The sequence below is a fragment of the Haemaphysalis longicornis genome, unplaced genomic scaffold (genome assembly GCF_048455015.1).
Source record: "Haemaphysalis longicornis isolate Haplotype H1 unplaced genomic scaffold, Haemaphysalis longicornis Haplotype H1 scaffold_6, whole genome shotgun sequence".
NCBI classification, from domain to species: domain Eukaryota; kingdom Metazoa; phylum Arthropoda; class Arachnida; order Ixodida; family Ixodidae; genus Haemaphysalis; species Haemaphysalis longicornis.
Genome location: NW_027526407.1, coordinates 199,406,283 through 199,478,371, shown reverse-complemented (window position 1 = coordinate 199,478,371; position 72,089 = coordinate 199,406,283). Strand labels below are relative to the sequence as shown.

At 45.6% G+C, this 72,089-nt stretch overlaps 1 protein-coding gene across 2 annotated transcripts; it reads left to right on the top strand.

Moving 5' to 3' along the window:
* Window positions 1–16,466: 16,466 nt before the first annotated feature.
* LOC144141300 (papilin-like) lies at window positions 16,467–68,490 on the top strand. 2 transcript variants are annotated; one of them, XM_077672875.1, is made up of 10 exons: window positions 16,467–16,622; window positions 47,707–47,892; window positions 50,526–50,693; window positions 53,240–53,404; window positions 56,269–56,454; window positions 58,930–59,109; window positions 60,940–61,107; window positions 62,664–62,837; window positions 66,750–66,802; window positions 68,360–68,455. In XM_077672875.1, the coding sequence occupies exons 1-9, from the start codon at window positions 16,553–16,555 to the stop codon at window positions 66,776–66,778; spliced, it is 1,326 nt and encodes a 441-aa protein (XP_077529001.1). In that variant the 5' UTR covers window positions 16,467–16,552; the 3' UTR covers window positions 66,779–66,802; window positions 68,360–68,455. The 2 variants fall into 2 exon arrangements, with proteins under 2 accessions (XP_077529001.1, XP_077529002.1); XM_077672876.1 differs by lacking the exon at window positions 66,750–66,802 and having other exon boundaries at window positions 68,360–68,490.
* The last annotated feature ends 3,599 nt before the right edge of the window (window positions 68,491–72,089 follow it).

The following is a 72,089-nucleotide window of genomic DNA, read 5'->3' as shown; positions in this document are numbered from 1 at the left end:
ACTATGTGTGCAGCAAACAACATTGAACCGTTCTGTCTAGCACTGCACACTATTCAGCGGAAACACCCCTTTGCACGGCGGCACACACTGACCATCGCACGGAAGCTGATTCCGTTTCATGCGCCACCAGCTGATTCTATACAAACCTTCATTAATTAAATGAGGAGCACGAACTTCACATCCCCACCCACCACAATCTGGCACCCTGGGTATTGCCGACGAATAGCCAATAGCCAGTCCAAATTAATGCGGGAGGGTCAGCCACCTGCTGGCCTCACGTAGCACGAAACGACAACCACTGTTGCCTTTGTAAATTGGACTGCAACTGCCCCTACCTCCTGATACGAGTTGCACCACCGTTCAAGGGAGAGTTCAATTTGCGGGTAACACGCCGCCACATAGACGGCCGCCTTTCCCGGAGGTGCCGCAGCGTGCACACGATGGTCGACCATGGATGGGTACACGTGACCACTGAAACCCGAAATAGCAGGCAGAGCGTTTGTTTCCTGAAGAAACAAAGCCCAGACGTGCAGCTTGTTGTTGAGGATACGAGTCTTTAGCTCGCCAATTTTCGATGACAGGCCCCTGCAGTTCCACTTTAAGACGCCGGACACAGGTGGAGTCGCTAGGGTGATTAAGAGTCCAAGCGATGTAGGAGTACTGATGTCACGTCGGGTAACTGGTTGATTATAAAACGCAAGAGCGGGAAGGTCGAGTTGTCGAGAATCGCGGACGAGTTTTGCGATCCGAAAAAGGGCCGCGCCTGGGGCATTGTGGGTGCAGGTGTTGAGGACAGAACGGTGCGTTGGTCAGTTCGCTTCCGGCGAAAAAGTCACTCTGGGTGCCACCGGAATTTAGTGACTTCTGCTAAGAGTTTAGCAATTTGGTCTTCAACAGCCGCCGTGTCAGCATCATGGGGTTCTGGCATAGGTGTATGCTGCATGGAATTCTTTTTGGTGGCGACGACCCCTTCGACGCACAGCATCACTATACAATACTGGTTGTTCAAGTGCAGAACACATATCCGGGAGGTATGACCAGTTTTCTTCATCCCAATGTAGGGTCGAAAAACGGTTGGCTGTCGGTAAGGCAAATGTGGTCATTTTGACTTTGACTGCTTGGAGCTTGTTGTATTGACGGCGACGTAATGTTTCGGTAGTCTTTTGTTTGGTCGGGGACGTAGGCGAGGTGATGTGGTGATCGTTACTTTTGCAGAGGCAACACTCCTAATTCACCTTGCTCTCAGCCATTTCCTCATCCTTACTTGAGGAAGGGCAAGACTTGTGCATGCGGCCAGGTCGAAAGCATTTGTAACAGCACACAACCCTAGGATTGTAGAGTTGCGGTCGCAAAATGCACCCGTAGTAGTACAAGCAGGCGGGGGGTTTAGGAGGTCCTTGCAGCGTTACGAGGCAGGATACCTTTTTTCCCATGTAGGGTTATGCTATGATACGATGTGTGAGGCACGCTGGAGCACCGCCTGATCTTTGTTGCAGTCGACACCGAACACAACTTAGCGTTGCAAGTGAGACCCTTCAACTAAATACACTAGCACGGGAACAACGTCTTCAGGTGTGATCGTTATGAACTTGAGCATTTGCAAGCGATCCACTGCAGTCAATGTCGGGAGCAACACAGCAATCGTGTTTGACTTCGGGCGAACAGGGAAGCCGCGAAAGCGTTTGGTGCCATGGCAGGAGTCTAAGTTTGCTTGTAAGATTCGGTTCGTGATGGATGCAAGGCTTCCAGTTGTTAAAACTTTAACCGTGGCCTCGTACCGGACTGATCCAGGTGTAAAATCGACTGGGTGGTCCATGGTCAGGCAAGAACGCTTCCCTTGGGAATCACGAGGGATGATTTCTTTTTGTGATCTCCTGTGCGCCGCTTCTGGCCGACGCGATTGCTTGTGGACGTTGATGGTGAAGCGGATGTCTCGGAAGTCAAGTCTCGCGTCTTGTTCACTCTCGTAGTCTGGTTGGTGAATTGGAGCTGCGATGCAGCTTGTGTTTCATTCGGAACCACGGGTTGAGTGTGCATTGGCACGGAAGTCTCGGAAACCGATTCCCTCACCGATTGACGTGCCTAGCATCGTAGCCTTGTCCGGGTGGCGCCGGAGCATCTGAAGTTGGTGGGGTAGCCCTTGTAAGAGTTGGCCGCGGAGGCGGCGACGGCCCCGCAGAACCCGCGCCAGGCAAGCTAGGCCTACCCATTGCTCGATGATCGTGGACTTCCGCGACGCCGAGAGAATGGACATATGTAAGGGAGAATGGTAGCGGGCATGCGTCCGTTACCTGTTCTGACGATGTTAACACGATTCTCTTGGCGTAGGAGAAGTATTTCCGTGGTGTGCGAGATTTTCCTCCAGAGTGATGTGAAGCCACTTCGGATGCCTTCTTCTTCCTCTTTGATTGCCACTCGGTAATTTCTCGGTATTGTAACTGCGAACACGAAAAATTACGATGTGCTATACAGCTTGGCTCTTAAAAAGTTGTTTGCACAATTTAGCTATATTTTTGTCTGTGGCAGCACGAGGCAAGAAAACGCTGAGTCACAGACACACACATATATTTAGAACACAAGTCAGCAGCTGACGGGCGAGCGGCAGCTATGCCTGGCCGAAACCTCGGAGTTCCTGGGAGCACCGACCGCACGCTCCACGAGGCTCGCGCAGTGAGCCACAGATTGGTGTTTCATCGTCTTTGTCGTCGTCGATGCTGCTACATGTCCCTCTCATTGCACCCTTACGCATTTTATTGCTTGTAAGGACTTCGATGCATTACTTACCTCTTTTTTATTGAAGCGTTCTTATAAGCTGCTCTAAAATAAACATCATTTCACGTGAAACAAATGTGTGGCCGATGTTAGGCGCATGCCTGCCAAAAGGGGGAGTGGGTTGGGATGGTGTGCGTAAATAAATTATCTTAAGTCGTTTCATTCAGAATTTAAAAAAATTAGAGAATGCTAATTACATAAAATGAACCACCATCTCTGTGGAACATTCCCACATGGTAGGTGCAGTTCATGATTTGGTGGGTACAGTTATCCCAGACAGCAATACAAATGTTTTTTTTGTTTCCTTTGTTCAAATGTTATTTAATTATTTATTGGAGTGTTCCGGTGTCACACACATGGACTACAAGGTGCGCCGTAGTTGAGAGCTCTGGATTAATGTTTTCCACCTGGGTATCTCTAGAAGGCGCTAAAATCGGGACACATGGGCGTTTCTGCTTTATTGCCTCCATCAGAAAGACGGCAGCCACAACTGGAATCGAACGCGCATCTTTGGGCTCAGCAGCACAACGCCTGAGCCATGTAAACACAGCGCTAGAAGCAAGCGGCAAGCCCTGTGTGGGTTGGCAAGGGCGCCCGCATAGCGCTCACATTCCGGCGGCAGTTGTTTTGGTCGCCGAGACGTCGGGGCCCGTTCTATTCTGGTCTGTCTGTCTGGTGGCTCGGCTCTCGGTTGTGTAACGGATTACTCCCACGGCGCCTGAATGAACGTTTCCGTTTGGGCAAGCCCCTTCGCGGTCGGCCTAAAAATGAGCGGTCTTACGCATGACTTACGTGAGCATGTTTAGCTGCTAAAAGCGCGTTGAGTGAACGTGAGTAAAGGTTTTCCCCGAAGCCTGAAATGCACGCTTCGCGCCTTTCGGCGGTGGCGGAAAACAAGACAACGTCAGCCTTGGCGTCGGCGTTGGCGCCAAGGAAGTGTGAGTTCGCGCCGCGTCTTCCGTGCGTCACGGGAATATCAAATTTCTCCCGTTCATTTCTCGTAAACGTTTTAATTTCGGTGCCTTTTCGGAATCTTACGGCAGGGGCGGTAACTCTAAACTTTTTGACTGCAGCAGTTTGAAGCTTAGTTTTGAGTTCATGTTTTATTTCTGCGCGCCGGCTTTTGTAGCGTCATTAAACCGGTTACCCCTCCATACAACCTGGTATTGCATAAATGGTGACTGTATTGATTTATAACTGCAGGGGCAGGTGTGAGAAACATATTGGTGGCTCACCAAACTACACAGCGAGACGACCACCAATCGTAGGCACATTGCCTTTTAGCGGTTATGCGAAGCAGTTCAAACAAGATCACTCTATTAATGTAAAATCTAGCTGCAATTCTCCTGGATATTAACGCTCTCTCGCAAGCGCGTTCAAAATAATTTACCTGCATATCAACGCGCTCTCGAAAGCGCGTTCAAAAATTACGCCCATCTTCCCTTGAGGGAACCCGGAGGTGATGCGACGCATCGGGGGGTTCAATTGGTCGTAACGTTGCCTTGAGCGTTTGCGCTGGCGCTGGTATTGGATTGTGTCAGCCCACTCGCTGAAGGGACCATCGCTTCCATCACGTCTTCATCGGAAGAATGGGGCGCTGCGAGCGTTCGGAGCGAGCGGACGTGCTTCGCATCGGCTCCGTCGATGAGGCCAATTTTGGGAGGACCATTCGACCCCAGCCCGTCCAAAACGGTACGATCGGTTTCGGCTTGACACCCGGAGCACGTAGAGCCCAAATTTTGGTGAGTCCGCCCATTTTTGCGGATTTTACGCCTGTTTTGCGCCGGACAACGTGGCGAGCCAGCTAGGCCTAACCGGCCAGCTGGGCTTAGCGACGGCTTCGGCCGCATCGGACCGCGCCGGCGGCCCCGCTTCGTGCGAAATGTCGGCGTCGGGTCACTCAGCAATGGATACGAGCCCGGCCCGGGACCAGCAGCCCATTTTGGACCGCAGCTCGGGACGCATGGTGGTTGCCCACCTGATCGAGGCACGACAATCACTGCAACGCCGATGGAAGCGCATGCGGCACAGCAGAACACTGCGCAAGCGCATCGCCCACCTCGGCCGCGAAATCGCAAAATACAGCAGGCAGCTCTGCGCGCAGCAGTGGCATGCCATCTGTAACGAAGCCGACGGGCAGCTGCGCGCCAGCCGTACGTGGAAGCTGCTCCGCCACTTACGTGACGAGACGCAGAGCAAATCGTTCCAGCAACACCGACTGGCGCAGATCCTGCACGCGGCAATCAAAGAACACGGCGAGGACGAGGTGGGCAAATGCCTCAACGATCAATATCTCCCGGCCACCGCACAAGTCCGACACCCGGACTACGAAGGCCCAGACAACCCCGCGCTCGACGCGGATATAGAAGAATGGCAGGTTCGCCGAGCGGTGCAAGAGCTGAACTGCAAGTCGGCAGCCGGCCCAGACCTGATCCACAATAAGGCCCTGCGTAACCTTGGCGACGTGGCCATTACGGCCCTTACGAATTTCTACGACGACTGTTGGCGCTCCGGCACGCTGCCCAAGCAGTGGCGGACCGCCCGAACGATATTGATCCCTAAACCCAACAAGCCGCCCAGCATTGAGAATCTCCGCCCCATCTCCCTGACGTCGTGCGCGGGCAAGGTGCTGGAGCACGTGTTAAACAACCGTTGGCAGAGTTACATGGAAGAGCACGACGCGTACCCTGCGGCGATGCTGGGCTTTCGGGCCCGGCTGAGCACGCAGGACGCAATGCTACTGATCAAGCACGACCTGCTCGAGTCCCCCAGGAAGACCGACTGCAGGGCGATCCTAGGCCTCGACCTCAAGAGTGCCTTTGACAACGTGCTGCACTCCGCAATCCTGGCACAGGTCGAGAGGCTCGGGCTGGGACGGCGAACGTACGATTACATCCGGGCCTTTCTCTCGAATCGGACGGCGTGCCTCCACGTCGGTCACCTGCAGCTGGAGGAGCGAAGGTTGGGCAGCGTCGGCACACCGCAAGGGGCCGTCATCTCCCCCTTTCTTTTCAATATAGTCATGATACCAGTGGCCGAGCGCCTTGCCCGATTGCCGCAGGTCCAGCACACAATATATGCAGATGACATCACATTGTGGATGACGGGAGGCACGACCGGCCACATAGAGGAGTCACTGCAAGAGGCAATCTGGCAGATAGAAGACTGCCTGCGGGGGACAAGCCTCCGATGCTCTCCGCAGAAGTCGGAGCTACTGGTATTGCCACCTCCTGGCCACTGGCGCAAGTCCGCGGAGAAGGAGGCGGCTAACATCACGCTGCGGACCGAAGACGGCACCACCATCCCGCACGTCCGAGGAATCAGAGTACTCGGCATGCACGTCGACGCGGGAAACGGCAACCACACCGCTCTGAGCCGACTGCTAACGAAGGTGGGAGTGGCGACCCGCCTGGTCAAGCAGATCTCCACCAAACGACACGGGATGCCAGAGACGAATCTCCTGCGACTGCTGCAGTCGTTCGTGACGAGCCACGTCTCGTACGTCGGCGCGTTCCACGGATGGCTGCGGCACGAGCGGGAGAAAATCAACGCTGCAATAAGGAAGGCCCACAAGACGGCGCTGGGCCTCCTCGCCAGTACGAGCAACGACGCCCTGGCTCCACTAGGAGTCCATAATACCCCGGAGGAGGTGAGCGAGGCCCAGCGCACGACGCAGCTGACTCGCCTCGCAACAACCAAAGCCGGAAGAGCGATCCTACAGAGGGTCGGCCTGCGCCCGCCAAGGGCCGAATCCTATTGGGAGGAAGCCCCGAAGCGGGAGGAGGTGAGCAAGCAAGTAGCAAGGCGCCTGGTGGTCCTGCCGCTCCCGCGCAACGTGCACCCGGACCGCAACAAGAAGCGAAGGGTTGCCAGGGCGAGAGCGCTGGCAGAAACATACGCCGACGACGCAAAGGCGGTGTACGTGGACGCAGCCAAACACCAACGCAAGCCGAAGACGTACGTGGCAGCGGTTGTCCGGGCCACGGACCGGAAAGTACTCAACGCCTGCAGCGTCGGAGCGACGTCTGCGGAGCAAGCGGAGGAAGCCGCCATCGCCCTGGCGCTGAGCGGCACACCGGAGGCGACCACGATCCTGAGCGACTCCCGCACGGCCATCGCCAACTTTGGCCGCGGGAGCGTCGGGACGCCGGCGGCGAGCCTGCTGCCGAGGACCAAGTCAACCACGACCCATCTACGATGGTTCCCGGCCCACGTCGGAGTCATCCCAGGGGGAGCGGCCAACTGCAACGAGGAGGCGGACGTCGTCGCGCGTGAGCTCGCGTACCGTGCGGCGCCCCCCCCCCCTCGCCCCCCCCCCCCGCCCTTCGGAAGCGGACGAGGCTGACTTCCTGGACCCGGACCCGCTATTGTACTACGGAGGAATCCTCGCTTGGTACCGAGAGGGCCGCCGAGCGTTGCCTGGGCCTCACCCGAGACTAGGGCGACGTGAGGGGGTCCTCTTAGGACAGCTACAGACTGGAACAGTACTCACGCCGGCCCTAGCCCGGCACGTGTGTCCCGGACTGTTTGAAAGTGCTACGTGCAGTGTGTGTGCGCGAGAACTGGCAACCTTAGCCCACGTGCTGTGGGGGTGTGACGCGTGTGCGGGGGGAACCTTGCGGGACTCTCTGCCACCGGACATGGAACACTACATCAGTTCGCCTGACCATCAGGCGCAACTCCAAGCCATCCAGCGGCTCAACGCGGCCCTGGCCCGGCAAAAGCAAACGGAGGTAACTTCTAGTAGCTAGCGCCGGACCGGTCCACGCTGAGGTCTAGCGAGATAGGGGGTTGGTGAAGCCCTGCGCGGCCTGATCCACCCTTACATGCCGGATTGATATCAATAAAGTCATTTTCCTTTCTTCATCGGAAGAATCAAGTCAAGCGCGGAGTCGTCAAGCAAAGTCACGCGGAGTCGAACGAGAGCGAGCGCTGACTGAACCGCCGCAGCGCGCTACCCGCTTTATATTCACAGCGCCTGAAGGCGAGGAGACAGCGGACGACAGTCGCGCATGCGCGCACTTGCGCTCACCGCGCGCGCCGGAGCAGTTGTTAACGCAAAGAAGCGTGCCCAAACAAGCGCGCCAGCTGTGGTATGCTAATGAGCCGGAGTGAGAGTGTTGCACACAGCTGTGGGAGAGAAGAACGGAGGAGGGCTGCGGACGGACGGCGCAACGACGCAGGAGGGACATGCCTCAGAGCAAGATATGCGTCGCATTTAATAATTTACTACCCTCATAAACAATAACAAATTTTTACGTGGACATTGTTGCAGGCGCTATCCTTGATGCTAGTGGGGTGCCAAAACCCTTCCTCTTGGTCATGAGGCCTGGCGGTTTCTTGAATTGACGCTTGGTCGCAAAATACAAGAATGCTTGGGTCAACACGAAATATTTAAACCGGGGGTAAGAGAATGCATGGAAGTGTAATATTTAGCACTACTTTCAGCAGTCAATTGTTCTTAAGCGCATATTAGCAATTACCGGCCGAAGCTCGATCAAAGGAGTCACAGTCGCCTTGGAATAACCGTCACGTGATACGCAACAATGCCGAAAGGGTCGTTTCCGGGAATGGTGTTTATAAGGGTAATGTTCGCTTGAGGATGCGCAAGTTGCAACCCAAGCGGAAAAAAGCCAACATGGTTTTGACGGCTTATGGTACGAGGGAGTTGTCTGAGCAGAACGTACATCGCTCACAGCCGGAACGTCGCGGTCGCCTCGAATGATGTCAGGACAGGAGGCCTGCGCAGCAACTGGAATACCTGGCGTGTAAGAAAGTTCTTAGTGGTACCGATGATGTCCTGTCAAGAAACTAATGCGTTTTACCTAGACCCGTTGGTCGACCCGAAAGTTCTGATAAGGTATCTGGACACAGGACGCGTGCGTAAAAGCGGGCTTGTTTTCGGTCAAAACGGTTACTTGGAAAACCGCGAAAAAGGTAACGGTTCTCAATTCAATTAAAAACTTTTATATTTTCTCAAGGAGATAGGAGACTAGGAGTAAAGGAACTGAGTGCCTGACGGAGGCCCTCAGGTCCACCAGGAAGTTTGTTCCTTAAGCAAAAACAATGCACACAACGATCATTAAATGGAGTACGAAGTTTAACTTTATATCACAAACTATGCATCCGTATACATTTGAATCTTTCGTAGATACGTTTGCTCACTGCGCAAAAAAAAAAAATCGTCGCGTAAGTTCGTTCTTCGTTTGCGATTTGGGGCCTTGAATATTTGACGATCTATTGGACGCACTTTTAGAGCAGGTTTTTATGCACTCTTGTCGCAGTTTTGATGTGAGAAAGCTTTCTCGCATCTCTCAACTTTGCTTAGGAAGGGGTGGTAACTTTTTTGAGCAGGGTCTTAAAATCTAGAATCTTAGTTTGCAGCTCCCGAATTTCTCCCTCGGCAATAGAGAGCTTTGAATTCATTGCTACGACGGAGCATTGCGTATCAAAAAAGATTTCCATGATATTTTCTCTCCGGGACATCAACTTTGATTTGCGCGTCCGACATCAGTATGAATAATACCTTGCAACTTTATCACAGCCACCATGATTTCAGCCGTAATCAATGTGGCGTCTTAAAGTATGCTTTGACTAGTCACTCGTACACTTGAGGGATAGAAATTGTCCCGTGGTAACTCGTTCACTCTGTACCGATGAACCCATGAGATTTTTATATTTCAAGGGCGCGAATAGTTATAGGTGCCCTGAGGAGTTTGCGTTTTCGGGCCCTTTTGTTCGTGCTTAAAATACTTTGAAAGCAGCGTTCCATGTCGCCTCTACATGAAATAGTGACGTCACTGGGCTGTCATTGCATGTCGCTGAGGTCTAGCCCTGAGCCTCGCATGATCTTTGAGTTACAGGACGACGGGGGGCCTTGTCTAACAAGTCCCCTTGGACGGTCAACGATGTCTGCCTTTCCATTCATGACGCTTATATTATTTTCGCATTTCTTAAGCGGCCTCTAAAGAGATACATTGAGTACTGTGTGTTTGACGTTATTCTGGCTCGAGACACAGCCATGCTATCACTACGGTTCCGCGAACGCTTTGGCTGCCAGTGGTATTCATGTGCGTCGGCAGGGTTTTGTCTTGAGGAGGGCAAACCCATTGTATTGAGTGGAAAGAAAGGGAGGTAGAGGGAGTGAAGCGATTGTTCTTGGATGGCTTAGGGGGAAGGGGGCAAGTGTTGCACCCCTCAGCCGACGCCCATGGTCGTGTTCGCTCTTACAGAGTTCAATCTTTTAATTGCCGTACAGTCTTCACCGATTACTGAATCCTCACAAAGCGGCAGCCATTTGTTTTGCTTTCTGTTTTTGTTTTCACGCCGTAGATTGGTTTGTAAATTTTCCTATTCCTACACAGCGACTAGCTTTTTTTCGCGCCTTCACCTTATTATAATGTATTAGAAGCTTCCTATAGCCATGAGCGACAGCAGGAACTTCAATTAGACAGTCAGAATTCGGTGTATTCTGATACAGCGTAAGAGTACCGAAAATGAATGTCTATTCAATTTCAATATTCTAGTCAATTTAATGGTCTCAATTAAGAGAAAGAGCTTAAGACGCAGCTCGATGAGGAATTTTGTTACGTCGAACAGAATCACGGGGCTATGCTTTACTCCTCCTTACACAAAATGTTATGCAGCCGTTGTCATAACAACACAGTTCGTCTTTCAGTCGGACCAAGACACTTACTGGGTACGAAAATTCAGGGCCTTTATAATAACAGACAGAGAACACTTGTTAATCAGGAAGCGCTTCCTGAAATGCAGCAACACTCAAACATCCCCTTTATAAAGGTATATACCACAAGGTCTATCGGGCACCCGATAGACCTCGTGGTATACCGGCTGATCAAAAGAAAGTGGCCAGGTTTCTTTTTTTAAATTAGCCGCTTAGATTTACGGGAAAACCTCCCCTAGAGTGATGTCATTCACTCTGGGGGACACAAAATTAGGTAGTAAGTATTGATTTCGGAACCTTAATTAACTAAAAATTATTAAGTAAAATTGTAGTGGCTGCAGTAAGCAGTCATGTTTGTGTTGAAAAGTTAAACGCAATCGTGTTTCTAAGTAGTCTCATTTGCAAGAATTCTTCTAGGGCATTCGTACTCCGAGATATCGAACTGCGAAGTTTAATTGCCGTTCACATGATTATGCCTCAAGACAGTGAACAAAGGCGCAAGGCGCCTCCCATTTGTTCTGTGTTTCGATAGCGGATCCAAGTACTGCTCATTGCGATAACGCCAGCCAAGACTGAAAGGGTGCTACTTATCACTTTTGAATATGGCTCCACACCGTTGTCAAACTAAACACCGTACACAGCAGGCACGTCACAGAAAGGAGGGGCTTTGCGCCGGCCCTCACTGTCTTGCATGCGTAATAATGCGAACGGCAATTAAAATTCGCAGTTCAATATCTCGGAGTACGGATGCGCTACAAGAAGTTTGCTAAATGATACTGCTTAAAAACAAGATTGCGTCTAACTGTTCAATACAAACATGCCTGCTCACTGCAGCCCCTATAAAGGCAATTAATCAATTTTAGTTAATTAAGCCACGGAAATAAATAATTACCACTTACGTCTGTGTCCCCCAGGGCTAATAACCTCACTGTAGAGGTGCTCTTCCCGTAAATCTCAGCGCATAATTTTTAAAAAACCTGTCGACTTAACTTTGATCACCCCGTATACCACGATAAAGGTGATATTTGAGTGGTGCTGGATTTCATTGACTATCGCAAGTGAAGTCGCTTGCTTCCCAATACTTCTTTCAGAAAAGGTAAACCTCTTATTTTGCATGCGATTTTCTGTGGGCGCACCTGAGGCATCGAAAAATTTTGCTCACATTAGGTTATTCGTCCGCATACACGAAAACGTTTGACTATATAGCACATTTCTAATTGAGCGTTCCCTTTCCTCATTTTGGTTCACATTGCATATCTCCAGGTACAGCGTGGAGTCGCATTTCCCAGGGGTTTCTTGTATACGGAAAACTTCAGTTCAAAGGAAGTTCTATTTCACGATCAAGAGTTTGCCGGCTACAACCTAATGTCAAGTCTTCAGGCTGTCGTTTCTAGTGTTGTCCGCACATATATCACGTAAATGTTCTCGTTGAAGCACAAATAAAGGCAAATAATATAGATACAATTTAATTTCGATAGTTTATAAAACCCTATACGTGCATTACCAGAAATGGCACCAAAGCAGCCTAGAGTTTTTTTCTGAGTTCTCACAATGATCAAGTGCACTCCCTCGAAGTAAAAGGAAATGTATGTTTGTACAACTACACCTAAAAAATTCTGTTCAGCGTGGCTTCAGGCCAACACGGTTGCATTTCACTGTGGGAAGTGGCGCTTGTGGAAGAGCAGTAACATTGGCTCCGCGTGCTCAGTGCGACATCAACATAACAGGTCAGGAGACACTTGCATCATGTGAACGCTCCTTTATTTCGTTGAATTTTGTTGTCGCTTTGTATTCAACAAATACATCTTTATATCCCCTCTACGTAGCTGTTACTCACGTTTTCCGCGGGGTTTTTTTTTACCTGTATCGGACGGCGACGATGGGTTTTTCCTACCTTGAGTTGCTGACTCGGCAACCGCTCACATTATGGAGCATTCATTGTGAAAATACAGGGTTGGAAGGAAACGCACGAGGCGCAAGAGGCGCAGACAGGTGGAGTGGTGCTTGTTGGCCGTCGAAATTGTATAATTGTTCCAGCCATGGCGCCAAACAATGGACTTCTGAAAGTAACTTCTACACTTCTATTTAAGTCCGCTAAAAGTATTATTGTGGGCCCTCAATTCTGCCTTCGTGCGTTGAAAGCGAAAGCCGGGCGACACTTCAAAATGACTTCTTTGCAGCTACGTAGAATTTGCGTGTATTTCCTCGCTTTCGTTACTTCGCTTTTTTGTGCGAATGACTTAAACAAGAGACTAGCCACGCTTCACGCCATAACGTTCTTAGAACAATCCTCCTCCGTGGTTGCCGGGCACCTTTTCTGCTCACACAGCATAAAATCGTCTGTCCGGCGGCACGCATTATATTTTTCTACCGCGACTGTAACGTGCTGTGCTAGCGCGCGTAAAACACTAGGCATCTGTTTAGAAACGAAGGTTAATTTCCCATACGAACTCAAGTCGGCTTTTAAGCGCGAAGCTGTTCTTGCCAGACAATTTCATGGGATGAAATGTGGTAGTACGGTCACTGCGATGTGTCGAAAGCAAGAGTGTCGAAAAGAAAAATAATTAAAGTTAGTCACAGCTAGGACCGGCTGTAGTTAGCTACTACACGGGTAGACAGGGCACAGGATATCCGCAATGTGCTACAGAGTAAACGATGTGAACATCACGCTAGTTCACAAAACACAAGGCCCGCCGCACTGAAGTCGTTTTAAAATAATGTCCACAGCACAACATCCAGGCACCAGAGTTCACGTTGAGACAGTCAACATTAAAGCCACAACAGTTCGCACACACTTCAGTTCTACCCTGTACTCGTGCCTGTCTACATACACAGTGGCATGCTCAGCCAGGCTGCATAATCTGCGCCCTGGCCTCCCTTCCCTAGACAACACGCTAGTGTTGCACCTTGTGAATAAGGCCCGAGAGCAAGCGCCAAGCACGCTGATTGACTGATTGCAGGGTTTTAACGCGCCGACGCAACCGCAGGCGACGATGCACGCCGTAGTATATAGAAGGCTCCGAATTAATGTTTACCGCCTGGGGATCGTTTACGTGCGCAGAAGTCTCGTGCACAGGGGCGTTTTTGCTTTTCGCCTCCATCAGAAAAGCGGGCGTCGTGGCCGCGAATCGAACCCGCAACCTCGTGCTCAGCAGCGCAACCCCTTAGCCACTGAGCCACCGCGGCGGGTAAGCGCCGAGCACCCATGCAGCAAGTTATAATAATGCTTTAGCGAGACACTTAGATACGCAAATCTTTTTTAAACTACTTAATCTGGTGGCAATGTTTAAACTTGTGGGCATTGGTGAGCAGAAAGATAACATTAAATATATTTGAGGCAAATATATTTGAGGCACATAGTATTACTTGCGTCGTTTTTTTTAAAATAAATATGCGTGGCTGTTCGAGTTGCCCTACAGCAAATAAAAATACGCTGTGAAAAACGAAAGCCCTCCAGGTGCCTCCTCGTGCCAGTGTTTCTCGGTTTAAAGGTAACAAGAGTTTCCCGCCTATGGCGTGGTCAGAGCAACACGACAAAAAAACTTAGCAGTGGCTTAGCACGGCTATGCCAGGATATACGCAACATGAGCAAAGGTTCAGCTGGTAATTGTTATTTTTCCTGGTTGCATAGGATTAACTGATTATCATGCTTACTGCTGCTAAAACCATTTCTATTCTAATCCAATGCAGTCCAGTCCAGTTCAGTTCAGTCACTGCTTCTCGCGCATGCGCAGAACGGCTCTCCAGGAGCCACGCGAAACGGCTTTCAAGCGGCTCCGGCGCAGCGTGAGACTTGGCTACTGCGCAACCGAGGCGCACAGGCGCACAGAATGCGCAGACCGGCGAATGTGCAGACCCAATTCTCTACACACCCGCACTCCAATTGGATTGTATTTCCAATCCTATCCAATAATATTCAATACAATCAAATTTAATTCAATCCAATCTAATTTAATCCAATCCAAATTCAATCCAATCCAATCCGACCCAATCCAATTCAATCTCTCGCGCTTGCGCACCACGGCCCTTCAAGGTCCACGCGAAACTGCTCAACCTCAGCCAGTGCAGCTCATACTACAAAATGAATAAGCGGTAACGGGAGTCGATCTGCTGGCTTTGCGAAGATCTGTCAATCTTAGCATTGCGATTAGGGAATGCAAGGCAGCTTCGCGGTTACCATAAGCGTTCGGACGTTAGGTCAGCAAAGCTGGACTAATGTTTTATTTTCTCTTTACAACGCCGACTGTTTTCTGTATCGGAAAACAGGAGCTACTAAATACAACGCCGGGTTTTCGCGCAGAGGGGGCATATAAGGATTAGAGTTATAACTTCGCTGCCCACGCCGTTTATAACACTAATGAAGCGTTAGCGAGAGCGGAAGCATGTATTTAGCCAGCGAAACAGATTTCGCGATGCGGCTGAAACTCTTAGCAATTCGCAATTGTTATCGGCCTCCTAGTTTTAGTAAAGGCTGCAATCGTGGGCACCCAATTCACACCGTCGAACGATCCGCTGGTGATTAACGTCGTCCAAAAGCAAATATAAAAATGATATTTTAATCATTCTGATGAGGCAAAATACCGTGTTTATTTCCCCTTCAATATTTTTCACGTAATGTAGTGACAGAACTTAAGTGACAGTCACAACTAACTGAAAAGAATGCTTTCATTCCTGGAATAGCCAAGACAACGGTGGCTTTTGGGGGGCCGCATAAAAGTTAACTGGCGCTTGGGGCGACGTTTTTGGGGCGAAGCACCTTAGGCCCTCGCTTTGTCCGTGGCTTGTCCCTTGGGGTCCGTGCACACAGTGTTGCGCATGGGCGAGGAGCATGGCATTGGATTGGATCGGATTGGACTAGATTGTAATTGTATATACTGTACACACGCGTTGTCACTCATTTACATGAGCGAAAGCGCAATGCCACGGGGGATTTACGGTAACAACGATCCCCAGTGCTTCGCCCACTTGTCATATTCACTACGTGGAGATGCGTGAATTCTTTTTTTTTTTCGCTTGGGCTCTACACCACCTGGAGGTGTGTGATATGTTAGCCTATTCGGGAGCGCTTTGGCGGTTCCGCCACTGAGGATTCAGCAGAAGAAACGGAGTGCGTTCGTCACTCTGGAGGCAGCCATCTTGGACTTCCGCGCAGGCGTGCAAGCTGCAGCGACGGTCCGCTCAGGCATTGACTTGAGGCGGGAGTTTTAAATTGTGTAGATCCCCACGGGCAACTAATAATGACAAGCAATAACTCAACACGTGTGATACCGAGTAGTGTCATTAGGGTAATGATCCAGCTGGGCATCGCCTGGTACTACCGCAATTGCACACCTACATGCACGTGTACGAGTTCGAGCGTGCGCATTGTTTGCGAAGTCAGCGCAAGATAAGTAACCCTGCGTGGGGTATAGAAGCTCCCACACCGCGCGTCTAGCGTTATTGTCTACATAAAGTAACTTAGTATTTCTTCATTGCGCTAAACCTTCTGTTATGATTCAGCGACTCGTTCAACAACACGTCGTATTGGCGTAATAGTCTAACACGAGTAGGTAATCCTCGGTGAACAGCCCGAGTGGTAAAATCATAAACGTCACGTTCATAAGGTTCCGTGACACAACGATCACTTCTACGCCAATAAAAATAGTTTAAAAGCCAGCATATGTGCAGTTCGGCTCCCCCATTTTTTTTAAATTTGGAACAATTGAGCCAGGAAAATAAAATACTTTGCTTGGAGCTGTATCAAACTCTGACGTAAACGCTTATTCGTACGTGGCCTACTGCGCACAAGGTCACCAACAGTAAGGCATACAATTCCTTGCATAGCAAAGAGAGCCTATGAGCGCCAAGTCGCAAAACAGAGGCGTCCGCAAGCGTTCGTATTGTGCTGCCAAAAAAGAGGGCGAGAGAGAAAGATGGAGAGGCATTTGGATGCGGAGGCGGCCGAACTGAAAGGGCGCGAACGAACGGACCAAGATAGGGGCAAGATACAAAGAAAAGAGAGCAAGAAAGTTGCTGGCGGGAAGCGCAAGCTCCTCGCGCCGCCGAGAGTGTTAGGAGCGGCCAGATGGTGTTGAGAGCGTCGACGCTGGCCGAGAAATGAGGTCGCTGCTATGGATGTGCGCTCTCCTCGCCGCCTGCGCCAGTGGGGCTGAGTACGAGACGTTCTGTGAGTAGTGCGGCATTCCGACTTAGGTTACCGTAGTGTGGTTGTCATTAGTGTGTATGTGTATGTGTGTGTGTGCGTGACACTGAGTGTGTACAAGTTTTGCTGACTGCTATGGTTAATTGATGGCGTAGGGCGTTCCGACTGTTAGCGGTAGCGAACGCGGCTAACGTATGCACATGCGCAGTACGCGTCTAACGTAATTTGTTGGTTGAAATGTTTAGCATGGCTATCAAATTTCAGAGCAAATTGTGCTACAGTAGGTGTTAGCACTTGGGAATTTTTCGTCACGAATATTAAATTCGTGTGTCGATAAATAACATAAAAAAATACCTCACACATCGAGCTATGTGTATATTGCTTAAAATAATCATTTTCATTTTAAAATAATCAAATTCCCTCTGAAACAGAGCACGCGGTCATTTCGCTCAAAATTCTTGGTTTTATAAGCACGCCTAACACAATCATCAACGGTTCTGACGAATCATGTTTAGGAGATAACAAATATGTCTATCTGTAATGTAATTTGTGATATGTCCCCGCAGAAAATAGCAGCCCTTTTTTTGAACGCTCACGTGTTCAGGCGTTTTCGTCCGCATTCTGAAGCTATTTTTTTAATGAGCCATTAGCGATCCATTTGGGTTCAAGTCTTCTGCGGCGGATGTTGTACTGGTCTAGTTCTTCTGGAATTTCATTAAGTAGAAACTTGAAAGTCAAGTGAAGCTGTCGATGCGCTTGAAACGTGTTTTCTTTTCCAACGGTAAAAAAAATCATGTCGAAGCGTGGTTGCTCTGTACAAAATAAAATTACCAGTGGAGCTTTCATAACACTCGGAGGAATCATAGCACAGCCGAAATTTTCCAATAGAAACCAAATAATTTCATTATCATCATCATTATCATCATCATCATAATGTACGCCCACTGCAAGGCAAAGGCCTCTCCCACAGATCTCCAATTATACTGATACTGCGCTAACTGCGATTAAATTTTCCGCGCGAACTTCTTGATCTCCTCTGCCCATCTAATTCTCTGCCGGCCCCTTCCACTCCTTCCTGCTCTAGCGATGCAGCGTAATACTTTTAATGACCAACGGTTATCTAATCTTGCCTTTGCATTACATGCCCTGTCCACGCACATTTTTGTTTTCCTAATTTCTGCTATGTCTTTCGTACGTGTTTCTCCCCTGACCCACTCCGCTCTCTTTTGGTTCCTTAAAGGGCCCTGAGATGGATTTCAAGGGGGTTCTGTTTGTGTAAGAAATCTACTCTGTAGTTCGATTGGAATTCCAATCGAACATTTAGCAACTAGCCCAGTCCAGCGCCTTGGTACTCTGTAGTTCCTGTAGAGGCATGTCCAAAATAGTAGCATATCCGCTCACGGTAACAGAAGGTCTTACCGCGACGAGATATAATTATTTGTTGGCTCGGCGGCTTGCGGTGACGTAGAAGTCCGGCGTCGTCTGAGGCGAAGCACTCATTTCACATTTGGCCGTCTCAGTTCGCTTTTATGTCCGCGATTTTTGACGGCGGCGGCTCTACCGCCTTTGTTCACAGCATCGTCGTTACCAAGGTTACTTCACCAAGTGGGTCGCACATGGGACAACGACGCTTGGTAAAGACGATGTCTTTTTTAGGCTACCTGAACAGGAAAATTTTGGTTGGTCTGTCTGTCTGTCCGTCACTCCATTGAGCCAGCCAGTCAAAGTGAAACAGATGCTGCGCAATAGTCTTATACAGGCACATGAAAATCTAAACATCTAGGTCCGGTGTTATAGTTCAGACTTATGAACATTGTGGAATAAGAACAAGACACTAGCAAATATTAGACATAAATTCAATACATGAGTGTTGTTTGCAGTGTTTTTTATTAAGAAAACTTACGGATGCTTGATTTTAGCAAATAAAATACTACATCATTTGCAGAAAACCTTCGCCTGTTACATGATGCAATTACAAAAAATCACACGGCAAGTGCAACGGAAGGTTCCACTTGATTCGTTCCGCGTTCCCCTTGGAACGCTTGTGGAGTAGGGCAATGGGGTTCTATGAGTGTTGTAGTAGGGTTGCTCGATTCACGCGCATCTCCGCCATACGGCCGCGCTGGCATCGATGCACCGAACTTGGAGCAGTGGAACGCAGTAAATTTAAATTGACATCAGCAAACCTCAAACGTGCATCTTGGGAGGAACGAGATGGCAGAAGAACAGCGTGACAGGTGAGCGGCAAAGAAAAGGGATCCATTTACTTGCCAGGTGCGCCAGTCGGCTATCGTCTTGCCTCGACATTTGCAACGAAATGAGCAGATACACTGCCAGTTTTTTTGTAGCTACCTTCCCAGTCCTTACGGACTTTCAGCGGTAGGTACGTCGTATACCGTGATTGCAAGAGTTGACTTTGCCTGCGCAAGAGTTTTGTCGCCGCTACATAGTTCCCCGCGCCGATGAAGTGTACACTCGCATCGTGATTAGATTACACCAAACGCACTCCGCTCAGAGCTTCATACAAGCAGAGTCCCTCAAAGGCGTTGAGAAACTCTGATACAAGTAATCTAGTTAACTTTGTTCAGAAAGCGCGCGTGAGTAGATTTCGCAGCCTCATTACTTATTCTCCATTTCCCGTGGCCTAAAATTGAACGCTGCTGGCGCGAGCATTTTGAAAGATGCCTGCGTGGGAACATTTTTCCTCCTCACAGCAAATAAAGAATTTCAAAAGAAACTAAATCTTTTTTACCTCATTTTAAACAACTCTTTACCCGAAGCGGGATTTTTAACATCTTGAATTGGGTAAGGATAACCTCAAAAAGAAAATAAAGACGCCTTTGTTTTGTTTTTAAACAGAACGTTTTCTATTGCACTTTCGTTGCACCAAGACACGCGGAACACTTTTCCTGAATTCATGCCAAGTTCATACCTAATCGGGCACCTGGCTATCTCTAGCTCTTGTCTGCATTTTTGCGTTCGTAGTTGCTTAATTTATCCTTCCTCGCACTTCTCGGTGCCTCAGGGTGTTATCGCTATCCCAAATATTCCAATCTCTTTAGTTCTTTATTTTCGTTTTCTCACCATTGTAAGCCTCAAAATGGCAGAAATTTGGTTGGCTTTTTATTGGTGTTGTTGTCTATCGTACAATTTTTTAATGAAATTGTATGCTAAATATTAGGCGTGAAAAAAAGCCGCTAACTTTTTGAGTACAGCTTTCGGGCTCAGTCTGGGTTTTGTCAACCTCTATTATGGCGAACATACGAATGAACTGTCAACATTCCTGCCTTTGACACAGACGCGTTGACATCGATATCACATCGATGCTGCTGGCCTTAGATTACCTCAAGGCCTCGTAAGGGTGGGTCCACAAGCACATCCACCTCTAGCCTACGCACTAGATTTATAATTGATCGCAATCCGTCAGAGCACAGAACTAATTTACTTGCACGACGGGGACGATGTTCTAAAAACCAAGTCCCAATTCGTTCGTTACCGTGATTGGTGAAGACAGCGAAAAAGTCTATGAACTGGTCACACATCCACCATCTACCTAAGTTACCTCCACCTGTCGTAGATGAGCGCTGTAATCTTTGGTGACCATGACTAATCGTAAGGAAAGAAAAAGATTAATAAACACAAACCCTCACATACAAAATAGGCTCCCGCCAAACATGTGACGGGACGCTTTGTCTTGATTAGAGAGGTGGTAACCGTTCCTCGTCTCAATGTGGTATGTCATGCCATTCTCCTTTACTGTGTCCATTTATACTCTACTGTCTCTGAAGGCGACCTAGGTCTCCGTATGTATTCGTCTTCTATCGCCACTTTAAAGCGGCCATGAGGTCAAAATACAAGTTTCTTTTATTCGAAAGTTCTCGTGTTTTATAGTGCTCCTACCGCTTGGCATCAGCAAATAGTTCCGTATGAATTGAGAAATTAAGCAATTCAGGTTATAATTTTGATTCTCCCGCCAAATCGTGCGTTTTCGAGACGTCAGAAAGAAAGTCATAAGCGCGCGTATTCGCCCCGAGCGCGAACACAGTCAGCCCCTGGCGGCGGCGGGACGAACCGCTCCTAGTGTGGATGGCGCTCTCGCGTCGTCTGCTTTTTCACGTTGCGTGCGGCGCAAGACGCGTGCTGCACACGACAAAACAACCAATATGTGTGCTCGTTTGGCAGTAAGCAATGACATAGTAACCTCTGTGTGCTCTTCGGTGGGAATCAGCTTGAATAAAACGAACACAAAAGGAAGAGGGGGTAACACGACACACTGCTGTGAAGGGTCACACAAAAACAGAAAGGACGTTGACGGGCACAGGGAACTAGAAAAATATTGCAAAATGGCTCTGGTCTGTGCTAGTTGGTACATCTTCGGTGGGAATGAGCTTGAATAAAACGAACACAAAAGGAAGAGGGGGTAACACGACACACTGCTGTGTCGTGTTACCCCCTCTTCCTTTTGTGTTCGTTTTATTCAAGCTGATTCCCACCGAAGATGTACCAACTAGCACAGACCAGAGCCACTCTGTGTGCTCGTTTCCTCTAGAAACGCAATAATCAGCGGCCATTGCGGGTTAATGTGCTGCTTTAATTCCACGAAACATCTTCGCTGTCGTCACCGATTGAGTGTGAAACGTGTTATAAACATTGCTTCCACACATTGCACTTGTCTTATTGTTGAGTGCAGTCGTCTGCCGTTTCGGGAACGTCGAAGAGTGCTTTTTGAAGGTGGCGTGGCGATTATTTAAAAGATAAAAGTTTGGTACGCGAAACGGGTAAGAAGTGACAAGACCTGTGCATACGCGTGCAAATTCCACACCCTTGTAAAATTGCACTGTATAGAAAGAAGAAACAAACAAAAACACTAACACTGCACACGACCCGTGCGCTATCGCCCATACATTACCGGACACGTATTTTACACCCGCAAGCGTCTGTGTGATCGTGTCCTTCCCGTACTTTTTCTAAAATAAATACCATTTTTGGACAGTCATTGGTTATACTCAGGAGGAGGAATAAACATTTATTCAACTGTATCGAGTTGCTATTTTACGTATTATTTAAAATACGTTTCTATGGATGCGCAAGAGTATTTAGGGGGAATGTTTCGGTAAAATTAAGCAGTTGTGAGTTTGCGTCAGTCATGTGGCATTTTGTGTGTCATTTTCATACATATCATTTTCAACTCCGACATGAATCCCCTTGTCCAGAAACGTGTCTCACTCCGCATAACCAAATACCTAATTTGGTCACGTCTTAACCTCTTAAGGTGGACCTAAGTTTAAAGAAAGAGGACAAAACGCGTAATATATAATGCACGTTGTTGCCCCCATGTGTGAGGGGTGTGTGCCATGACCCGTTGTTTTTTTTTTAATTTTTTCCCACAATGCCTGCGTTCAATACAATTTTGAAAAAGGCGTCCCACAATTCCTGGACAATCTCGGACCAAAGGGGGGTTAATCATTTTGGAAAATACGTGAACTGTTTTTTCACCACTACAGAACACGACGCCTAGTGTAGTCTCGATTGTAAATAATACCGATAACCATAGTTTGGCTTTTCGCGCGCGTTACATGCGTTCTCTTCTCGCTGCTCTTGCAACCTTGGCAGGACCCCCCCTCCCCCTTCCCGAAAAAAATGAAATGGGCAGAATTTCATTTTTTAACCAATCCTCAAGAATTAAATGCCAAGACAAAGCCGATATTCAGTTTACAAAACAAAGCAGTTACCGGGAACCCGTTGCGCAGATTCGCAACGAGAAAAAAAAAAGGAAACGTTTTACTACATCAGCAACAGCGCAACTTTATTTGCCATCTTTAGGGTTCAAGCGACCTTATACGCAAGAATGCAAACACATCTCGCTGTTATTTTTTCAGGCACCTGTTATTAAAAGGAACGCAAATGTACAACAGAGCAGCCGTCAGAGAAACTTTGTGCTCACTGTGAGCTCCCAGAAGCTTGGTTTGCACACTGTAAGCCTGCTTGTCACTTTGCGAAAACCTAGCTAAACATGAGATGTTGATTGTACTGCGTGCGTTGACAATTCAATTCGCAAGTTCACTTGCGACGAAAACCGTAAATAAGTGATCCGAAACCGTTATTCATGAAACCTTCCTTCAGAGTCGCTAAAATTTCATATAAAAGACCCGTTAGAGCGGTTACATTTATATCTCTGCGCTGATCAAAATTCAGTAATTTTATGTTGCCTTTTGTACACACAAAAAATATCGTAAGCTCTTAGAAGGAATTTCGGGGCAGTTAAGTTGTGTTACCATTTCAGAGCATCCCACAAATGCAAGAATGCGTCATGCTACCAGTGAAAGCGATTGAGATTGCCGTTGTAAACTGAATTTCAGAGATCGAGGCTTCCTGATTTGTTTCTATTTATGCTTTTATTGAAGGCTCAAAGCCTGGAAAGATCGAGCTTGCTACGAGCCACAGCGTACAAGTTCATGGTCACAATTACGGCCATTCTGGGATTGCCGATGAGTTGTCGCGTTTTTGGCGTAGCTGACTGCCGCTTTCACGCTATACTTTGAACGTTGAGTAACCGAACTACAGCATACCACTCTTGTTTGCACCTGTCGTGCGCACATACGGCGAAAAAAAGGCACGAAGCGCGCCAACAGTGTGCATTCTTACGGGCCGCTCAGCGGAGCATCCACACTAGCAGCGCGACGCTGTCGCCACCTACATGTCGAGCTCGCGGCGAATACAGACGAACTTCCACTGTGTGATTCGGCTGCAGCGGTGCTTGCCGTCGGTCTTCCCAGATGGCGCTACCATACTGATGCACGGACCGTTGTCTGCCGTTGCTCTGTTTTTTGACCGTATTTGCACGTGGCTTGTTTTTGCTACAGCAGAAAGTAATCGTTTCGTGAAACATGGTTTATCCGCGACAAACAGGGGGGTCACGACTCACGTAAGACAAGTTTGCTTAAGCCAATCAGCCAGTGCGTGAAGACAACTCGAAGCGGCGAACTGCTGTGCAGCTAAAACAAGCATAGTGCGCGCAGTACCAACAACAGTACGAAACGGTACTTCCATCTTTACGTGTTGTTTCGTAACTTCCACTGTTTATTCCCAATTTTTCCTGGTATAAAAGGAATGTGCCCTCAATTTAAGCGCAAATAGCTACTTCGGCAAGCTTATAGGCTCTGGCTAATTTGCGTTTGCTTTCGCCGGTCTCTGCCAATCGCAGAGCTGGCTGGTATGACATCATAGATTCTGTTGTGGGAAATGAGCTAGTGGCTCGCATGGCCAATCCCTCTTTTCCTAATTATATAGCTTTTTGAGCGAAGTGTGTGTTAAAAGTGGTATCAGTATGATTTTAACGAGGCAATCTTTCGAATGAACCAAACTTGTGTTTTGTCTTAATGGCCCCTTTAAGGGATAGACAACCGTAACAATTGTCTCAGTCTCATCAGCCTCGCAATATTTGCCCTTTGGAAGTATGGATTTTGTGAGAAGGTGAGGTTCCGCTCACTGGGCGCCGAGTTGAGCACAGATCAGTATATATGACTGATGCTACATTATTAATCACAATTAATTATCTGCCTGTTACAATGACGTTAGGGACCTACCTGAGGCGTTGTCGAGTCTGTCACGTGGTTTTGGAAAAGCGAGTTCGCGTTTGAGTAAAAACGATGAAATGTTGAGCGTGAGTAGCTGCATACTTTCTGGGAAGAATGTGAGTATTTCGTGTAGAGTGCCCGTTTGAGTAATTTATTTAGTAAAAATTAAAATTTTACGTTTAGGTCAACCTGAACCAAAAAAAAATATCGTCTATTTTGTGATGAAAATTCAGCTAATTGTCAATTTCAACCGGCATTTGGCCGCGTAAGAGTGGGTAGAAACTCTTTCTCAGAAACAACATTTCCTTGCTCTCTTCTTTCTGAAAAGAAGACCAAACCAACAATGATGAACGTATCAGTGCCAGCCCATTGAACTTTATCACCAGTACCAATGGGCTCATGATTTGTCAACGCGTACAAAAGCTTTCCTACTTATGTCAAGCAATCCGTTTTCCATAATATTAGCATCAGCAGTTCCATTCTGTGCTTTATCCTCAGATGAAACTCGCAATGTTTTCACCTTATTTTCATTAAAAGAAACTTCACGTTTCTTCTTCTTTGAAAAATAAATCCCAGTAACGGAAGTATTTCAACGTTAAAAATCACTTTGTTGTTGGCTAAACCTAACACCAATTATCCAGGTGCCTATACCTCCGAAAACAGTTGTATCCTTTTGCTGCTATTACGTTTGTCTACTATATTAAGATATTAATCGGTAAAAATAAATTACTGGCCTTGAAATGATCATGTTGTTGTGTATGTTATGTTCTATTGTTTGTTGCCTTGTTTTGTATGTAGTTGTATTTATTTACCTATACCCGTCCTGCAAAACATCTCGGGAGAGACTGCAGTATTTACAAATAAATAAATAAATAGGTCAATAAAAATAAAAATAAATAAATAAATAAATAAATAAATAAATAAATAAATAAATAAATAAATAAATAAATAAATAAATAAATAAATAAATAAATAAATAAATAAATAAATGCGTGATCACTTGATGAAATTTGCAATACAGTTTTGGAAAGAAGCCTTGGAGAGTTGGTTAATCACGGGAACATAAAAGAAGGCTGAGATAATGGAGGAGAAAAGAGCAGAGAACACTGGCTTTGAATACGAACCAAATTTTTTTGCGAGCAATTACGAAATACGCATCCCATGCTAATGGCACCCAGCAGGAAAAAGACAATGCAGAGGAGCTACGTCTGGTACCACCTATCAAATATAAAACAAGGCTTGCTCCGACATTCAAAACAAATTCCTGAATGCCCGCAAAACGCTTTACAGTTGAACGACAACGCCTTTGTTGTACGCTCGTTTCTCGCGCTTGTCTTAGCCGCTGTTTTGTGTCAGCACCCATACAGTTTGTTTGAATACCCTTGTCTGGCTCGCGTTTAGGACCTCTCCTACCGTCGTTTCTACGTGAGCGTAGGAGGTAGCCTTAAGGCTTCAGCTTTAAATTGTGCCAATACACAGCTATGTGGTGATGCTTAGAAAAGCTCCGCCTAAACACAGCGTAACTCTGCTGTCAATGCTTCTAAGTATTGCTTACAACTTCTATGAATAGCTTTTAGAGCACCCTGTTGTGAAAATGGGACATTTATCGCCACTCGGTCGACTCTGTTTCAGCGAGAAACTTGAGTGTTTGCATACCTACGCTCAGCTACCCAAACGTTAATGTGGACAATGTCTGCTTCGCGTTCGCGTCATATCGTTTAACTGATGAGATTAAACACAGCGCGAAAGAATTTTCCGAAACAACGAGTATTCCTTAAAACCTGAAAAGAAAAATATAAATGGAGATTATAAGACTTTCAGTTGTCGTTATAGTTATCTTATTCACAACCGAACTAGAAGAGTTAGAAAACACTTCCGCTCTGAAGCTATCAGAAGCTTTACGCCGGCATTTTAAACAGATTTTTCGCGGACCCGCCGCGGTGGCTCAGTGGCTAAGACGTTGTGCTGCGGAGCACGAGGACACGGGTTCGATTGTCGGGTGCGGCGGCCGCTTTTCTGATGAGGCGAAAGGCAAAAACGCCCGTGTGTACGAGATTTCGGCGCATGTTTAAGATCCCCAGGTGGTCAAAATTAATCCGGAGCCCTCCGCTACAGCGTGCCTCATCCCCTGCGTTGCGTCGGCGCAATAAACCCTTCAATCAATCAATCAATCAATCAATCAATCAATCAATCAATCAATCAATCAATCAATCAATCAATCAATCAATCAATCAATCAATCAATCAATCAATCAATCAATCATCCAACCAACCAATCAATCAATCCACGAATCATCCAATCAAACAATCCACGAATCAACCAATCAAAGGATCAACCAGTAAATCAATTAATCAATCTACCGATCAATCAATCAATCAATCTGATTTTTTGCTTGACGAAGTGGGCGGTTGTATGTGAAAAACTTATAAAGGACCCCATATTATTTTTGGTGCGTTGATTTGCCTCATATTATGTATCCCACGCGTGTGACAGGGACACGTGAACTACATCTACATTGCGCAATGGTCTGTAACCAATTACCAAGCTAAACAATATTCTGCTCCCACAAAACCTGCTGACGCTTACGAAACTTCAGAGTAATAGCGCAAGAACGTTCACCTCTATCTGACGTGGCTTTTCATTTATAGCGCGACAAGTACCACGTCCTATGTTCGCTACGTTGCGCAAGCACGGTGAAAATGGAGCAGAGATAGGCATGAACGTTCCGCTACGGGGAAGGATACTTGAAAAACCCGGGAAAAGCTACGTCACGCGTGAGTGCGTTACACTCAGACGAGAATTTTACGCACCCTGAAACCGCGTCTCAGAAGCGGCGAGTGTGTGCGGGCGGATACGCCGTTTACAACAGTCGTGTCGCAATGCCGCGAAACGGAGGCACAGAGCCAGGAGCGAGCGATATCTACGTATTGATAGTCATCGCACGCCCCAGCGGTCGGGTCAGTTATTTTGGCTCCGGGACGTTACGCTCTCTTCTCTCTTGGCACCCGAGGCTGGAGAGACGCTCAACGGGCCAATAAATTACGGCAAAAATGCGCCGTCGAGTTCCGGGTAGAGGAGCTGCTGCTTCGGTTGCTCCCGGAGTGAAAACAGACGACGCTTTTAAGGAACGCCCGCCCCCCACGTGCACATTCTTCAGACGTGCACCATTTTTCGTGTATTTGCTTTTACAACCGGATTGCTCCGGAATGTGCAAACATTTTCGAGTCAAGCGATTTGCGTTTTTCACAAGTTTTAAAGGCAACTACCTTAGCTAGGACGCTCCGCGGAAATCTGTACGCGATCGTGTTTTTCCAAGTTTTACGTTTGTTACCCAGTATGCTTGCTGTTCCAGTTCCTTGGAAGCGATTCGGAGAAGATAATATACGTGGAAAATGACGGTGACAATATCTACCATATTTATCCGAGAAAGACAAGGGAAGCGTTGATTCCAGGCGGTCCACTTCGTGTTTTTATTTGTTGCACGCCCTAGGTAATTTATATCAAAGGATCTCGCACTAATGCTTCACTGTAGGTCCGAGTAGCCCATGTTTGTAATTCTAAATTTCCTTCGAATGCTATCTTGTTTAACGTGAACTGGGAATTTAGCGAAACGCCGACCAGTATTTGAGTGCTATTCTGAAGTTTTTGTAGGAGAAAAACCACTAAATCGGTGAAAAGGTCCCCTGTTGGCTATAAATCAGACACATTTACGATGCCCAAGTCAGCCCACGAATTTGATAATTAGGTCCAATATAATTTTCTGGAGACTTTAAATGGAGTTCAACGATTTTCCTGAACATCCTGCGTAATTACGAGTGCCCTCAGAGGGAATATACGATAGTATTACATACTGTCGTTACAGCTACCCGCTTCTCCAATGAATTACACTGCCGTTTCAGTATTCCAGTGAAAATCCACTGCATTTGTATGATTCATTTTGTATAAAAAGCAGAAAATAACAAGCTTTCTGGCAAATTAACGTCCCAGACAAGGTCTTACTTTTTCCGAAGGCTTATTTTTATTTCACGTGTCACGTGTAAAACAGTTACAGATGTTCGAGAGTGCTTTTTTTCGCATTGTGTGGGTTACATTTTTTTGTATCTGTGCTAATAAGCCGGCTAGTAAACATCGTAGCCTAGTGAATGATGCAACTGCGAGTTAAGCTTCCCACCGACAATAATTGGACAAACTACGTATGCTGAAAACAGCCCTCCCGCCGACGTTGGCTACCTACCTTCGAGATCCACAGATAACTGTAATGAAACACATCAAGTCGTGTTGGGAAGTTATATTTATCCGCTTTATTTACTTGGATTCGCCTGCTTCCTTTCCTTATTTTGCGAATCATCTCTTCAAATGTGCCTCTTCCACCACTCTTTGTTATTTTTTCTTTTAAAGTAAAAAGTTTAGCTCTTTAGCGACCTCATTTGGCGACCTCACTACTACTGCTACTACCTCTACCATTACTACTACCTCTACTACCACTACTACTACTACTACTACCACCTGTACTGCTACTACTACTACTTTTACTACTACTACTACTACTACTACTTCTACTACCGCTACTACTACTACTACTACTACTACTCCTACCTCTACTACTTCTACCTCTACTACTACTACTACTACTTCTACTACCGCTACTACTACTACTACTACTACTACTACTCCTACCTCTACTACTTCTACCTCTACTACTACTACTACTACCTTTACTACTACCCCTAAGCCGCATCGGGCTTGCCTGGAAGGACCTGGCAGGCGACAAGCGGCTTTGTGAATTCTAATAAAACATACTACGACATAGTATCAACCAAGAAGAAATAGCCATCCGGCATTCACGAAATGCGTGCAGATCTGTAACGCATGCGCCTTAGCGCCTTTTTCAGTTTTTGTTTAGAACCATACGGGAGAAAGTCGGGAGGCAAAGTTTTAGGTATAGCTGGCACAAAATAACAGCGTGTTCTTTTCCTGCCCCTTGCGGAACAGGAAGGAATTGCGTAGCGTAGCTTTCGCTTCTGTCTCAGGGACCGGGAAGGAGTGTAAAAGGTTTTAAACTTTTTCATTCAAAAGTGTTTTAAGATAACAGTTTTGTTTAGGAGCCAGGAAAAATTGGGCAACGTCAACGTTTTTAACACATTGTCATCTTTGATGATACACAAGTCGTATACGCCGCAAAAAACACAAAACGGAATTACCTCATGAACCCAACGTAAAGCTCAGTGGCCATATGCCTTAATACCGTACCTAACGACACCATAACAAAGGGAATGTACAATGACTTTTTGCAGCAAAAACGGAATAAATATTCTTAATTTATACAACAAAGATGATACAGCAGGAATTTTTTACACGCATAACCTAGGTGGGAATTCCAAGAAATGTCTCTATCCAAATACAAACCTAAATACTTGACTGCTAAAACATAATTTACAGGAATACAAGAACAAGAAGACAGGCAGTTGAGTGTACAAACAAAGATTGCATTAAAGCAAGTTTTTTTCAATGGATTACGAAAGAAAATTAACTGTGTAATTTTGTATTCACATCAATGGAATTGGCAGTAAACCAATTTGTAGTTTCCACTGCGGGAACTTGAAGTGACTTGAACTGACTTGAAGAATTATAAGAAGAAAAAGAAACAAGAAGGGTGCCATCGGCGTATTGAAATATTGAAGAGGATGCAGCAGAGGCGAGGTCGTTAACAAACAAGTTGAACTTCAGTGGGCTAAGTAAAGTCCCCTTAGGCAAACCTGTCCTTATAAAAGAAACATTACCTGAAAATTACAAATACAAATAACGAGAGTTCTGTCAAGCAAGAAGTTTTCAAATAAAGAGCTAGAAAGTGGCCCCGAAATCCAAGTCTTAGTAATTTCGTTAGCAGGCAGGTACGGCACACGCGGTCAACGGTTTACTGACATCAAGAAATAGTCCAGATGCAATATTGTTACGATCCAAAGTATAGTTTGATAAATAAAAAAATCCTTGAGCAAAGTTTTAGTAACTCGGCCTCACGTAAACCCATGCTGAAATGGGGAGAAATTATCACAAGTCCAAATAAACCGTCATAACATTTAAAGCAGCACTGGCACAACATTTTTGTGTTACGTTTTTTTCGAGACTATACGTGCCTAAGAGCCCACAAACCATAGCATTGTGCAATAGATTGTCCAGCGCAGCATACATAATTGCTTACAGCTCCGTGTACTCGGGTCAGTTTCGGTTTCGCTCAAGCGGACACCCAGACAGCTGCCATGACGGAAAGGCCTATTTGACGTCACTGTTCTCGTCGCACCCCAGCCGATTCCGCTCTGGCACGCGCGCGCCTGCGCCCTGCCTGCCCGACTGTTCGCAGGCGCACGCGACGTCAGTCCCAAAAACTGTGACGTGAGCACGAGACGGAAAAGAGCGCGCCAACAGTACTGCGGCCACCTCGATAGTTCAAGGGAGCCCTGACGTCGGCCATTTGGGTCGAAGCGCAGATGACACCATGAGCTCGCTCGATAACGCAGATGAGCTTTGTCATGCGCACAAGGATTAAAATTGATTTGAAATATGTTTCTGCTGAACAGTTATGGTTTAAATTTCCGAGCGATTGTCTTTATATAAAAAATAAAGCTTTTTACCCGCCGTGGGGGCTCAGTGGCTATGGCGTTGCGCTGCTGAGCACGAGGTCGCAGGTTCGATTCCTGGCCGCAGCGGCCGCTTTTCGGATGGAGGCGAAAAGCAAAAACGTCCGCGTGTTCGAGATTTCGGCACACGTTAAAGATCCCCAGGTGGTCAAAATTAATTCGGAGCCCTCCACTACGGCGCGCCTCATCGCCTGTGTTGCGTCGGCGCGTTAAACCCTTCAATCAATCAATCAACCAAAATAAAGCTTTTTGCATAGATAGCTTAGCTTTGAAATTTTGTGTCAGTACTCCTTTAAAATGTGTTTCTGCAATATCTGTCCTATACAAGCGAGAACAAAGACAGGTCGGTAGTTTTTAATTTTATTTCGATAACTTGACCAAACAAAGAAAAAAGTATTGCCCTCTTCAAGTGTAAGGGGATGACGCCGCTCGCAATGATATGGTTTAGAGGCGAAAGAAGAACAGCTTTAATGTGGTCAAAATTTCTACGAAGCACTTTTATCGAAATAACATCATGTCCAGGCGACGTGTTGGTCTTCAGCGTATATAAAATTGGCCTGTGGTCACCTTTACTGAGCGGTGCCGGATAAGCCGAATCGGCAACGCTTTTCTGCAACATACAAATGCCGGGGATTTCCCGGGCAGCACCTGTGACCCGCGAACAAAACTCTGTTGAAACCATTGGTAATACTGGGTCCTTCACCACAAAAATGTCAAAAAAGTGCTCGTCCTTGCTAGACTGTACATTGAGCCTCTCGTGCCGTTAAGGACCAAGCTTTCCTAGAATCAAAGCGCCCTGTTCAAACTTATTCTGCCTGCGGTTGCGTTTAGCTAGACGTACTATTAGAGTTATCGTATTTTGACTTTGTTGAAAACTTGTCCTGAGCATTGCATTTTGTGGGGCACGTTTTGCTCGAGCCCAAAGCATATTTTTTTATTTAATGGCGACAAGGATTTCTTTTGCCATCCATTTTGTGTCATTGTGTCTTTGCCTGAGCTCAGATATTCGTGTTGCAGGTTTCTTCAATTCATCGAGTAAGATTCAAAACGTTTCGTGCATGTTACAGGGAGATATGGTATTGTGGTGGTCAAACTTCGGTGAACACGGAAGAACGTGGCGCGAGCAACTGCTGGGGCATCCTACCGGCGCCTTGCGGAAACAGCGCGCATGCGGGTTGCGTGTCCCGCGCACGCAGAGGCGAAAGAAGAACAAGAACCGCTCACGAAGCGGTTCACGTTGCCAGTGGCTGCTATGGACGCAGAAAAGAAATGATGTGGCGTGAAAAAAAGGTCATAGATTTCTTTTACGCGCAGACAAAACGGTTGATGCAGGGAAGCAGGAATGAACCGCGGTCTTTTCCTACAACGCGCACCGTCATTCTGCAGCAGTGAAGATCGCTAGCACGAGCCGTCACTGCGGGCTGAGAGAGAAGTCGCAGCCGCAGAGGGGTAGCAATTACTTTAACCAACCTGGCTGAAGAAACTACAGCGCAGCTTCTCGAAGGTCCTATTGGGAGCAAATAAAGCATCCCTACAGCCGGCGTCGCTGGTTTAAGGGCATTTTGATTTGCCCAAATAGTTTCTGTAGCTCACGCATGGAGTGACGACCGGGCCCACGATTTGCTGCTGTTGTGCCCTAACCAGAGTTCTGAAATGGACACCCGGCATTTGTTTTATTTTTCCCGCTGAAGACGCGCCGCCGTGTACGTGGGCCGAATGTTGGTACCACACCACTTACGGGATATCGCCTGCCGCAATACGTCTGTTGCGTTATTATCGAGCGCTACTACTCTCCCCGGGAGTATATAAACAGTACACAAATATTTAGTCCTGAGGCTAAGCGGAAAACTCAAGATTTGTTCTCAGCTGCCATGCCGCCCCTCTCAACGCATTTTGCGGGTGAGAGCGGAAAGCGTTCTGGTTGGCTTCACTCCACAACGTATATTACTGTAACTGCCACCCAGACGAGGAAGTTGCGTGTGTGTTTTACTAGAAGACCAAGAACGGAACACTACCACGTCGTCGGTTGTTGTTGTTGTTGAACACGTTTATTTCACATTTTGAAGCCAATTTAAGGCTGCTGTGAAAGAAAAAAAAAGAGAGAAAAAAAAAGGTAAACGTTTCGTCGTTTGCTCACTGGCTTCGGTCGTGACGGGCTGTGGTTCTGGCAGTGTGTCCGAGCCGGGAACCGGTGGCAGGAGCTTCTGCATCGTCCATAAACTCGTTTAGCGACCGCCAAACTTCGTTGGCGACCGCTGCAGTTGTACACGGGGGTGGTGCAGCCCAGCTCTGAAGGGAGTTCGGCCTTATCTCACTCGGGAGTGAGGCCAGGGCCCGATCTCTGGGAGCCGAGTACAGCGGGCAGAACCACAGGAGGTGTTGGTGTTCTGTGCTGGGCCGTTAAATAAACATTGTTTGAAATAGAGAAGCTAGCTTCCCCGTTATGCTCCCGGGAGGGGGGGTTTCACTGCACAACTTCATATTGCGGGTTATCTAGCTTCTCCAGTTTAGCAAAGCCGCTCAAGAACCGGCAGTAAAGCTAGTTATGCAGCTATACATAGCTAGCAGATGACAGAAAATACACAAATTAAGAAGCAAACTAGAAGCTACTTTTGTTGATAACCTTGCACAAAACGCACGAAGATAAAAAAATCTTAAGGAGCCTAAGCATCGTAAGGCCGAGACTCGCTTGTTTGGTTACAAAGGAGGTCCATAACCAGGAGAGATTCACTCTTATTTAGGCCCACCGAGATGAAAGTTCTGTAGATTGCGATGCCCGCTGAAGACTGCGTGGGGTGGTCGCGCATCGTCAGGCCTTTCGAGAGTCGAAAACGTTCGACAGCTCGCGGTGACGGCCTGTACTAGGGATCTTCACGGGTGCAATGGGAAAAGACCGCGATTCGTTCTTGCGTTCCTACATGCACCGTCTTGTCGGCGCGTAAAAGAAATCTGTGATCCTTTTTTCAGCTCCGCAGTATTTATTTTTTGGCCGTTCACGGCGGCCACTGGCAATGTCGACTGCTTCGTTAGCGCCGGGAGGTCGCAGGTAGCACACGACGCCCGGCCTCCTGACGACGCGATGCGCGCGACGAGATCTATTCTCCTTGCCCAACCTTCCCACCCACCCCCCCAACGCGCATGCGCGCTGTTTCCGCGAGGGGCCGTCAGTATGCACTATGTAGTGGTAGCTCACACCACGTGGTCCCGTGTTCACCTTAAGCATAGATAAAATAGGGCGCCCCGATTCACGCGTTTGCCGTACGGGGTGGAGACACGTAAGAAAAGGTTAGGGGAAGCCCTAACGCCACGTTTGTGAAGCCGCACCCACCATGTCAATAAGCGCACTGAGCCCAGGCCTTTTGCCATTGTCCTCTGCTGTTTCCTTGTCCATAACCGCTTAGCAGGACGGGCGGCTCGCGAAAGCGATAGCCGACGACGGGAGCGAGAGATAGGTACAACTTTATTACGCAATAATGCGAGAGTGGTTCCTCAGTCCAGGAGCCCATGTGCTGTCCAGGCTGCCGTAGTCCTGGTCACAAGCAGGAGCTGGTCCTTAGGTCGACAGCTGGACAGCAGTACCTCCCACTGCTCAGGGGAAGGGGACGTGTTCAGGGGCGGAAGATCCGAGTTTTTTGTGCAGTCGAATAATATGTGTGTCAGAGTTCCTGGTTCGTGGCATAATTTACACTTATCAGAGTTCTGTGTAGGAAAGAGTAAATGCATACGGATGGGGTGGGGAAAAGTACCTCCTTGAATTTGCCTGAGTGTGGTTTCTTGACTTTTGTTCAAAGATGTGTGAGGACTGGGGAATGTCTGCCTCGTGGTTCTGTAGTATTGGGTGATTTCTTGGTAGGTGAGGAGAGGTGCGGAAAGAGCCCCGGTCTCAGCGGCTCGGTGAGTGAGGTCTCGAGCCTGCTGATGAGCAAAATTTTTGCCCGTCAGTGCAGAGTGGGCGGGGGTCCACACAATGTCCACCCGATGGGCAGGCGGATGTTCTTCCAGAAGTCGGCATGTGGCGGGGGCCACCCTTCCCGACAAGAGCCTGCGGCAGGCGGCTTGCGAGTCCGTCAATATAATGTTGGAGGTGGTTTGGGTAAGGGCGAGCGCAATAGCTAATTCTTCAGCGTCCAGGGAGGAAGTTGTTCTAATTGAAGCGGTGGTTATGAGGGCGTTCTTAGATGTTACCACTGCCACCATAGTTTGGTTATCTGGGCAACTGCCGGCATCTGTGTAGATTAAGTCGGATCGGCTGCTGTAAAGGTTTTCGTGGGCTTTGCTACGGGCTTCTCTACGACCATGGTGGAGGTCCGGGTGCATATTTCTGGGAATGGAGCGCACAAAACGGACTGGCGCCAAGTGTCGGGGACGGTGACCAGGTGCGTCTGGTCAGGGCATAACCCTTGAATATTTCGATGGACCGCGCGGCCTGCTTTGGTTTGGGCAAGTCGAACGCGTTGACTGGAAAGGTGTCCTTCGATGAGCTCCTGTATGGTATTGTGGAGCCCCGTGCTAAGCAGTTTGGCCGTAGACGTGCTCATCGGGTGACCCAAAGCTTGTTTTGTTGCTTTACGAATGAGGCGAGCAGTGTTTGAGTACGTACAGCACGGCGGTCTGTGTGCGCCACGTCTCAGCTGCGATGAATTTCACTTTAGGTCAATAAGTTGCCGCAGTGGTTTGCAAGACGCCTCACTGTTGCGTGCCGAGTTGCCGGGTTTCTAAAAGTTGGTAAAGCTGAGAAAAGGCATTTTCTCACCGGCAGAACGACAAGAATGGAAAACCACTTCGCGGAATCTACGAGATATCGCCGCAAGAGAACGGCAACTATGCTCACCGACGACGCCAATTATTAACCATCGTATGTTGCCTTCGAAGGAACATTAGGCCACAAAGATAGTGGCAGTAGAAGAAACACTGTGAAATCAGCTATAGGTGCCTCGCTACGCCGGCAACACAGCGACTGCGCTGTGTTGCCAGCGTAACAAGGCAGCCACAGTTAAAGCACCGCAAAAATGTCCGTTTTCCTAAATTTAGCTGCCGCAGCCATACAAAAACTAGGCCACACTGTCTAAGGGCTCATTAGAAATGACGTTACTTCTTTCTTGCACACCTTTTGCAATGCATTGGGATGCTAGGGGCCTCCCCTGGGTATTCTTTCCTCCATGACCGTAAGTGTGACCGCCATAGTACATGCAAAGTTGTGTCACTCGTAGTGGGCGATTTGCCTATCAAGTGCCCTTGGATCAACGACTGAAATAGTTGTTTTGCTGTCGGCTGTGCACACGGGGAAGACTTTGGGAAGAAAGAGCACGCAACAAAATAATGGTCCGCAAGTTCAATTTCAATTATAGCACGCGGGTTTGCACGTACGTTGATGTGGTCTAAACAAGCTGTTACGAGCTTACGGGACAAAATCATAATTCCTGTAATACATCTTCAACGGTTTGAATGCAATACCTATCTCACTCAATATAAACACCAGTGCGTTATTAGATCTTCCTGGGATGTTGAGGGCGCGGTCCATCTTTTGTGTTGATACCGGGCACGAAAAACACGAGTTGCGCCTAATTTGCAATCGCAGGTTGATATTTTCGCTAATTCTCAGTGAAGTTTGGGGAGAAAAAGTTTCTGCTGGCTTGATGCAAATCGTTCCTGTTCGCGCAATAATGACGTTGACCGTAATGTGATTGCGCAGTTTAGAGTATGGTAAGGTTTAGACGAAACAGCAAATTACCGTATCGGAAGCGCACGCCCGAACCGAAAAATACCGAACTGGAAGCACACGCCCGGTACATGGTAGGGCCAATGGGTTGCAGAGAATTCATGGAACACCGTTACAACAAACACCTCTTCATTAGAGCCGTTTTGCTGAACAGCGTTTCAGAGAACGCAGTTTGGTTAGAGGACGTTTCATCCAGGACATTTGGGGAGAAAAAGTTTCTGCTGGCTTGATGCAAATCGTTCCTGTTCGCACAATAATGACGTTGACCGTAATGTGATTGCGCAGTTTAGAGTATGCTAAGGTTTAGACGAAACAGCAAATTACCGTATCGGAAGCGCACGCCCGAACCGAAAAATACCGAACTGGAAGCACACGCCCGGTACATGGTAGGGCCAATGGGTTGCAGAGAATTCATGGAACACCGTTACAACAAACACCTCTTCATTAGAGCCGTTTTGCTGAACACCGTTTCAGAGAACGCAGTTTGGTTAGAGGACGTTTCATCCAGGACATTTGGGGAGAAAAAGTTTCTGCTGGCTTGATGCAAATCGTTCCTGTTCGCACAATAATGACGTTGACCGTAATGTGATTGCGCAGTTTAGAGTATGCTAAGGTTTAGACGAAACAGCAAATTACCGTATCGGAAGCGCACGCCCGAACCGAAAAATACCGAACTGGAAGCACACGCCTGGTACATGGTAGGGCCAATGGGTTGCAGAGAATTCATGGAACACCGTTACAACAAACACCTCTTCATTAGAGCCGTTTTGCTGAACAGCGTTTCAGAGAACGCAGTTTGGTTAGAGGACGTTTCATCCAGGACATTTGGGGAGAAAAAGTTTCTGCTGGCTTGATGCAAATCGTTCCTGTTCGCACAATAATGACGTTGACCGTAATGTGATTGCGCAGTTTAGAGTATGCTAAGGTTTAGACGAAACAGCAAATTACCGTATCGGAAGCGCACGCCCGAACCGAAAAATACCGAACTGGAAGCACACGCCCGGTACATGGTAGGGCCAATGGGTTGCAGAGAATTCATGGAACACCGTTACAACAAACACCTCTTCATTAGAGCCGTTTTGCTGAACACCGTTTCAGAGAACGCAGTTTGGTTAGAGGACGTTTCATCCAGGACATTTGGGGAGAAAAAGTTTCTGCTGGCTTGATGCAAATCGTTCCTGTTCGCGCAATAATGACGTTGACCGTAATGTGATTGCGCAGTTTAGAGTATGGTAAGGTTTAGACGAAACAGCAAATTACCGTATCGGAAGCGCACGCCCGTACCGAAAAATACCGAACTGGAAGCACACGCCCGGTACATGGTAGGGCCAATGGGTTGCAGAGAATTCATGGAACACTGTTACAACAAACACCTCTTCATTTGAGCCGTTTTGCTGAACAGCGTTTCAGAGAACGCAGTTTGGTTAGAGGACGTTTCATCCAAAGGAGAAAATAATTGGCCGCGTATCTGCTTCTTTCGTTGCAAATGTCGTCAAAAGACGATAGTCTTTATCGACTTTTGCCAAGTAAATGCCTCCCTTCGCTTTACCGCTCATCTCTCATGTTGTTCCTCTTGCGTCGCGCTCCTCCCAAGGTAAAGACATCAAAGGTTTGCTTAAATCATTTTAAATTTCCCGCGTTCCACTGCTCCAAACCGGGTGTGTCGATGCGAACGCTGCCGTACGGCGAAGATGCGCGTTAATCGAGGCACCCTACTTCAACGTTTATAGAACCGCGTTTCCCTACTCCACGTGCGTTGCAAGCAGAACGTGGAAACTATCTAGTGGAACCTTGCGTAACTGTTTCCGGTTGATTTCTTAAAATGGCGCCAGAAGCTATAGTGGCGCTGGCGACAGCAGGCGACGGCGGAGTGTATTCTTTTTCTGCAGTTGATGAAGTATTTAATTTCGCAAAAGTCACGCATGTTTGAATTTTTATAAAGGAACACTGCAAATATCACTTCTGTATTTATTTGTTGTCTCATATTTGCGTAATGTCTTGTTCTTCTTCAACAATGTTGACAAGTATCAACATTACACCGGACCAAGACGGGTAGATTTAGCTGTGACTATATAAGACTATTGCGCAGGCATTCTTGTGCTTTGGCCGGGTGGCTGAATCGAGTCACAGACAGACAGTCGGACAGACAGACATACAGACAGACCAAAATTTCTGGGTTTAAGGAGCCCAAGAAAGACTATCGTCTTTAAAAGTTTCTGCTGGCTTGATGGAAATCGTTCCTGTTCGCACCATAATGACGTTGACCGTAATGTGATTGCACAGTTTAGAGTATGGTAAGGTTTAGACGAAACAGCAAATTACTGTATCGGAAGCGCACGCCCGAACCGAAAAATACCAAACTGGAAGCACACGCCCGGTACATGGTAGGGCCAATGGGTTGCAGAGAATTCATGGAACGCCGTTACAACAAACACCTCTTCATTAGAGCCGTTTGGTGAACACCGTTTCAGAGAACGCAGTTTGGTTAGAGGACGTTTCATCCAGGACATTTGGGGAGAAAAAGTTTCTGCTGGCTTGATGCAAATCGTTCCTGTTCGCACAATAATGACGTTGACCGTAATGTGATTGCGCAGTTTAGAGTATGGTAAGGTTTAGACGAAACAGCAAATTACCGTATCGGAAGCGCACGCCCGAACCAAAAAATACCGAACTGGAAGCACACGCCCGGTACATGGTAGGGCCAATGGGTTGCAGAGAATTCATGGAACACCGTTACAACAAACACCTCTTCATTAGAGCCGTTTTGCGGAACACCGTTTCAGAGAACGCAGTTTGGTTAGAGGACGTTTCATCTAGAACATTTGGAGAGAAAAAGTTTCTGCTGGCTTGATGCAAATCGTTCCTGTTCGCACAATAATGATGTTGACCGTAATGTGATTGCGCAGTTTAGAGTATGGTAAGGTTTAGACGAAACAGCAAATTACCGTATTGGAAGCGCACGCCCAAACCGAAAAATACCGAACTGGAAGCACACGCCCGGTACATGGTAGGGCCAATGGGTTGCAGAGAATTCATGGAACACCGTTACAACAAATACCTCTTCATTAGAGCCGTTTTGCTGAACAGCGTTTCAGAGAACGCAGTTTGGTTAGAGGACGTTTCATCCAGGACATTTGGGGAGAAAAAGTTTCTGCTGGCTTGATGCAAATCGTTCCTGTTCGCACAATAATGACGTTGACCGTAATGTGATTGCGCAGTTTAGAGTGTGGTAAGGTTTAGACGAAACAGCAAATTACCGTATCGGAAGCGCACGCCCGAACCGAAAAATACCGAACTGGAAGCATACGCCCGGTACATGGTAGGGCCAATGGGTTGCAGAGAATTCATGGAACACCGTTACAAGAAATACCTCTTCATTAGAGCCGTTTTGCTGAACACCGTTTCAGAGAACGCAGTTTGGTTAGAGGACATTTCATCCAGGACATTTGGGGAGAAAAAGTTTCTGCTGGCTTGATGCAAATCGTTCCTGTTCGCACAATAATGACGTTGACCGTAATGTGATTGCGCAGTTTAGAGTGTGGTAAGGTTTAGACGAAACAGCAAATTACCGTATCGGAAGCGCACGCCCGAACCGAAAAATACCGAACTGGAAGCACACGCCCGGTACATGGTAGGTCCAATGGGTTGCAGAGAATTCATGGAACACCGTTACAACAAACACTTCTTCATTAGAGCCGTTTTGCTGAACACCGTTTCAGAGAACGCAGTTTGGTTAGAGGACGTTTCATCCAGGACATTTTATCGATTTATGTCACGCACATAGAAGTAGCGCATTTAGCGTGCTCGGATAACAATAAATTAAATGGTTGTCCCCCCCGCAACCGTCGCGATGACTGTTATGTGTTCTTATGAAAGAAAAAAAAAACCAGCATTTTTTTCCCAGAAACTTACTCCACCATGGGTATTTCACCTAAGTCTGGTCAATTATGTTTTTTTTCTGTGTTCGAGCATGTATTTGCCTCAAACTGTTTCTAAGTGCACCCGAATGAGCAGGATGCAATACTTTATCGAAGCGACGCTAATTCTCCATCTGCGGCCGACACCTCTGCGCTTCAGCTTCCCCACACCTTCACCCCCCCTTCGTGCACCCAAAAGAACTCGACGCGTGCGTAAACTGACCAGAGTTACTCCTCGAATTTCTAAAAATGTGTGGGCTCACAATGGTTAAACTAAATGAAGGCGGAGGAGTTCCCCCCGTTCACCCCGAAGCTGGTGCTCGTGTTCAAAATGAACTACGTCGTGCAAAGTCGCGCCACCTTCCTTGTGCACTGCTGATACGGGCGTCACCTTGATTTCCTCCACGTTCTGGTCCATTCAGTACTCACCTAACATGGGCTGCCAGGAGAAAATAAATATACAGAAAGTTGGCACAGCAGGCTATCTAACGTTGTCTGAATCGCACGCCCCAGCTTTTGACGCGGGTTTCTTTGCCGCATGAAATAGCGGGGAAAATCTTAGACGACTGGCTTGAAACACTTCTTCGAGGCCAGCAGCCGCTGAAGCAGATAAATGCTGTACTGGTCAAACAAGAGGCCCCCAAGCGCATCTCCAACGACGTGCCGGTAAAAGACTTTTTGAGGGCGATTGCTAACCATCTAAAACAGTGAGTGCGTTCTTGTACGCTTTTATGGCATTGTACAGTGTAGCTACGTATACAGCTCATTTCTATCGTGCAAAATAAACTTGTACATTTCTGTAGCTAGGTTGATGAATTTGCAGTGCGCACGAAAAATCTGTGCCTTCTGGCAATCTGTGCTGTCAAACACTTTGTAGAAACAGGGTTTCAGAAAACCGAATAGAGGGTTATAGAAGTCAAACTTTTGTAAAGATAATACAAAAGGACGCGTCACCCGAAGCGCGTTCCTTCTGTTGCTCCTTGCCGACATTCGACTCAGAAATGGTCAGTCACAATGACTTCTGGTTGAAAAAGGCACGGTTTTTCTATGCAATACTAATGCTACGGAGTATGTGGCGCTTTATGCATTTCTGGTTGATTGAACAATATTAAAATTTTCTAGCAGCAATTGAATCGCTCCCGAAACTTCCAAACAGCATTTGATGAAACGGCCGACGTCACTTTGACGAAACGGGGTTAGAGGAATCGGCTTAGATGAATTGAACATGCCTTCGATGAATCGGGGTTCGAGGAAACGTTGCTCGATGAATTGTCGCGTACTCAGAATCAATGGAGGTCACACGGGATACATCGAGGGAATTGTTTGCAGGGAGGCGCGAAACAAGAAGCACAGATACCGTTTTGTTTGTTAACGATCGCTCTGTTCACCCCGTGGGCAAGCAAACAACGCAGAAAGCAGGAAAATATCGAAACGCTGATCCGCCCAGCTCAAAAGTAACTGTAGACTGACCCGTTCTTTGTTAAGCAAAATCCTCACGAAAAGGTTGTTCTAGATTGAAAGGTCTAAAACGAACACGCCTAAGTAAATATGTTGGTAATTCGTGTTTTCCGATGCAACGAATGCTTTGCATTTTTCTGCGCTCTATATTCGCGAGTTTTGCAGTTACATTGATGTGTGTAATATTGCGGAGTTTCTAGTTACGACGTTGGTGGTAGATGGGAATTGTTAGGGTGATATTGCTGAGATCCGATTGCCTTCGTGAGCGGCCTACCTCTCAGGTAATTGCTGCGACGCCAGGTGAGGCCAGTGGGGCGCATGCGCGTCGTTTCACGTTGGCCGCACGGAAAATTGTGGAAGGTGCTACCACCGCACTCTCCAAGTGTTTTGTTTCTCCGAAGGCCAAAATACGTGTCCTTTTCTTGTGGTCTAGTGAGGCTCAGTCCTCGCTATGAAACTTACAGTGTCGCGTGTGTATAGAGGCCATTTCAATTTAAAGACGCCGCGCATGCCAATGCCGGATTCTTCGCTCCATAAGTCATTTATAAGTTTCGTATTGATTTTAAAAGGCACCGTTCGGACAATGGGAAGGTCACCTTGACTGCAGTGTAACTTAGCCTGCAGTCGCGGTGCACTTTGTATTCCCAGTGACTCTTGTGCCCCTAAAGTGGACAGGTGGTTGCTTCATGGAAACTGTGAAAAAATAAGAACACATGTGTCGCCTCGTTCACTTTTGTTGTACAGTCTTACCCAAGCATTATTTTGTTAGAAGCACTCTTTCTGCTTCAGAGACACCTTTTCATGACTTACAGTTGCTGCTTCGGGTCTTGTGATACTATTGTTTGAACATAAACGGGCTAAAGCATGTGTACCATATGCTACTTGAACAGACAAGGATGCTAAGCAAACAGGACTATCGAAGGAATAGTGTTTCGGCAGTAGGGCGGATTCCCGCGATGTCATTGTCCCACGAAGTTAAATGTACCAGCTGAACTAGCTACTTACACTATTAAAATATGTTTTCCGTTGGACCCCACTACCGTCGGGTAGAAATGTCAGTAAAAAATAAAGTACCAAGTCACGAAGAGTGCAGATGCGGATGGGTTTGGTGAGGAAGATGAATCAATAGTTAGGACGAAAAGAAAGGAGGCAACGAACTGGCGAACACACGTGGGAACTTCAATTAGTTGGCAATATTTCTTGCAGTTCCCATCATTTTGTTTAGGTTGGATGCGCCTTGCTAAATATTTCTGCCTAGAAGATGTATACAAATGACGTGGAAGGAGACGAAGGAAACACGTGTATTGTTTTGCACCTGTTGCTGTAATAGTCAGCCGCTACGTGTGACAGCTGCTTATTCATTTACGTTTGGTTCCGATGACCTTGTCCTTTGTAGTTGTAGTAATTGCAGCGTTTCTTAGGTTGATTTTGTTTAATGACATATTGTTGGTTATTACAAATACGGTTAACAAAGAAGGGCGTATGGCGCTAGATTGGTACATTTTAAAACCTGTACAAAAAAGAACACACAATGACCACCATTGCAAGTAAAAAGGGCTGAAGTCGAAGCATTCGATTACAAGAAGATAATGTAATGCCAGTCATGTATTTCTGATTGAGGTGAGGCTCGATGCTGGGCTGCTTCTCCGAGTTCTCTTTTCGGCGTTCTGCTTCCAGTCGTTGAGAAATTCAACTTGTTACTGAGGTCGACAAGCAGCCAAGCTACGAGGAAGCTAACGAGATAAGATAGAGCCGGCGGGCGGTGAATGGGTGATAACAAGGGGGTGGAGCGGCTTGAGTTACAAGTGATGTGCAGATTGTTGAAGGTTCCAAGCCATGACGTGAGTTCATCCGTGTGTAAAGGGGTGTTTGTAGGTTGGATGATATTTTTGCTTTTGAACCATATGCTTGAATGGAGGGAGTGTAAAAGCCGCCTCAAGCCCACTGTGGCAGGTATGTTTCGGAGAGCCGCTGATGAGAATAAAGGTGGAGGGGACGGGGGGGGGGAGATGTTAAGGTCGGTGAGGGGGATGAAGCTCATAAAGTAGTGCATCTACGTAATGCCGCGATAGCATCTCAGGAGTTAGAAGCGGCCTTTATCGAAGTGCGGCTTTCATTCCTCTTCAACCAACCCCCCCCCCCCCAACCCCCAACAAACACACACAAACACACATGCTGACCATGACGAATACAAATATGCTTATAAATGTTGGCACCGAATGCAGGTCGCTACCATTTCTAGAAATGCGCCTCTAGGTTGAACACCATTTTGTAAGTATCATAATTGCAGAAATTAATTATATATATATATATAAATATATATATATATATATATATATATATATATATATATATATATATATATATATATATATATAGTAAAAAATGGGTATAGCTTCTAACAAAAATTCCCCGCATTTCCCCGAGGGGAAGAATGTCAAAGTGCGAATGCACGAGTTGAATTTGCGCGGTTCGGTATTGTTCGCGAAAGAGAGATCACACACACACACACAACTACAAAGAAAGAAAGATGCATTTATTCACAGACACCTATTTGTGTTGTCGTTGTACTTGATTGCTAGAGCGGATCTCAGCTTTGAAATTTCGTGTCAGTACTCCTTTAAGCGGGTGCATTAGCCCTTCTCACGCCCGATTCCTGGCCAATCCCCCACGTGGGTATGTGCCCTGCACAGACACCTATTTGTGTTGTCGATGTACTTGATTGCTAGAGCGGATCTCAGCTTTGAAATTTCGTGTCAGTACTCCTTTAAGCGGGTGCATTAGCCCTTCTCACGCCCGATTCCTGGCCAATCCCCCACGTGGGTATGTGCCATGTCAGCGGCCAGGCAGCGCGCGCCCATCTCCCCCCGTTGCCAAGGAAGGCGAGGAGATTCCTGGCCAATCCCCCACGTGGGTATGTGCTATGTCAGCGGCCAGGCTGCGCGCGCCCATCTCCACGTGCGCGGACATCGCCGGTGGACGCAGGTTCAGGGTCGCTTAAGAAGTGCATTGCACTTAAAACTGTGTATTTGTCGACGTCTAAGTCGGATGCCAACCTTTATCGACCTTTATCAAGTCTTGGTAAAGGTCGGCATCCGACCGAAACGTCGACCAATAAACAGTTTTGTTAGAAGCTATACCCATTTTTTACTATTTGTCACGGCAACCGAAGACAGCCTTTCTGGTAATGAAAGTGTCTATATATATATATATATATATACATATATATCAGGGTGTCGAACCGAAAAAAATACCGGTTCGGTTACGGTTCGGGTTCGGGTGAAATAATTTCGTTCCGGTTCAGTTCCGGTTCGACAAAATCACGTACCGAACCGGTTCGCGAACCGGTTCGGGAGCTTGAACCGGTTCGCGAACCGGTTCGATGAGTTGAATTATCACTGAAATTAGAAAAAAAACATTTACTAGTTTAAAACGACCGTCAAATCAAAACACAAACTAACATTCAAAATGCTGCTGCTCACCAAGGGCAGCTTTAAACAATTTAAAGCTTTAAACAGCTTTAAACTTTAAACAATTTGGAGATATTAGAAAAACACATGAAGTGGCGACGATTTACCACCTTCTTTCTCACTCAGACTTTATGTTGTCCCAGTGACTATTCATAAAGCCACCGCCAAGAGATATGACGGTGGGATATATTTTCTGCCCTTTCCTTTTTTGTTGAAATCGCAATCGTCGCTATGCAATCACCCATCACGCTAACCTTGAAGCCTTAAATTTAGTCCTGCGTACTGGCGCGTTCAAATACCAGCGCTTAATACCAATGGCGCACATTTTTTATATTTGTAACAAAACAGAAAAATCCTACAACAGGCACATAAATACTACCAATGAATTAGAATATTTGGTCACCAATAATTTGTTAGCCGTCACCTTATCGAATGTGTTAGCCACACTTTTGTTAAAAGTAAGCTTTAGTTAACGCTCAGTCACTGCATTATTGCTCTGACCACTGCAATTCCTTTTGCGATACCGAAAGTGTGCATTACAATCAGTATGTCATCGTACCGCCTGAACCCTTATCATCGTTCCGTGTGCTACATTGCGGAATCTTATAACAGATAATGTGGTTACAAAATGAAAGGGAAATTTGACACGTGGAGCATGAGATGGGACTTTTTGGGTAGACGCTCTTTAATTAGTCCACAGCAGTACTCCCCTCCGGAACGAGTAGCAGTAAAAGCAATGTAGCGAGTTGGGCAAACGGCTTAGCAAACGGCTTAGCCACTGAGCAGCTCCTGCGGTCACACTTGTCAAGTATTAATAGTGTCGGACCTTTTAAACAAATTATGAAATGCAAAAAGTTTGCACACATCGGGTGTGAGCTTTCGCTGTTGCGCAGTGGAGCACTCCTGCAGCCTGATTGCTCCAATGAAGTCGCAGCTAGGGAAGGGCAAAGTCGTTTTATATCCCCTGCACGCTGCCGAGAATGACATTTCGTTTGGTCAGCTTGCACTACGCTCGCGCCTCCAGCAGCAACAGACCACTGCTACATTGGTGCTCATTCATTTCCCCTGTTGTTACATAGAGCGTGATAGTGTTCAATTGTCTGGAGGGGAAAGTGCGCGAGCAAGTACGAAGTTGATGGTACGGGAAAGAAAAAAAGGCCTGAATTGCATTCACTGTGCAATATCAACAACAGAGGGTCGAACCGTTTCGGCATGAACCGGTAACCGTTATTTCTTTTTCCGGTTCAGTTCCGGTTCGGGTTCAGCGTGCTCAAAAAATAACGGTTCGGGTTCGGGTTCAGTTCCGGAAAAAATACCGGTTCAGTTCCGGTTTTCGGTTCGGTTCGGTTCCGGTTCGACACCCTGATATATATATATATATATATATATATATATATATATATATATATATATATATATATATATATATATATATATATATATATATATATATATGTATATATATGCGTGTGTGTGTGTGTGTGGTTTGTGTGTGTGTGCGCAAGGCTGTACGAGAATTGTTATTTATGTTATTGTATTCTTTTATCGTTGTATTCTAGTACTCTTGTGCTCTATTGTATTCTTAAGTACTGCCTTCGAGATGTTTTACCCTGCGTGCGGATATCTACGCGTACACGTTTAGGCTCTTCCTTTACAAGCCATCAGTTGATAGGGACAGCGGCGTTTACTGCCTTCTTTTAAACGCGTCCTTTGATTTGTTGGCAGTTAGCTCTGCGGAAAAGGTCCTTTTAAATGATGCTGAACTGATTCATTAATTTGATTAATTTAATTGATTCATTGGTGGATTGATCGATCGATTGATTGATTGATTGGTTGATTGATTGTTTGATTGATTGATTGATTGATTGATTGATTGATTGATTGATTGATTGATTGATTGATTGATTGATTGATTGATTGATTGATTGATTGATTGATTGATTGATTGATTGACTGAGATGGATTGTGGCGTTTAACGCGCCGATTAAACACTTCTGCTAAGAGGCGAGCCGTAGTCGAGGGCTCCGGATTTTTTTTGACCACCCGGGTATTTTTAACGTGCGCCGAAGTCGCAACATACAGGCTTTCTCGCTTTCTCCTGCATCACAAAAGCAGCCACCGCAGTCTAGACCGACCAGTGTGCGTGGGATCAGCAGCACAACGCCCTAGCCGCTGGTCCACCGCTGCGGGTAAATGATGCTGATCTCGATTGAGTGCTCACTGTGGAAGCATTTTGCTGAAAATAAATCGCACGGCGTAATTGGCGCAGCCTTTGCACCACATGTAGGCTCTTTACCACGATGTGTATTCACGTATATGACCTTTTTTGCAGGGGGACCGCGCAACCCACATCAAAAATGCTACACCAACCTGGGTTATCAGCCGTGCCGAGTGGCACATTCTGGCCAGCGTTGGCACTTCGACATCATCACAAAAACTTGTGTGAAGACCGGCGCCTGCGCTGAAAACCGCAATAATTTTCTTTCCAAGGAAGAATGCGAATACGCTTGCCCTGGCTGTGTGTATATGATTTATGCTTTTTTTTCGGTTTTGCAAAGACCAAACAGAGCGCACCTTCCAGTGCGCCCTGTTCTTGCTAGAGAAATATTCTCCACATAGGTAAAGCAGTGCTATATCGTTTCTTTGCACAGCGTTCGTCTTCGACAGTGTGTTAGAAAAGGAAGTGGTGGTTCCGAAAGCGCCGCAAGGGATGCAGCAGTCAATTCTCCATCTCGGTTAAAAATTTGGTTCCCTTAAGTCGACGAGTAGGTATCAGGGAAAACCTTATCGTACGACGCTATGTGAAGACTAAAGAATGGCTATTCTCACTCTAACAATAATAGAAATTGGGCTGAATTAATAATTTTTCTGACATTGAATATATTCGCGTGTTGATGAAAGCCTTATTGCGTACAATACTGGTTGTTCAAGCCGCATAAAATTGATTTTACGGCAGCCTTTACACGTTTTTTATCACTCCTGATGGGCGTCGTTTGTAGCCGCATCTGGAAGTACTATAGGTCATTGAGGCTTTAAATTGAAGTAGATGATAAGGCGCGCTACGAATTTGTAGTGCAGATCTAGGGTTTATCTCCTCCTAACCTAGTGTTTGCAAGAAGCGCCCCTAAACTAAAAAAAAAACAACAACAAATGGCTGGAGCTTGGCATTCCATTATCAGCGTGCATATTATCATCACCAGTGATTATAAATACGCCAATTTTCTTTGACTCTAATTTTGGTGAGTCTGAAGACGTCCATACGAAGCGGTAAAGATTTAAAAGGGCGGGTTTAGTTAGGGCGTGTCTCAAAGTTTAACCAAATCGTAGTAAATGCAGGGTAGCCTCTTTTCGGCATCTTAGAGGAGCGAAACGTCCTCCAGTTTGGCTAGTTCTGTAATGCTTACCAATAAAATAGGCGAAAGGAAGAAAAATCACTTCACACAGTTAAAAGCAGAACACCATAGGTATGCGAACAAACATGCTGTATGAGTATATAACACTACTTAAAAAGCTTTTTTTATCGTTTCTACGACTTGTAGCAATGGCGTGTTTGAAAAGTTTCTGTATTTTATGTGCAACGTAAAACTAGAATCTAGTTCGAGCGCAGACCGTACTAACAACGCAAAATTAGAATCCCTCCGCTCTATTGCACAACCCCCCCCCAAAAAAAAAATCAGAGACTATAAAAAATGACGTGTTCTGCACCGACTATATAAAGGAAGTTTAGAAAGCACATTAAGCCACTCAGTAGCAGAAAGGTGCCAACATATTCACCATAAAAATTGAACGTGCAGCCTCAACTTTAGTTCGGCCAAAGCTCGAGTATGCGTAGTCGATCTGGGACCCGCATATCAACTCGTTACTTCAGGATATCGAAGCTATCCAGAATCGTTCCGCACGCTTCATATTATCTAACTATTTTCGTACGGCTAGCGTCACTTCCATGAAATCTACCCTTAACCTAGTTGATCTGTCTGTTCGCAGGAAAATATCACGACTGTGTCTTTTTCATAAAATTTATCACGGCAATTTAACGCTCAAAGATTCGATGCTTTTTCCTCCCACTTATCATTCGACAAGAAATGACCATCAGTTCAAGGTTGGCGTACCCAGCAGCCGGACAAACTATTATTTCAACTCATTCATTCCTAAAACCAGCTCTGACTGGAACCACCTCCCCACCTGCATTGCTTCAATAATTAATCCAGTCAATTTCAAGGTGGCTATTAGTGGCCATATTATTTGAATTATCTTTCTTTCTCATGCTGTTTTTCCGTGAATTCCGCGATTTTGTGTAAATCCTGCTATGTTGTTCCCGAGTGTGGAGAAGGTTTTATCAACCTTCTGATTTTTCCTTTCCTGTTATTGTTTATATTACTAGTTGATGTGTATATTTCAAATATGTAAATATGTTTCTTATGTGTAACCAAACTCCTGCTGCATTGCCTGTAGAGTGTTTGACCCCCCCCCCTCCTCTCTGTAATGCCCATGTGCTTTGAGAGTAAATAAATATATTAAAAAAAATAAATAAATAAATTTGTTAGTAACATGAAGGTTCACTGAATTTAAGGGTTCGGGAAAAAACAAGTAAGGTTCGAAAGTACATATAGCAGTTAAAGTCTATATGGTAATTTTTTCTCGTAGGGAAAGATTTGTGCTTGAATGTGCAAGAATGTCGCTATAACACCTAAACACTGCTCATTAAGTTTAGCCTTGATGAAACAAATGTAAGTCGGAAATGTAAATGTAAGGAGCGCTGCACATCAAAAATATGAACGACAGAATTATGATTGATCATATCTGAAGGAAAGCTAAATACACAAAGAGTACAAACGAGTATTTGCAATTTTGTATAAAGGGATGTTATAAGGCTGACGAAAAGCGGTTGCTGTTTTACATTAATTTATTCTGGTGAAGGCTTGTAAGTGCCGCGTGTTATTAAAACGCTGAAGTGGAAATACAAATGCATCAGTGACCATAATTTTCATCGATCCTTATTGCAGATATTTTTTTACAAAATTAATATGCTTGTAGTTAAATAAAGAAAATCTCTGAGTTTGTGATTGTATCACTAACACATCAACGATTGCCGCTTCATCTGAACGACGCTTACATGGCAAATCTGGCTTGGTGTTTACCTTCTTTTTTCAGATTCGTTTTGCCTCTTTCCTGTGAAAGAAGGACACTGTAAAAATACCACTGTCAAACAGCAGTGGTACTTTGACCCGTACTCTCATCACTGCAAGAAGTCCCATCATTGTGTATTCGGAGAGAATGCTTTTCAAAGACGGGAGGAATGCGTCTCCACGTGCCGTGCAGGTAATTACAAAACAGAATTTTGTTACGTTAAAGGTGCTAGGCCTTCGATAAGGTGTTTTTCTGCCCTGAAAAGCCAAGATTTGGGCAAGCGTTAAAACAATGTGCAAATGGATGAATGAGTGAAATATTTGAGATTTTTAGAGTAGTGGATTCGGACAAATGCTGCATTAATATGCTGCACAAGGCCAGGCATAATATAAAAGTGTATCTCGTTCGATGTAAAAAAACTTGATGCACCATAAAAAACAGTTTAAAAAATTTGGCTCACAATTACGATACTCCCGAAAGCGAAATAAGTGCGCAGGGTGAGCTGCAGTCTTCGGGGTGACGGCGTGTATAATTGCTTGGTCTCACAAAGGGATTGCGCATCAGCGAACATGCGGAGGCGCAATATATGCTCCGCCGTTGTTTCCTAGAGCGTCGCCACGGGGGAACTCCTCCGCTTCCCTGCTGGCTCTATCTACGTTTTCTGGGTTATCTTTTAGCGTGTCGCCGCTGGTGAGAGTGTCTGGACTCCTCTCGGCATACCGCTTTCCGCCTCGTGCTTTCTCCATACTTTCGTCCGCCTTACTGCTCGTTCTATCTCGTTTGCCTTCGGTGGCCCTTCGTTCGCTCGGTTACGAGGTATGACTGCGCCGCGAAACCGCAGGAGCGGGCCCCTAAGTGCTGAGAACTTAAAGAACATCACTCACTAGAAATTGCAGTGACTATTCCCATCCTATGGACAAAAGTTGGGTATTGTCGTCCACTTGCGTATTTTGTATCTGAACGATACCCGTGGTCCCAGTGACTAATTCTGGTGCCTCCTTGGAAGTGTCGAGTTTAGAACCACAATGAACGCTCACTAGACAGTTTGTTTCTAATGCAGAAAAAAACACCGGTTTTATGGCTAGTGAAATAAGCAATAAGAAAAAACAGCATAGAGTTGTCAGAAAGCACATATGTGGAAAGATGTTTTCTCGCTGAAACATTGTAAAAAGCACGCAACACAAACGTCTGCTTGCTGCGCGCTCAAAAACACCCTGAATATGTTTTTTTCCGAAATGCCCGTTTCAAACTTACCGCCACAATAAAATGTGACCCTGTGCGTTCTTGAATTAGCATTTAAATTTTCAGAGAAGTGGTTTCCCTAAGAGAAGTCCGCGAAATACCGCACTACGGTCAAGCACTATAGCTTTATTAAATGTTTAAATCACGTTTATTTTTCAGTAAATACACTGTTCATTATAAAAGCTTTCAAATGTTATCTAGTTTAAAGTAACCGCGTTTAATTTTCAAATTCCGACAATGAACCTGAGAATGGCGAGAGGATGTACCTTTGGAACATAAACATCGCGGACAATTTTTGTATACTTAAATCCTAACCTGAAGTGATAGACGTGAAGCAAAGAAGGTCCGCTTTTATCCACAAAAACAGTTACTCTGGATGTATACTCAAGAGAAAGTAGATAACGTTACCGATGTATTTAATCTTTGGTTACAAATGAACGATAGCCATGTCAACCTTTGGAACGCGCGATGAGAAACGTTCATTAATAGACGGTGGCATTGGCATGTTTATTGCGGTTTAACATTGATCAACGTTGCTTCTAACATCGGCGTCGTTTGAAAGCGTATATCGGCTACCGATGGTCTCCAAAGGCATCTGCAAAGTATTTTATGGCCCGCTTATCGGAAAACAAAGTAATAAGTGGTCATGACTTTTAGTTTATTGTAGTAACTGCGAAGCTGCTTGGCAAATTGTAATTTTTTGTGTGCGCAGAAAAAAAAATACCAAGAAATTGCAGAGCGTGCGCACGTGATCGTGGGCCTCACGGCGACGCCCGGCAGTTAGGAAAACCAAGAATATGCGTAACGCTAGTGTGTGTGCGCGCCTCGTGACGACCGTCCAGCGTCGCCTGCGCACGTTCGTCAAGTCAAACAAACCTACTTAGGGAATCGGCCAAGATTGCGGCGACCATCCGGCAGTTATCAAAACCAAGAAAATGCCAAGTGCTCGTGTGTGCGTGTATTGCTGCGACCGTCTAGCGTCCCTGGACCACAATTGTCAAGCCAAGCATTGCCGCTTAGGAAGATTTGGCCAAGACTGCAAAAAAAAAAAAAAAAACTCCAGCGTGCGCCGTTATCGTGGCAACACCTGCTCGGTATGAGAAAGACACGTCATAGCGTACGCCCGTCCAAGGTCACGTCCAAAGGTTATCTCCTCGGAAAAAGGAAAGAAACTCACACTTATAGCAACAATGATGGAATAAAGGTCGTTGCGGAAGCGAACAATCGAATTGGCTGAAATCATGAACTTCAACCTTCGTGATGGTCGTGAAGGTGGCGTACAGCTCCGCTACCTTCAAATCTTACGCGTTAGTGCCGGCTTCCTTTAGTTTTCATTTATTTATCAATCTATTTATGAAATATAAATAAATAAATAAATAAATAAATAAATAAATAAATAAATAAATAAATAAATAAATAAATAAATACAAAATCAAAATGAAATAAAATAATAAGCTACCAAAATTGATTATACCTCTGTTCCTATTGCTTTAAAGTGGACGTTTGCGACGCACCACGGCCATCGGAACTGTGCCAGAGCGGTCAGAGGGCGGTGTGGTTCTACGATCCAATGTCAATGACCTGCCGTTCCGATGTCAACTGCCACAACAGAGGGAACAACTTTCCAAGCATGCAAGAATGCTTGAAGGTGTGCGTAAGAAGTGCGTATTGATCGTGTCTGTTCTCCAGCGTGTTCATTTTTAAACGTTACCTCAGTGTGTGGAGACGAGAACCGAGGGCGAAAGAAAATATAAACCATTTCCTTGCGGTGGGCGGAGATGCGGGAAGATACAAAACGCGCCATGAAATGGGTATTTGCTCGGGGAATATGAAGAGCACATACGTTCTTTAAATTATTTCGTGAAGCTGATAGTCACCATTTCTTTCAGACAAGGTGTGGCAGTGATGTATTAAAATGTTTTGTGTGCATTTATTTTTAGCTGTTGTGTACGTAGATCTATGTAGTTGGTATAACCCTGATGGCGCAACAAAGAGATTATTTGCTGCTTCGGCACTTCGTTTCCTATCATGCGGTTTTATATTTTTAGTGAGAATATTTAATGACACATCTTCTACCAACCTTCACGCCTTCATCATCAAAAGAATAAACCTTACATTGGATAATGTCCGCATTTGTACAGTTGTATTTTTTGTTTAATTGTTATTTACAAGCATAATTTCTGCTCGCTTAAAAAGTATCTTGAAAAGCTTTTTTATTTTACATGAGCTGCACGGAAAAGAAACGCGTCTATGATATTGTCACGAACCATTCATTGGGTTTGTTTGTTTATGTTTTGTGTTTACTGCCCGGCTGCGCCCGGCTCTCTTATCTGTCTCCCAAGCGAAGAGCGTGTTCCATTCTTTATTTTTATACTGCACCGGTTATCTCGTTCTGATACGGAGAGCGGTTCGCCCTAACGTCACTAGCCTAGAATAATCTTCTTGATCTACAATGTTCTGGATGTAAATCGACGGTTCCAGAAACACTCGCGCCGAAACATAAAAGCCTGGAGAGAAGACGCCGCGGTATACGATTCCAGACACCAGTCAGCGCACATTGCTTAGTTGACTGCTGTTTCGCCGCCTGTTTATTCTTTGAGTTGTTAGGGGAGCACAAGTTTTTGAATGATTGTAGGGTTTAACGCGCCGACGCAACGCAGGCGATGAGGCGCGCCGTAGTGGAGGGCTCCGGATTAACTTTCACTACCTGGGGATCTTTAAAGTGTGCCGAAGTCCGAGCAGAAGTTCGCTCCAATAAACTTGTTTTCCTTCAATACAGCTGCGTCGTCTTTGGCTACATGACAATATAAAAATCGCTTTGTAGCTACTGGTATTTGGAAATTTAAGTAAAAACGAGCTAGATTATTTTAGTTAGGCTATTTACAATTAACGAGCTAATATTACGGCGAAGATATTAAGCTGGGGTGTGTGCAAAAATTCTTCCTATCCGCTTTCTTAGTTCACTTTTTACCAGTTACAAGTTGGAAACTAAAATTGTAATATGTTTTTGTAACTAAAATAGGAATTGTTACTTAAGTCACCCGCTGTTCTCGCTCAGTGGCTAAGGCGTTTGGCTGCTGAGCACGAGGTCGCGGGTTCGATTCCCGGCCGCCGCGGCCGCTTTTCTGGTGGAGGCGAAAAGCAAAAACGCCCGTGTGAACGAGATTTTTGCGCACGTTAAAGATCCCCAGGTGGTCAAAATTATTCCTAAGCCCTCCACTACGGCGCGCCTCATCGCCTGCGTTGCGTCAGCGCTTTAAACCCTACAATCAATAAATTGTTACCTAAGTATGCACAAATCATCGCCTTCAATGTGGAGAAACTGTGACATCACGTAGCTCCTATAATCAATAACGGACTGCATTTCAACCATTCACAAAACCTATAATTCTTGCTTCTGGGCACAAAACAACGGCTAAAAAGTACAAAATTACAAAGTACTTGGACTGTGAGCCAGAATTTACATTTTGACGTTTACATATTTCGTTAGACACAAAAGCATACCTATGCCTTGTGATGGCGTCGATAAGGAAGATTCTTGCAATTGTAGATGAACCCAGTACTGAAATATGAGCCCTACAGAGCTGCTCTTCACTAGGGGCAGCATTGAGTGATCCTAAACCAAGGAATGTTTGTAATGCCTGGCTTCAATGAAAACTTTTGTGTGACTGTTACACCAAAAAAAGGCAAGAAGGGCTTGCCCACGAAGTCGGTAAGACTGAGTCGGCGCGCCGAATTAGCGGCTGAATCGGGTATTCTTCTGCCGTACCTACTGTTTGAGCAGCTGAGGTACACGCCTGTGTGTGGATGTAGAGGAAGCTGGTAGAGCGCTGTGGCCCCTCGAGTATTTGTGGCAGTACAAGCTCAGAGAAACCCATATCACCGAAGCAAAAGATGCTAAAAATGAGCAAATGTTTACAGCTATAGCTGCTAGTCAGCGTTTGGTACCTTTTTGCTTTTACAATTCACAGTAGTGCATAACGTTATTTTTATTTTCAAGGCACTGCAGAGCTCAAGAGGGGCTTTAACATGGGTGGGTTTGACGCACAGCCTACATAAAGCAATATAGAAGCGCTAAACGTACAAAAGGTTGCGAATTTCGACATAGTAATCACCATACAACAGCAGCCATAAGAAAATTCCCAAAACGTCCTGGAAGATATATGAAAGTAGAATAACAAAGGTAATATCATAGAACTTTGCCAACGAATAACTCAATCAGTTACATAGCTACACACACGCACAAATGACGCAATGGGTTACATTTATCTGTTGCGGTGCTTAAATCTTAGAACAGATCTAATTAAAGAAAGCAGACAGGCTCATACAAAGAACTAAAATGTTGAATCCTTCGAAAAATAAACATTTTCATTGTGTACGTGGAGAGGCTGTAACAGATTCTTTTAATGCGCACTTGTTTCTACATGGTGTAGGCTTTCAGTACGTCAAATATTCAATATAAAATTGCAAAACGTTGAAACCATCCAAAACCCACGGCACTAAAGTTTTGTTTTTCTTGCACTAGGAGTGGTGGCACCGCTTACAATCAGCCCGGTGTGCTTGACGCCTCCTCCGATCCACGGATGTGCCCCTGTCACCGAAAGGTGGGTCTACAACGTGCACCTCAAAAGGTGCGAGAGAAGATTCGCCTGTGCAGTCGCTGGGAACAGCTTCAAGACGAGAAACGACTGCGAACACAGCTGTCCGACGGGTGAGCAGATGTAGGGTGTCGGGAATAATGTTTGTTCAACTGTCTGGGCGATGTCTGGCAAAGTGTGGGCATGTCCACACTAGGTGTTGGAGATCTGGTTTGGCATGAGTGTTGCAGTAGGGACATCGTGGGCGCGTGTTGGGGCATTTCGTCATTTTCTGAGTAATGTGAGGACTGTAGGCGGCATCCATCTGCGTATAGCTTGTTGATGAATACTTCCTCGGGCTGCTGCAGGAGGCAATGTTGGCAAGATACCCAGCGAGTGTAACCTGTTGGTAACGTTGTCTGTTACGTCTCTTTAGTCGGAAAGTAATTTTAGTGCAACAGTTCAAAAGGTGAATATGAATGAATATGAATATAGTATCGGCAAGGAGAAAATATGGAGGAAGGCGTACACGCAGATATTTTCAATTAAAAAGTGTGGACGAAAGTCCTCACGCGGACCAAATGTGCGTTTGTGAACTCCGCAAAAAGATAAAACGGTTTGATGCGGACTAGTTCGCGCAAAGTCAGAGCACTGGTTAATGCTTCGATTTAGGTTCTTCTTTTACAAGTTAAACACCCCTGCCGTTATAGTTTCCTGCGAGAGGAGGTAAAGTTTCAATCATCCTGTGATTTTAACGGTTTATACTCAATGTAAGAGCGCTATAAACTGGCAGGGGACAAACACAGAAAAAAAAACAACGAACAAAACGAGTGAACCGCGAACTATCGCAAATGAACTTTATACGTTACCAACGCATCACTCATTTTGCACTTCTATTCTTTTTTGTGTACCTTGTCAGTTACAAGCGCACTTCCTTTGAGTATGAACAACGGTCTGAATAGTGTTGCATCATGGCGGCCATGGGAGCAGCTGTAGTTGATTTCGCCCAACCGTACAAATCGATTCCGCTCACTGACTAGCCAGAGTCTGCTGTTAAGTATTGATAGTGCCTCTGGCTTACCAATTAACGTGAGAGTTTGGGGGAGGTGGTACTCCATTGAATAATTGCTAACAGCGCGAACAATTAGATGAAGGTCAAAAGAGAGTGGCTACATGGACAAGCGCTGACTTCCAACTGATGATTTACTTCAGAAAGTACAAATATACAAGTATTCACCGATTATCCGGGTTGCGCAAAAAACATGGGAACTAGACAAGCACTGCGTATAACAAAGACAACCATACTTTCTATACAAAAACAGCAAACAAAAAGGCGTGATTTAGCGCAAGTGGTGCACCGCCGCGGAGAACAGATAACCCAGTTCTTTCTCTGAAAGACTAAGAGACGGCATACTGACGCATGCGTCGCCGAGACGTGACATTTGGGCGGCTTCTACTATCTCTCTAGTTAATTGATTGTTCCTTCTACAAATAATACGACACTCATTGTACAGAGGGGCAGTCCTTACCTAGGCCACAATCCTTGCAAAGGGCACTCAGGTGTCCAGTGTGGGCACTCTGAATATTCCTAAGGTGTTTACAAAGGCGGACGTAAAGGCTCCTTGAAGACTGGCCGACATACTTTGTTTCCGCAGGACACTGCAATGACGTAGACGACGTTGTCAACGCAAGGCACACACTAATTGTAGATGCAGAGAATCTGATTCGCTCGCCTTGTCCCTCCGGCGTCGTCGTCGTCGTTGTCGTCGGCGTTGTCCGCCCCTCCCCCATTCTCCTCGCCGCGCCAGCTGCGCTCTCGGCCGCTCACCCCTCTCCTCTCCGATAGTGAACACTCTCTCGTGAGGGGCACTGGATTAGATTGGATTGGATTGGATTGGCTTGGATTGGATTGGATTGGATTTGGATTGGATTGGATTGGATTAAAGTGGATTGTGTTGCGTCATAGCCGCGCCACGTTGCGTCATAGCCGCGGCAGACGCGCTGGGGCCGGCGCATGTGCAGTACTCTCTCTTCCGTGGTTTCCTCTCCTTCGGGCGCGCTGCGCATATAACCGGTGTGCCGTTCTCCCGCGAAGCAACATCCACGCTTGGCTCAAACACCTAGAGTCCACGCCGCTTTACAAGTACGCCAACGTCGTCATCGACTGGGACCGCCTTACGCAGTCCCCTCAACGTTATGCGCGCTATAAAACGCGGTCCCTTCGCCGCTCCGCCTATGCGTCGCATCTACACAGGGGTTCCCGCGAGGGGAGGTGGGAGTTTTTTTTCATGTTTTGTCTGGCAGCCTTCTTTGAGTTCGCAGGTGATGTTTCCTTGCAAAGTTTTGACAGTTTTTGGGGCACTGAAAACACTTTGTTTACTTGGGAACTCGCCCCTATGCGTTTGTCCGTGTAGCCACTCTCTTTCATCCTTCGTCTAATTGTTCGCGCTGTTAGCATTATTTCTGGCTAACCAGTGAGAAGAAGCGGTTGATTCCAACAAGCCCAACATGAAGCCTTCCTGAACGCAAAGGTTGATGCTTCGAAATGTACATGGATAACTAAATAGTATCCGCAGCAGTAATTTTACTTTGTCTCCCCCATCTTTCAGAGGCCTTCTGTTACCTGCCGAGACCTCACGAGGATCCATCATGTGTCCATCATGGCCCGCTAAAGCACACGTGGTTCTACGATCGGTTTACACGTGAATGCCGGATTGGTGTCACATGCGCTCATGCAAGTGGCAACACATTTCCAACTCGAGAGCTCTGCAGCGACATTTGCAGAAGCAGTGAGTAGTTCTCATTTCCTCACGTGTTCATTTATTCATCACAATTACTATTATAACGGGTTAATGGAATGAATCAGGCCAGCTAGACATACAATTATCCTTCTTTCTGCCGGTCTAACAATGTCAAAATGCAAATCGAATCTTTGTGCAGAATGCAGCACGGGAGTGTGCTAATTTTTAATGGCTGCCACCAGAATCTTAATGTGACTTAGCACAATTTCTAGCAAAAACAAAGCGCTGTGCGCTGTATGAACGGAAATAGGCATAGGTAGAAAAACGATATTTTATTTTGAAACTGTGAGAATGAATGCGGTCTTGGACGTCAAATGGGATTCTTTTGCTAGATACAGAAGGCGAAACAATATCACGATTCTCAGGTTCGTGGCTTATAAAATCTTAGAAATTGTGAGAATTGTAATTCTACGAAGATGTGGCCATGGCTCCAGGCTTATATTAGATTGCAGTAGCTGGTTAAAATAAAGTTTTTTTAAGATCTTCTGGAAAATATTTTATATAACAAAGAACGCGTCGTAGTTCCAAAACAATTACCAGCCCTTCTGTGAAGAAAGAGAAGCAAAGGTAGGACGGCGATACGATTTTACAGGACTTTAGTTAGGTGTGCCCGAAACAAACCCCAGTAGCTTGTAATTTGGGATTGAGCGTGATTCGTGGTTGATCTGCTGAATGAATCGTGGGAGGAATAGAAATTTATTTCAGAGGACGAACACCGGGATGTCCCTTTCGCTCAATTAGGAGCATCTATGTTGATAGGAGAATGAAATTTCAGCAAATTTACAAGTTTACTCTGAACTGTGTATTTTTTGAAATTTAGAAAAACGTGGCGGCATAGTACGGCAGTCTCGGCAGCTAATTTCCATTTAATTTCTTGCGGTACAGCTACAATATAACAGGCGTAACAGTCGTTTTCCTTATCTATACTCACTGCGCAAATAGCCAATTTATTGGCTTGATACTATAACAACTTTATTGCAAAGGGATTGTGAGAACTAAATAAAACACGGCATGATGGTGGAGTGTCTTAACGGCAAATTTCTGTGTAGTCCTGTAAAGATACCTAAGAAATTGAAGGATACAGAGAATTTGTGAGAAAGTGGAAACAACATGTTGTTCCTGTCGACGCAAAGCGTACACGGACGAATGTCGATTTTCCGTAAGAGAGGTTTGTACAGATTCTACGAACAAAAATAAAGGAGGAGCTCAAGATTCTTCTCATTTAAGAGGCACGTTGTTTTTGATTGCCGAGATACATTTAAGATGAACAGCAACATTTGATTGCGTTTGAATATCGCACGCGAACGCAATGTTCTTCGGCTTCTTCATGAGAAAAATCGCACCAGTGCATGGAGTCAAACTCCGCACTTCGAACCGAAAAGCGCTATAAGTGTGCTGGTTAGCCAAAACGGCGTTTCCCTCAATAGCCTGGATTAAGAGTTACTACGTAAATCTCAGCACGTTTATAGTGGGATGCCAAGGGGCTTGTAGGACAATTACCGTTTGTGCAAAACTGAGTAACATATACCGTATTGCAACAGAAAATTCATATCGGAACAGTTGTTGTTTCCCAAATAGAAAAAAGGATCCTTATTTATGTGGTCCAATTAATTTGCTTTGAATTAAGGTAACGTATGCGTGACGACTAGAATAGAAGTCCCTACTTGAGACGTTTTCCCATGCTGTGTACTGCGCGTGAAAAGCTGATGACACTGATGAATTTTCTTGAAAAGGTTTAAATATTGTTCTTTCTTCCAAACATTCCTGCTTTTATGAGGTTAATGAAAGCCATGCATTTTCTTTACCCTATTTTTTCAGGGGACGTTTGCACACAGCCTCCGCTGTTGTCTTCATCGTGCGGCGAGAAACACCGCACTGTTTGGCACTACAGTCGTAAGTCGAGGAAATGCGTAAAGGCAACAAACTGCCACACGAGGGGAAACAACTTCCCTTCATCGCACGAATGTCACAAAACCTGTGACCGGCGTAAGTAACCAACTGCATGAACTAACCTTCTGTCATCAATACGCTAACCTATTTTTGAAAAATTGTCTTTTAATATAAGCAATGAGCGAACAGAAAGGGAGAGCAGTTTAGGTTTTAATTTCTTACAAATTTTCTCCCCTCTTCAAAAGAGGGCTGTAGAAGGTTTCGGTAAGTGTATTTTAGTTGACGTGTAAGATGATTTTGTGGAACTGCGAAAAGCTGAAAATTTTAGCAACACATTCTTTGTAGTGACCTCGGCAATAAGTTATGTTGCCTTGCATCAAACGCAGAGGCGTAGCTGAAGTGAACCAGACTGTATGGGTAACATTTTTTTCTGAGCGCCAATGTATTTCAGGTTGAATTGATTGAATTTAAATTATGAGCGGGGTTTTTGACAGAGGGGATTTTTGGTCCCATTACTGGGCTAATTTACTCTTTATACGCGTAAAATAAAAAAAAGAATAAAACAAGTAAAGATTTTCGAATATTGACAGTGAGTATGCTTGAGTATGCTTGAGTATATTGAGTATGCTTGAGAGCACGTGATAAGCGGATTCCTATCCTATGCCTCCTGTTTTATTTTGAAGCGACTTAGCGTTACGGTCGTTGGAAGTTCGACGAAGAATTGCAACCTTCCGGAATAGGTACACAGGCATTCTGTAAGCTTTGAGAAACATTGCCATGCACCTTGGTTTTGGAACCACGTGCTAATGGTACTTTTGGTAGCTTTTGTTAGCAAAGTAGTTAAGAACCTAAATAAAAGTTATTCTTCCGCAATTCGTTTGTGCAAGGACTACTGTAATAGAAGAGCACATGGGGTGTGATATGACAAGCCTTTTTAGTCCCAGCCTGCCTGCGCATATTTCTAAGCAAATGAAATATTTGAGTCAATCTTTCAGCGCGATGATGCTGCAGCCATGCTTTCTGCCTAGTCTAAAGTGAGAAAAAGAATTTACAGGCACATTTGTTCAACAGAACCCATCTTCCTTTAAACCATAATATTCTATAACTTTAATGTTTAACGTTAACAATATTCTATAACTTTAATGGGAGGCCTTAGTTTTAAGCATTGATGGAAACGTACTTGAGAAACTTCGTGAAGCTTGAAAAGGGCTTTTATCTCCCCAATAACGCATGCTTTAAAAAGCAGACTGCTTCGTGAGAGAACGAGAAAGGCCCTTATTGGTACTGGCGAGATTAACCTCGGAAAGGCGCCTACGTCAGATTTATAAGAAAAAAAAGTAATTTGATGAACGCAATTATGATGGATGCAATAACGAAGGTGCGCGTGTTTGTGTGAGGCGCTGATTTGTAGTTCGCACGAAGGTCCATACAGCTTTTATCCAAATGGTTGTTTAAAAACTCCGCTATCAGTTGGTTCAAATGTCTGAAGGACAGTGAGATTGGCGTGACATTATTGATTTGCAGGAAATTGAGAGCACTGTCCCCTATAATATTTCTGGTTATTCAGCTTGTAAAGATTACCTTGGGGCTTCTAAATCGCAACTTGTTGTTAAAGTACACCTTGACAGCAGAGCGTAACACCAAATTTGCAGGGCGGAATAAGGAGGACTGCCTTCACTGGCCGAACCGAGGCCCGTGCTACGCCCTTTCTTTCAAGTGGTACTATGACCATTACCACAAGGACTGCTTCCAGTTTCTGTATGGTGGTTGCAATGGTGGACCAAATTTGTTCGATTCTAAGGAAGAGTGCAGAGAAGTGTGCATTCGTGAGTATGCTTGAATTATTGTCATCATTGGAAGCGTTTCTGGGAGCCTGTAAAATGTAATGCCAGACTTGTTTTGAAGCAAAGTGAACTCTTGCTTTCAAGCACAGTAAACTCACCTACGGGCCAGAAACTTGGAGGCTCACTAAAAAGGTTCAACTAAATTAAGGACGACTCAGCGAACAATGGAACGGAAGATGATAGGCGTAACATTAAGGGACAAGAAGAAAGCGGAGTGGGCCAGGGAACAAACGCGTGTTGAGGAGATATTAGTAGAAATTAAGAAGAAGAAATGGACGTGGGCAGGGCATGTAATGCGAAGGCAAGATAACCGTTGGTCGTTAAGGGTAACAGAGGGTATCCCTAGAGAAGGCAAGTGTAGCAGGGGGTGGCAGAATGTTAGATGGTCAGATGAGATCAAGAAGTTTGCGGGGATAAATTGATCGCAGTTAGCACAGGACTGGATAAATTCGAGATAGTGGGAGAGGCCTTTGTCGTGCAGTGGCCGTAGATAGGCTGGTGATAATGATGATGAAACGTTTTATTAAAACATCATCTGAGGAATATTTTCTCCTGTATAAAAAATACTTCATTAAAACATAAATTATTCGTTTTAAGTGCATTGCAGCGGTGGCTATGAAGCACTTCCAGTAAAGCTATAATCCGAATAAAAAAATGGGTTGGTTGTATGTAGTTTGATTTCCTGCGACTAGTGTAGCGCGATAAGTTTTGCTTTTCAGATCAAAATCAGGTTTTTAGAAATACGATAGAATATTGGGCGAGACCGTGGTGTTTCGCACTCGTTTCCCCGAAACAAACCAATGGAAAGTCAAGGCATTATTCTTCAGTGGGGTAGTCGGCGCGTTAAATCTAAGTTTGTTGAATTTTATATGATAGGCTATTGGATTCATGAAACGTGCACCTTGATTAAAAAAAACTCGGCATACTTTAAACTGAACATTATTTAGTTTGGTTGGTATTTTACGTTTTGATAATTTCTTCCAAAAAAGGCCTACGCAGTGGAATAGTGACCATAATAGGAAATGATAATAATTAGTCGACAGTTATTGCGTTTTGGTTCAGTGGTCCGAGGGCCAGGTAAGTGCGTGTATCACCGATGAGGTCGTTTTCGGTGCCTTTAAAAACGCCGCACTACAAGGTCCCGCACCGAGTTTGGTGTATCCGTGAAAGTTCTTGTGTGGTTTAGTAGCATAATGGCGAAATAAACACTGTCTTATACATATTTTTGTAATACTGCGAGCATAGACGTATGCTAAATGAGGCGGAGAACTAAATTGAGATATTTTTTTTGTTGGAGAAGACAAATACAAAAAGGACGACAATTATAATTTAAAAAAACTGCTTTTGTGCTGTTATTTTCAAACACAGCAATTGTAGAGTTTTCAATTGTTGTGCCTCACTTTGCTCGTTGATTTTGACTGTACTAGGTTATATAGGGATTCCAAATTTGACACTTTAAAATCAGAATAGCAAGAGCAAGGAAATACATTTTCAAATAGTAGAGTTCAAACTCCGTTCACAGGTAAACAGGTGCAATGTATTCTTTTGATAGTTTCAGCGTGGAACAAACCAATCAAAACTCTTTCCCGTTGGTTATTGTTTTTTGTAATACAGATATGTTTTTGGGTGTTGTTGCTTGGAAGTATATAGAAAAATTACACACAAATGCAAGTTCTCTTTACTGTTGTGTTTAAAGCAATCGTGCGATAAGAAATCGAAAAATAGGAGCGAAATTTTGTTACCACCAAGGATTAAGAAACTATTTCTGAACTCCCTTTTTTATCTCCACTGTTTGAAAGCCTCACTCTTTCTTTTGTGAGGACAAGCAAAAATGGTACATAAATTTAACTTTAGAAGTGAATTTAATTTGGAAACATGGGCGGCTATTGTCACTCCCACCAGCCATTCGCTGTGTTGTAATAGCAAACGTTGGATGGTACCAAATTGGGCTCGTGAAATTCACTGGTAAAAAATCAGACACACTTAAGACGGCACACGCTGTGGAATTACTACGTATTACATTTTATTACGAGCTGTACGGTCCTATTTATCTGAAGATATGTCATGCCAGAATATGTACGTTTCGTTTTTGACAAAGCCTCGGTGAGAAGAAAAAAGGCTGCCCTGTAATCTTCGCGTCGCAACGGTTGTGGTAGTATTGGATTATGGTGGCTTTGGCCTCTGCAAGCACTTGGTCCTGTTATCACCGTGTAGCATTTTTATTCCCTCAAGATCGTTCTGTTTTGTCCTACATCTCTGGAAGACCCCATGTCACAGCAACCACCGAGAGAGGTGCCTCAGATTTCACCGCAGTACAGAAAGGCGCGACAACAGAAACGTGTCCAGTTGTGCGATGGTGTCTTACGCATACCGCCGCCATGATCATTTTCTTATTGCGCCGTTTTTTTTCTCTCTGTTACTATGATCAACGGCTTGGCCAATCGCCTTGTTAGGCCTACATATGCGCTATCAGTGGAACATTTCCGTGCTTCTTCGATACTTTGCGCGCTAGATCACTATTTTGGGGTTCAATGTACGTCTCGATCACGTATTATCAAGTCAAAGGACCGAACCTATTTCCTAGGTTCATTTTTACTGGGGTAGAGCTGTAAATGAGCCGCTGTACGGAGGATGTGTGATTTCCTTGCACTCAATAGACCGTACGGGAAAATATCTAACCGCAAAAGTCACCCAGCTTCTCTTTATTTACTTCGAAGTTCTTTGAACCTTCGGCAATTTTTAAACCACTGAGGCCTGCCTCGCCGACGGTAGATGTTGCCTGAAGGGCCGCTTAATGATTTAGCATTGCAATGTAGCACCAGCCGAACAGTGTAGGCGTGAAAATCAGAGCTATCCAATGCCGCTCGAAATATTATGTTGTTTTGGGCAGTACTGCGAGCATGTTTTAAGTATAGCTTTTAGAAAACATATAATGAGAGTGTTTTGTGGCCGTGTACGAGCATTTTTTCCAGGACTGCACGGCATCTTACTGTACGGTTCGAATTATGAGAGGTCATTGTCATTCTTTGGCTCACGGTAGGGTAGAGGAGCGCGCCATCGGCAACAGTTACTCCAAAAGCACCCACGCTGATGCGAAGAAAATATTGTTAAGCTAGATAAGTCCAGACGGTTTGTCCAGTAAATAATAATATTTCCGTTCTTTTTATGACACGCTGAATTTTAAAATACATTGTATTACTTGACATGGAAGTTGATATAACCTAACTTTTGCTAGAATATTTCAGTGCGGCTCCTTTAAGCGCGTTGCTTCATTTCTGACTTACTTTCTTCAGTTCTTCACTTTCTGGGCAGTTTAGTTGTTGTTATAATACTGAAGTATTCTGCGATGGGGCGTTTTTCTTACCCAGAGCTCTTTATCGTAATTCCCCTCTGGTGAGTAGTTGTAGCAAGAGGGACGTAAAACATTCGTGTTGTCGTCAATGCCCAATTTTTAAGAATGGATGGCGGGGTTTTCTCTACACGTAATACCCTGGGTGGAGCTAAGCAATATTTTCAGGGTCATACTGAGGAGAAGTTTACTGCGAAAATCGGCATCGTGTTCTTAGGAACTATACGTTGGAGCAAATGCACGATGTGCAATTCTCAGCTTGCACTCATGCTGTGAAACAAAGGAAGTAAAAAAAAAAAAAAAAAACTTAATTCTGAAAAAAAAAAGCTTCGGGGCAATTTACAGATTTCTATCCTAATTTTCAAAACCACCTGCTGGTTGAAGTGCTTGACCAGTATTTAGGAATAGTACTGAGGATATTTGCGTATGCATAGTATTTAAGGTTATTTGTGCATAAAAACACAATACAAAACAGGGAGTGTGACCACTTGCCTGAATGCGGTGTGTGTAATGCGAACATAACGCAAGGTTTTTGTATTCTATAGTGGACCGCAGGGAGGAGATTGAACCTTGACCTCCTGGATAAAAAGGTTGTGCGGTAAGGTGGTGGACTTCATTGTGGTGCAGCCAGCCTCCTGGCCAGAAAAAAACTAATAAACCACAGCAACACATGGCTGCGCAAGTTAACAGAACTAACCCGCCATTGCCACTAACCTCCTGCTTCTGCTTACTTACGCGTCAATAAAAAAAAACTAACCGAGTACAGTAGAACCCCGCTCATACGTTTCTGAGGGCTGCGTTTCCCCGGATGCTACGCTATTTTTGTATAGTTCTGGTGCAGCTCACATAGAGTCCCATGATTTAAGATCCTCATTGTTACCCCTTTGCTAAGAGAACGTTCCGGGATCATGCGTCCCAATCTGACATCCCGAAGCCGCCCGGGCAACATCCGCAGACCACCATTTTGATGTTTGGCAAGCCTTGACCACGCTTGGCAATGGAACTGACTGCATGAAGCCGCACGCGGGTGTGATTCGTCGGCACTAGATATACTTATGTTACTTTATGCTATCACTAGCATCACTGTGCTTACAACGGAAGTTTCAATTCGTACTGCCGGAAGTGTGTTTTTCCCATAGGCCGTGTCTAGAGTGCCGTGCACCGGTATTATAAGCACTCCACTATATCGACGTCCACCGGCGTTTTGTGACAAAATTGCCGCGTCTGGCACTACATCGCTCTAGATAACGTAAAGCTAGGCAACGTAACCTAAACATAACGTAAGAAAACCTTACGCACACAAAGAAATAATTTAAAACGCGAAAACTAACCTAAGGCATAAAAATTATAGCTCAATTTAGAGATGAAAAAATAACAATCGAGGCAAGAGTGGGTCGCGAACCACCGACTTTGGGATCAAGAAGCTAAGACGGATCCTCTACACTACAACGACAGACGCTTTGGCCAGAGCTAGCGTAGTGTTAAGTATTCGAATGTCTTTGGACGGCACTCTAGCCGTGCCTGCAGCGATCAGCTAGAGTGCGGTCGGACGGCACTCTAGACACTGCGTTTACCATAAAGCACCACCGCAAGAATAGCACGCCCTCTCGTCGTCATCGTTCGCTTCAAGCTTTGAGCACGCCGTTGAACTTGCAACCACGAACGTTGTCATGCCTTAATGGCGTCGCGAAAACGGGAAGCGCTTTCCCTTCAGGAAAACCTTGACGTACTAAACGCAGTATGCAAGCCGCCAGCGCGGAAGGCAGTCGACATCGGTGGGCACCTTGCATAGCCACCCGTGGTTTGCAGTGATCGCAAAAAGCGGCAATTCCATATTTTCGAGTTTTTTAACGTTCGAAAGCCAAAGTTGCAGAAATAAATGGTTGTTTTCGTTCATTTTTTGAGGTTTCCTCACTGCTTCGTTTTCCTGGTTGTTAAGTTTTGTTTTCCCGGTCCGGGGAAAAACGCATGAACGGGGTTCCGCTCTACTTCAATTTTACGTCTGCTGCTTACTGTGCAAGAAGTGATTCGAAGAGATTTTTGTAGAAGACATATTATCTACCGAACATAGAAGGCAGCTTACGCTTTGAACCGCCAGCTATGTGTCGCAATACACTTTTGTTGTTTCACATATATCATTTTCCTTTTCTTTCAGGGCCCTCGCTCCATATTCCTGGATGCTAGTCTCCTGCGAAGCAATGCGCACCTCGCAAAAATAAAATTGCAACGTTACCTGGTTTAAAACAACGCCTATTTGTGTATAACGCACTGACAACTACAAATAACATGTCACCGGTTTTTTCTTACAGGCTATATCCAGATGCCTAGAAAAACACAATTCCTTCATGGGTTAATGAATGAAAAGAATAGGGTTTTGAACGCTGTACAGAGAAAAAGTAGGTTAGCAACATCGGTTATCATTGAAGTACAGTTCTATGTAATTGATGGCATGATTCACTTTTCTAATCACACATATATAATTCATATGTTTAGGCGTCTTGTAAATTATGGAATACATTTCTCGAGGTATAGGCCCCTTTCGGAGAGCTTCATACAAGTTACAGAGGAGATCAACGCGTGATTGCCCAATAACATGAACCTGAAGCCGTCGTCATCACCAATCTCATAGTATTTTTTTCTTTTCGGAGTGGCTATCACACAGAGCAAGGACACTCGCGAATGTTATATGTTTCTTCACGCTGAGGGTTTGGCTGCCACAAGGGTACGTTTCACAGACTGGAAAGGAACGTCAAACTCCTTGTATGACAGCGACCAGCATCGTTTGACGACGTAAGAGGCGCAAGCGTAACGGTAAACTTGTTGTATAAGCCCAGCTTTATGGCATACGTGCCTCCCACTGCGGCTCCAGAAGTTCTTAATGCTCATAATTGGCGGTAAAACGATCAATCACCATTCATTTTATATTGTAAAACCTTGCAAGGTAGGATAGGAGTGATTTGACGCTAAAATGGTCCGAAGAACTCCAGACTTTCTTGAACCATGAGCGCCTCGTTTCGCAAATCAACAGTTCGTGCGATGGCATAGAGTAGCGTAGATGGTTTCCCTTACCAAATTTTGCAAAAACTACCTGAAAACAAAATCAGTGTTTCGTTCTGACTTTTTGTTTATTACTTATTGCGTGATTTTGCCACAGAGCACAAGTAATTCAAACATGTTAGAGAACAAGAAAGAATGCAGACAATTGATGATGAGTTTTGAAACTTGATGGTCACAAGGAAACATGTTAAAATCAAACAGATTTAAATAACTGATAGATCCGGAATACCCCTAGTATGCCCCGATTCTTACGTTGTTGGAAGTTTTGTGAAACAGTTGGGTGCGGATGGACTCCTCAGTTGAACTTAGTAAGGTTGACGTCTGAGCTAGTTGGTTCAGCATGTTAAATTTACAGCCCAATAAAGACCCATACAAGGACAAGTAAGCGACATACGCAGCGCTGACTTCCAACTGATACTTTATTGGCACGGTAAACATTTGTACATGCAAGATATAGTGACACTGCAGTATTAAAGCAGATTGACAAGATAAACTAGATATAAAATGCACTACACTTTATCTGCCCGCCGTTGCCGTCCAGTGCCAACACATGCTTCGTGTAAGTAAGCCATTCCCTTTGCAGTTAGTGAGATTGAACGTACAATATTTTCTGCTTCGATTACCTCCCTTGTGGCCTGATTGCCGCTTTTCGTCAACCCCGTACACTCTTGAAACTTCGGTACGCACTTGTAATTCCGACAATGCGCTGCCATGTGCCCTGTCAGCCCCCCTTTCACATTGCAATCGTGTTCCCCAAAGGCATCGGCCGCTCTGGCCTACGCAGCACTTCCCACAAGAAAGAGGAATACGGCACACGATACATTCGACACACTTCATATAACGATTCTGGTGCTTAGACTGACATCCTCGAGGTTGCTTGGTGGCTCCACTGCTTAGTCGGCACAGGCCTAACAATTTATATGGCGCGGAAAGTGCCACGCGAACGCCTATCCGCTTCCCTATCTGTTTTAGGCCTTAGTTGAACACATGAATAAAAGAGGTAAAGCGCCGATGCTTATGATGCTGTTATTTTTTACTAAAACACGGAAGGTCCTTAAACCACGGAGCTCCGCTTTACATTCTTTATGTTTTTACTTCCCTCTTCAATCTGAAACAAGGTATTCGGATAAGTATCGTGTAGGTCGAAATTAAATTATCGCGCTCTTTATAAAAACCGCCTTCGGCGTGCTTCCACCTAACTGGCACTTTTTGCCCTCTGAGAGATGATAAAGCATTCTTGCGGTACCAGGCACCTAAAAATTTTAAAATAGAGCACACAAAACTCACAATTATTTGCAATATATTTGCTTGTTGGGTAGGCGCACATCCAGGTGCATGTGCAAATTGATTGATTGTAGAGTTAACGCGCCGACGCAGCGCAGCCGATGAGGCGCGCCGTAGTGGAGGGCTCCGGGTTAATTTTCACACCTGGTGATCTTTAACGTGGGCCGATATCTCGTACACACGGGCGTTTTTGCTTTTCGCCTCAATCAGAAAAGCGGCCACCGTAGCCGGGAATCGAACCCGTGACCTCGTGCTCCGCACCGCAGCCACCTTAGCCACTGAGGCTCCGCGGCGGGTAGGCGCACATTCGCAAACTGCAGAACACCCATCTTGTAGGCAACTCGCGCGTGAACCTCAGACCACCTGCAGACTCAACAAAAATGCGTAGCACATGAGTAACGATATTATCTCTATCACAGGGCCCAACATGATCCAAGGCAACAATGAAATTTTATTTTCATTTATTTACACAATACTCTCAGTCTTCAAGGGGGTTATTACAGGGTGAGCATATACATTCAAAGATACAGAAAAGGTGCAAAAGTTGCGCATGGAAAGCACCAAGATTATAGCAATGCTACAGTTCAAATTCACTGTAGGCGTAACCAAAATAATACAGTAAAAAACAAATATGCATACTCAAACAATACAGACACCAATAAGCACGCAAGCATCCAATTAGATATATTTCAAGGTATTTAGGCAATTCACACAGTACGAACGCACCCCAATTGCGTACAAGGTAAGAATGAATACCATCCATCAGCCTACACAACCTACCACACCTTTTTAAGCAGCTTACAAAAACTGTTCATTGGTTGGCTATTGAGTGATAACAGATCCTAATGCATACCATGCATTCCAAAAAAAGAATAGCTAAAAGTGTTGTAAATAAATGAACACTCTTCAAATTCCCAAGAATGGCGTTGCCGTGTCGATTTAGCGTAGCGAAAGGTCAAGAAGGAATCAGAGTTTATTCTCAGTGATTTGTGGATTACCTGTAATAGAAACGTCAGTCAAAGAAGCTGTGCGTGGCCTGAAAGGGTGGGTAACCCTCCCCGACGTAATAGTTCAGTCGGCGAGTCAGTGCGCCCATATCTGTTGCAGATAGTGCGCACTGCTTTGCGTTGAACTCTCTCCAGAGTTGTAATGTTAGACGCGGTGTGAGGGAACCAGACAACAGTGGCATCATCCGCAGTATACGCCTTGTAGAAAAAGGGCATCCTGCCCTCCAAGTTAGCCCATTGAAAGCTTGTGAAACGGGGCCTCGCGAAGAACGCTATGAGGGCACCGCTTCCCAGGTCATGCCAGCATAAAATGAAGGCTAGTCGGCGTGAGCGGTTTGAAACACTAAAGCGGCAAATTCCCATCCCAACTGCGGCCTTTGTGGCGGAGAGCCTTGTCAAGGATCTGAAAGTGACACTTGCTGGGCTCGTAATGCAAAAGGCAGAAAGTGCCTGTCGTGGCTGTGCCGTACGTGCACCAAGTGTACCACCACTAGAAAAAGGTCGGTGCGAAGTGCGGTGTACATGCAGGTGGGGTTC

What these genes read in the sequence shown, in the direction of transcription:
- LOC144141300 (XM_077672876.1), top strand. Translation starts at nt 16,553, where the DNA reads ATGAGGTCGCTGCTATGGATGTGCGCTCTCCTCGCCGCCTGCGCCAGT. An exon ending in CGAACACAGCTGTCCGACGG is followed by an intron (nt 56,455 to 58,929) that starts GTGAGCAGATGT and finishes CCCATCTTTCAG; the next exon opens with AGGCCTTCTGTTACCTGCCG. An exon ending in GTGCAGAGAAGTGTGCATTC is followed by an intron (nt 62,838 to 68,359) that starts GTGAGTATGCTT and finishes CTTTTCTTTCAG; the next exon opens with GGCCCTCGCTCCATATTCCT.